Raw genomic sequence first — 71,562 nt, 5'->3', positions numbered from 1 at the left:
ACACACGCCATTGTCTTTGCAGAAAACCCTAAAAACCAGAGCTTTAACTTCTCCGGAGACCGTTTTCCTGCACTTCTAAGACTCAGACCGTGAGCTCCTCTATCTCCGAAGAGCTTTCTTCCACCTCCACGATCACTCTTCTTGGTAAGTTTTCGAAACCCCATGCTTCTAATTTCTCGTGACGCATGCTTCTGATGGTAGACTGTTTAAGTTTTACTGTTTCTGGTTCAAGGTGCTTGTAGACAGAATGTTTTGTAGGCAAAGTAGAGTTACGAATTAGTTTAAACCCAGGATCATGCTTTTTAGGACATAAAACCGAAGTAAAATTTCGATCTTTAAGCCAGTTGAAAATAAATTTTTCCCGCCCTAAGGGGAGTTGAAAAATCTTTTCCAGGAAAACTTTTTACTTTCACCCTTTGATCCGATTTTCAAACTGTTCGTATAGAAAGATTTAGCTTTTTGTTAGAATGTTGTTGTATAAAAGCCTAACTTTTATACTCGACCAGCGTTATTCTAAAAAGCCCTTTAAAGTTCTATATCCTCACCTCCCCATTCTTCTGTTTGCAGATTTTAATGCCAGATTTGTGGGGAGGTGAAAGACCCATCGACGACGACCTTCTCGCCCAGCTGCTCGAGGGAGAAGAACAACCAGTTGACCGTGTCCACGAGATTCCTTTCTCGCGATTCTCTTCCAGACCTCATTCTTCCTCCCCAATGGTCCGCTCCAAGTCTACTGGCAAGAAAAGACCTGAGTCCGAAAGCAACCCGAATTCTCCTGCCCAGCCTGACTCGCAGGCTAGGGTTCCCTCGACCAGTGGTCGAGAAAATCTCGTCCCTGACCCTAATATCCAAACTAGGGCCCGCCCTCAACATCGGAATCTGCCTGATGTCGAGTGGTATACTTCCTCAGCCAGTCTAGTGACCCCTCGAATGGTTGCTAACTGCTTCAGAAAATTCCCCCTCACGGGGGTTACTATCATACGCCCTACCGCAGACCAGAGAGCTAACCTCCCAGGAGGTGCGAACAGCGCCTGGTCTCGGTATCACATTGAGGCGGGAGCTTACCTCCCTCTTCATCCCTTTTTTGTGGGGGTGGCTAATTATTTTGGTGTCGCCCCCTTCCAAATAACTCCAAATGGATATAGGATGCTGGCCGCACTTTATATCCTATATAAACTTAAAAAATGGCCAGAACCTTCGCCCCACGAGGTCAACTATCTTTTTGACCTCAAATCTAACCCACAGCACAATGGGACGGGTTTCTTCCACTTCTGCCACCAGGAGACCGGCCGGACGTTCTTGAGTGGCACTACCCATATTTCAAACATGGGGCATTACAATAAGGAGTATTTCCTTACTCCAGACATAACCAGCAACAACTTGGCCTTCGCACGAGGAGGTAAGAGCTTGTCTTTGACTGGTCGATGCTTTAACTTAAGGTGTCTCCTTTCATTTTTCTCAAACTGTACTCTGTTTTTCAGGCCCTTGGTTACGTCCGACCCCAACACCAGACATGGTGTTGAGGTCCAACACTTTGGCCAGGATGTCTGACGCAACAAAAAGTGTCAAGACCCTGATAACTAAAACAAACTTGAGGTTGTCTGGCCTCCTGGCTCCTCGCCATGAATTCGTGGTGGACGAAGCCACTGCCGAGGGGTTCCTGAGCAGCAACCCCCTGTGCCTCCTCGGAGGAGGAGGCCAACGGGGGTTACAATCAGGGAACCCACGGGTAGCCCTTCCGCAGAAAAGGCTTCTGCTCCCCAAGGCAAGGGGAAAGAAAAGGCCAAAGAGCCTATTTTTGACTTAGGAGAATCTTCTGACGATAATGGTAAAGTTATTTCGCTTTTAAATGGTTTGCCAATTCCCTGTCACTTGTTTGATGGGGATGGTAACTTTACTTATGCTCCAAATCTAGGGCCAGACTTCTTCATGCCAGATAATGAGTATATATGACTAATAGAGTCAATAGTATAGCGACCAGTAGTTGTAGCTCGGGTATTTACTTTGTTACCTTCTTTCAGTTGTCTAACATACTTTCACCTGCCTCCTTTTTTATTAACTTGCTATGTTTATCTGCATGCAGATATGTCAACTCCCAACATCTTTGACATGTACCAGGCCGAGGATGAAGAGGAGGTTCCTAGACTCCAACGGAAGACTAAGAAGAGAACTGGTGAATCCAGCCGCGACCCTCCAGCAAGGAAGGGCCGAACAGAAGACCTTCCCTAGGACGTGCCAACTGGGCAAAGTCCTGCGCCAACAGGGCAAACTTCTACCCCTCCTCCAGTTCCTTCCGAGCAGCAAAACGCTCCTGCCCCTCCAAGCGTCGCTGGTGTAGAAGAAGAAGAAGTTGTTGAGGACGCGACTAACCAGGATGCTGCTCAGGACCCTCCGGCCCCGAATGCCTCTTGAATTCTTCTCATTTATTTTTCTTCTTTTTTGGATATACGACCCAAGGGTCGTGATGTAAAAACAATGGCTTCTCTTTTTTAAACTTTGCTGCACGGGCAGTAAATCTTTTTTCTTTTACTTGAACAATTACATCCAAGCATCGATACTTTCGGTGTAAAAGCTTAAATCTTGATGCTATAACATTTTTACTTATTATAACATTTGTCCGAATGACCAAACTTAGCATAGTACTTTGGCATGATTTCACAAAACCTAAATTTTGAAAAATACTCTAAGTACTGTAGCATGCTTTCACTCATTTTGTTCATGTGTTTACATACCTTGCGAGTATGCTTCGCTATCGATGTGCCTTATATGCCCCCCAAGTGATCGAGGAGCTTTAGGTCCTTGGTCACTTACCTTGACCACGGCCTGTTCGAACATTCCTGTTCGTGTAAAAAATGATACTTGTAATACAGCAAAACAACACACGTAATGAACAAATACTTGCAAATGTAAATTCACAAAGGTTGGCAAGAATGACTGGCTGCGCACAATCCCTTATAATCTCGTATTAAAAATGGACTAAACATGTCTTTACGAGTGATTCTATAATAAAACCTTACATATATGAGCAGTTAGCCATACAGCGTGGCTAACCCTCTTTGCAAAACTTGTAAAAAAAATTGAATTTTTTTTACACAAGCCAGTCCTTTAAGAAGGACTGTTTATTGATAGTACTTGCGCAGGTGTTCTCCATTCCAATAGCGTGGAACGAGATCTCCGTTTAAGCGTGCAAGTTTGTATGTGCCTGGGTGAAGGACTTCTTCAATCTGGTAAGGTCCTTCCCAATTAGGTCCGAGTACTCCAGCAGTGGGGTCGCGGGTATTTAAGAAAACTCGTCGCAGTACTAAGTCACCGACGTTGAATTTTCTTTCTTTAACTTTGGAGTTAAAGTACCGGGCGACTTTTTGCTGCTAAGCAGCAACTTGAAGTTGAGATTTCTCTCGCATTTCGTCGATTGTGTCTAGGGAGTCCATCATTAGCTGGCTGTTCTGATCCTGGTCGTAAGTTAAGCGCCGATGTGAGGGGGGATCTAACTCATCAGGCAGCATGGCCTCATATCCATAGGCCAAGGAAAATGGGGTATGGCCTGTAGCTGTTCGGTGGGACGTTCTATACGACCATAGGACTTCAGGCAGCTGCTCTGGCCACGCTCCTTTAGCTTCTTGAAGTCTTTTCTTCAGGGTGTCTTTGAGAGTTTTGTTCACGGCTTCGACTTGTCCATTCGCTTGGGGGTGTGCGACTGAAGAAAAGCTTTTAATAACTCCGTGCCTTTCGCAGAAATCGGTGAATAAGTCGCTGTCAAATTGGGTCCCGTTGTCTGAAACTATTTTCCTGGGCAGAACATATCGGCACACAATGTTCTTGATGACGAAGTCAAGAACTTTCTTGGTCGTGATGGTTGCGAGTGGTTCAGCTTCGGCCCATTTGGTGAAGTAATCAACTGCCATAACTGCGTACTTTACTCCGCCTTTCCCTGTAGGTAGGGATCCAATCAAATCTATCCCCCAAACTGCGAAAGGCCACGGGCTTTGCATCTGTTTTAGTTCATTTGGAGCTGCTCGTGGAATCTTGGAGAACCTTTGACATTTGTCGCATCTTCGCACATTCTCCATCGAATCCTCGTTCATTGTTGACCAGAAGTAGCCTTGCCTTAGAATCTTTTTCGCCAAGCTTTGCCCCCCAGCGTGATCTCCGCAAAAACCTTCATGCACCTCCTTCATAAGTTCCTTAGCTTTTTCTGGCGTAACGCACCTGAGTAGTGGCATTGAGTATCCTCTTCGATACATAACACCATCGACCAGTATGTACCTAGCGGCTTGCCTTTGCAGAGTTCTGGCTTTGTTTCTATCTGCTGGCAGTGTACCATTCGTCAGATACTCCAAGTAAGGTGCCATCCATGTATCTTCTAGACGAATCTCCATTTTGGCTTCAGCCGCTTCTATGCTCGGCCTACTCAGTCTTTCTACTAGAACTATGTTCAAGGTGTCTGCATCCTTTGCGCTCGCGAGTTTAGCCAGGGCGTCCGCATTCGAATTCTGGTCTCGCGGAATTTGCTGGAGGGTGTACTTTGTAAACTGGGCTAGCAAATCCTTCGTTTTATTCAGGTAGGCCATCATCTTTAAGCCTCGTGCTTGATATTCTCCCAGGACTTGATTTACGACTAGCTGTGAGTCACTGTAAATATCAAGCGTCTTTATGCTCATATCTTTGGCCATCCTTAATCCAGCGAGGAGTGCTTCGTATTCCGCCTCATTATTTGATGCGGCGAAGTCGAACCTGATTGCGCAGTGAAATCGATGCCCTTCCGGCGTTATCAATATCACTCCCGCTCCAGCGTGGGATTCGTTGGATAAACCATCCGTGAATAGCTTCCACGAAGGAGTTTTGTCTTGAGGCATGGGCGTTTCAGGCTGTTCGCACTGCTCTCTGTCTAGGAGTTCAGTGAACTCCGCAACAAGATCGGCCAAGACTTGTCCCTTTATTGCTGCTCGTGGTGAATAAGTTATATCGAACTGCCCTAGTTCGGCTGTCCATTTTAACAATCGCCCAGCCACCTCAGGTTTTTGGAGGACTTGTCGAAGGGGCTGGTCAGTTAGCACTGTGATAGGATGGGCTTGAAAGTAAGGACGCAACTTCCTGGAGGCTAGTATTAAGCAATATGCTAACCTTTCAATTGGCGGATATCTTAATTCTGCACCGATTAGCCTCTTGCTGACATAGTAAACTGCTTTCTGTACGCCTTCTTCTTCCCGTAAAAGCACCGCACTAGCAACAACTTCAGTGATCGCCAGATAAATAAACAAAGTTTCTCCTTCGATCGGTTTTGACAAGATGGGAGGTTGTGCCATATGAGCTTTCAAGGCTTGGAATGCTTGCTCGCAGTCTCCCGTCCATTCAAACTTCTTGTTGCCCCTGTGTAGATTGAAGAAAGGGACACATTTGTCAGTTGATTTGGAGATGAATCTACTCAGTGCAGCAATCCTTCCGGTCAAACTTTGTACATCTTTGATCCTCTCCAGTGACTTCATGTTGATCAGGGCTTTTATCTTGTCAGGGTTGGCTTCAATTCCTCTTGAATTTACTATAAACCCTAAAAACTTCCCTGATCCGACTCCAAAGGAACATTTGAGGGGATTCAACTTCATCTGGTACTTGTTTAACACATTAAAGCACTCTTGTAGATCCCTTACATGTCCTTCTTCCTTCTTAGACTTTACCAGCATATCATCCACATATACCTCCATGTTTGCACCGATTTGCTCTTTAAACATGTGGTTGACTAGCCGTTGGTAAGTCGCACCTGCGTTTTTCAGTCCGAAGGGCATGACTTTGTAACAGTATAAGCCCGTATCGGTCCGAAAGATGGTGTGATCCTCGTCAGGGGGATGCATGCTAATTTGGTTGTAGCCCGAATATGCATCCATGAACGAAAGGATCTCATGTCCTGCAGTCGCATCGACCAGCTGGTCGATCCTTGGGAGTGGGAAGCAGTCTTTTGGACAGGCTTTATTGAGGTCTGTAAAATCCACACAGGTCTGCCACTTGCCCTTAGGCTTGGGGACCAGCACTGGATTTGAGACCCACGATGGATAGAACGCCACCTTGATAAATCCATTCTCCTGTCTTTCGACTTCTTCCTTTAAGGCTCTTGATCTATCTCTATCGAGCAGCCTTCTTTTTTGTTGCACGGGTGGAAAAGTTTTATCTATGTTTAAGACATGGCTGATTACCGCAGGATCTATCCTTACCATCTCTTTGTGCGGCCAGGCGAAAACCTCCTGGTTCCTTCGCAAGAACTCCACCAGTGCATGCTTCGTGGTAGGCTCTAAGTTTTTCCCAACCTTCACGACTCTGGTCGGGTCTTCTTTGTCGAGTTGGACCTCCTCCAGGTCCTCGACGGGTCCAACGTTTTCTTCAAAATCCCCAAAGCGAGGATCCAAATCTCCATCCTCACTTTGGGCAACACCCTATTTGGTGACTTCACCACCTGATTGGGCTTGCGTATCTGCTGCCATCTGCAATCGGTTTGGGGTGGTGCTCTTCGACGTTCCACTTTTCGCCTTTGTGATTGAGGCGTTGTAGCACTCCCTGGCTTCCCTTTGGTTTCCTAAAACGCGTCCTACCCCCGTGTCCGTTGGGAACTTCATGGCTAGGTGCCACATAGAGATGACGGCCCGTAGATCAACCAATATGGGCCTCCCGATAACGGCATTGTACGCCGAAGGACAATCGACCACTACAAAAGTGGCGAGTAATGTCCTTGTTGCAGGCGCTGTACCCGTAGTTACTGGAAGTTTGATCATTTCGGCTGGGGCGAGTCTCTCTCCAGAGAAGCCATATATCGTCTGATTGCAGGGCTCCAAGTCCTTTACGGACAATTTCATGCGTTCCAGTGTCAACTTATACAGGATGTTCACCGAACTTCCTGTATCGACTAGTACCCTCTTCACCATCATATTGGCTATCTGGATGTCCACGACCAGCGGATCGGAATGTGGGAACCGGACGTGTTGGGCATCGCCATCAGAGAAGGTTATCTCACCTTCCTCTGACCGAGCCTTTTTTGGTGTACGGTCCTCCACAGTCATCATCTCGATGTCCTGGTCGTGGCGCAGAGTCCGGGCATATCGTTCTCTGGCCTTTCCGCTATTTCCCGCGAGGTGCGGGCCTCCACAGATGGTTAAGAGAGTTCCAGCCATGGGGGCAGGCTGTAATGGTGGCGAGCGTTGGCGTGTGGGCGCCTGCTCGTTGCCACCTAAAACTTCTCATTGGGAATTTTCCGAGGCCCGTATGTACCTTCTCAAGTGTCCTTGCCTAATAAGGAACTCGATTTCGTCTTTTAACTGGTTGCATTCGTTAGTGTCATGTCCGTAGTCGCTATGGTAACGACAGAACTTGGTAGTGTCTCTTTTTGAAATGTCCTTTCGAATGGGTCCAGGTTTCTTGTAAGGCACACTAGAGCTTGTGGCCTGGTAAACCTCTCCCCGAGACTCAACGAGGGCAGTGTAGTTAGTGAACCTAGGTTCATAACGATTACCCTTGGCTCGTTTGTTGTCGGAGGTGGAAGGCTCGTTATACAGCCGTTTCCCACCATTCTTGCCATTACCGTTGCCATTTTCGTTGCCCTTAGGTTTGGAACCATTGGCGGCTTTGGCGGGTTCGGCGGCTTTCTTACCCTTGTTCGAGGGTTTTCCATCATCAGCAATGGCCTCTTCGAGCTTGATGTAACGATCAGCTCGGTCCAAGAACTCCTGGGTTGTTTTAACTCCTTCCTTTCGGAGACTTTTCCAGAGGGGAGAGCAACGTTTTACCCCTGCAGTAATGGCCATCATCTTGCCTTCGTCTCCTACCGTTTTTGCTCCAGCTGCCGCTCGCATAAAGCGCTGGACGTAATCCTTCACTGACTCCCCGTCCTGCTGGCGAATCTCGACTAGCTGGTTTGCTTCGGTTGGGTGCACTCGACCCGCATAGAACTGTCTGTAGAACTCCCTTACGAACATTTCCCAGGAAACTATGCTTGTAGGCGGGAACTTAAAGAACCACTCCTGCGCTGCTTCAGAAAGTGTTGCAGGGAAGATCCTGCACCGAGCGTCTTCGGACACTTTCTGAATGTCCATCTGAATCTCAAATTTATTCACATGCGAGACTGGGTCCCCATATCCATCAAAGTTAGGGAGTGTAGGCATCTTGAATTTGCTGGGAGTTTCGGCGTTAGCTATCCTTTGGACTAAAGGAGTGCCTTTCCTCCTATCGTGGTCGATGTAAGAAGTCCTTCCTCCCACCAGCTGCTGGACAGCCTGGTTGAGCGCGTCTATCTGGGCCTGCACTGCGGTAGGAATCGTGGTGGCCTCTGTTGCTGGTTGGATGTTCTCACCGTGCCTCTCGCGGCGATCATTGAGTACATCTCTCAGGTCCTCTTCTCTTCTTCGCTGCTCGCTACCACCGAGCCGGTTGAAGACATTATTTTGTCTGGGCTGCCCTCAAGCATCCTGTCTATTTGGTTGGTCATCTTGAGGTACTTGGCTCCTGCTTTTACCTCTTTCTCCATTCCTCCCACCAGCATTTCCCTTGCCTGAGTCAGCCTCATTGTACCCGTGGCCATCTCTGAACCTTGACTGGCTATGGTGAGATCGACTGTTCCCTAGATGCCTGTTTCTGGCTGAACCATCCCAAGCGTTAGAGGGTGGTCTGCGCTGGTCGTGGTTTCCCCGTGCACCATCGCGTCGTGGGGGGCCCCGGACCGCAGAGCCTAACTCTGAGTCCTTCCTGTTACCAGGAGGGTACTGACCTCTGTTCGGTAGATTTGGTCCATCATCCCCATGGCGTCTAGGGCTGCGAGGCTGATGCTCGGCCCTATTCTGCCTCTGTTGCGGGGGATTACCCCGAGCATCTTGGGATGGTGGTTGCGCCTTAGGATCCTGTGGGACATCGTCATGGGGCATCTGAGGCTGCTCGGGCCTTTGCGGACTTGAAGGCTGAATCGGCGGGCTTGGATTAGGACCCCTATGGGGTGGCCCATTCATCGGTTGGTCAGGCTGTGAAGCAGGTGCAGCTTGATTTCTAGCCAATAGCAAGGCTGCCTCAAGGGCTGCCATGGCTTTGTTTTGGCGGCGATCCACCTCTGCCTGTCTTTCGCTCAACTCCGCGCGCTGCCTTTCTATCTCCTGCTGCTGCCGCGCCATAACTTCAGTGGCAGTCTCCTGACTGGCCCTCAGATTAGCCAGTTCTTCCTGCAATGCGCCCAGAGTACTCTTCAGCATCGCATCGTCCATTTCCTCCTCTTCAAAGTCCAGTTGAGGCTCATCCTCCGCCATGCTTGCAGGGGGAGGAGGAGGTGGCGGGTTAGATGGTGCAGCGGCGGCCGCCTGCCCAGTTTTCTTTCCTGCTTTCGCCATTAGTTTTCTTAACAGCAATAAACCAAGCTCTCAATGAAAGCACCAGAATGTTGACCCAAGATTTGGCCAACTGACACGGAGTCAAAATGTGAATGATGTGAATGAACGTATAAAGAAGAACGTAATGACAAAAGTAAACAAAATACAGTAATTTATAGTGGTTCGGCCCCAGGATCTGGTAATGACCTACGTCCACTTAAACTGATATTGATATAAGAATCAGAAGAGTGATCAAAGAACTAGGGTTCAATGAGTTTCATTAACCTCTGAAGAACAACACAAGCTTACTAGGAGAATTCCTATCGTTTTGAATGATTCAAAAGCCAAAGTCCCCCCCCCCCCCTTGAGCTATCTCTTGCTATTTATAGGTTCAAAGGGGGTTTACAAAAGATTGTTACAGATATTCTCCCCTGAATAATCGGATACTCAGGAGATTGAGTGAGATAAATTCGGGATTACAAAGATCTTCCCATAAATGTCGCCTTGTACATGGAACCGTCGACCAGGCTGGTCGCGGGTAAGACGGGCTTACCCTACTTCTACTGTGTTATTTGGTCGATACTCTAGCAGGCGCTTCCAGGTGTCAACCACGTCTCCAGGGATTACTTGCCACGTCATAAATGCAAATTTATTGGATAACACTGGGTTTCTAGAAACCCTCCCACTACGACGAGGCTCCGTGACTGTTTGCTTAGGAACAATGGTACTTTCTTCATTTAAATCGACTTGCGTCGGTTGTACATGAAGAGTGGGAATTTCATCATCAACTCGCGTTGATGACGATGGAACATTGGTTGGAGTCAATTCTTTAACCATCTCCTCTAAAACTACTTTGCTGCGAGGTTTAAAGTTCTGGACATAGTCATTTTCCAGAAAAGTAGCATTTGTAGAAGTAAACACTTTCTTTTCTGAATGACTATAGAAAATTCCACCCCGAGTACCTTTAGGATAGCCAACAAACATGCAAACTTCAATTCGCGGTTCTAGCTTTCCCTCATTTTTCCTCAGGACGTGAGCGGGACACCCCCAGATTCTATAATGGCGTAAACTCGGTTCACGACCATTCCAGCGTTCTAAAGGTGTTTTGGGGATTGATTTTGATGGCATGACATTGAGAATGTCATTCGCGGTTTCAATTGCATGTCCCCAGAATGAAGTTTAAAGTTGAGTAACTAAGCACGCATCTAACCATTTCCAATAAAGTTCTGTTTCGGTGTTCCGCTACACCATTTTGTTGCGGTGTACCTGGGGCAGTAAGTTGTGATAAAATCCCAAGTTCAGTTAAATGATCTTGGAACTGCATATCCAAATATTCTCCACCCCTATCAGATCGCAAGATCTTTAACCTTTTACCTAATTGGTTCTGAGCCATTGCTAGGAATTCCTGAAACTTTGAAAATATTTATGATTTCCTATGCATTAGGTAAAGACATGAGTATCTAGAGTAATCATCAATGAAAGTGACGAAATACTCAAAACCACTCCTGGCTTGTATATTCAAAGGTCCACAAACATCTGAATGCACAAGACCAAGTGATTCTTTGGCCCTATCACCCTTTGCAGAGAATGGACGCTTGGTCAGTTTGCCTTCTAGACAAGATTCACATACAGGTAATTCACCTAAGGTGAGTTCCCTCAAAGGTCCGTCCTTTGTAAGTCTTTGAATCCTATCATAGCCAATGTGACCTAGTCTCAAGTGCCATAAATATGTCATATTATTGTTATCGGTCTTTTGACGTTTATTGGTCCTAGGTTTAGCTACTTTGAATAAATCATTGTTAAGAGCGAGGGGTTCGTTAGGTCGCAGAATATAAAGCCCGTTTTCCAAACATGCAATACACAATTGTGATCCATTGAAAGAAATAGATATATTAAAACTTGTGAAAGTCATAACAAATCGTTCTAATTGCAACATGGAAACTGAAATTAAATTTCTACTAAAATCCAGAAAAAAAATACATCTTTTAAAATTAATTATTTATTTTCGAACTTCAGACGAGCTATTCCTCTAGCTTGGACCTTAACGAACGCTCCGTTCCCAACTCTAAGCTTTAAGCCGCCTTCGTTCACTTCCTCCCACTATTCAAGAAGCTGTAAAGAGTTACAAACATGGTTAGTAGTTCCAGAATCAATAATCCAAACGGAGTTATCATTCTCTAAAACATATGTTTCTAAGATAAATGAACTATAATCATTACCTTTGTTTTTATCTGCTAGAAACTTGGGGCAATCTTGTTTCCAATGGCCCTTTTCTTTGCAGTGAAAACATTTATCTTTACCTTTCTTGTTTTTCTTGTTCTTCCCCTTAGGCGTCTGTGCACGTGGTTGTGCACTCGTCTTTGCAGCATTTGCAGGCTTGGTGCTGTTGTTTTGTCCACCTTTCCTCTTATTTCTAGCTTTCGAAGACGAAGCTGGATGAGCTTCAACCTTAGCTAGATCAGCAGCAACATCAGTAGTCTTATTTTCACCTCCTTTACTAGGTCCACCCATGACAAGTTCAATAATCTGAAGCTCGTTCATAAGCTGCGTCAGACCATAGTTGAGTAGAGCACGAACGTGCAGACATGGTGCCATCCGAGAATTTTCGGTGCCATCACGAACGTGCAGAGACGGTGCTATGCAAGCATTTACGGTACCATCACGAGCATTGACGGTGCCATCACTAACGTGCAGACACGGTGCTCGTTCTGGGGATTCCTCAATCATGACGAATTCAGAGTTGTCACCAATCAACTCTATGTAGATATTCTGCTTCCAATTAAGGAAGTTTTCTCCAGTGAGTTTCTCCATCGAAAGTTGAGAAAGGATGGGAGTAGACACAGACACTACTTAGCTTAAAAATACAAATTATCAATAAAATAGAAATCAATCACATTTGCTCAATAAAACTTCTAATCACACAAATTTCAAGAAATAGCACAACATATACCAAAAATATGTAAGATATGAGAAAAAATACCAAAAACAATCATATCTCTATTTCTTTAGGTTTTTAACTAATCTATGATATCATTGTCCCGGTTGGCGAGAGTAAAAAATACCACTAGTTAAATAGAGTCGTAAACTCATTTAATAATGGACACCATTATTAACAACCTACTATTCGATCAAAATAAGAAAACAAAATCTCTTATTTTATGAGCTAGACCCACGGCTTCAATAATCATAGATTTAGTCCTAGTAGTCACTGTAGGGGTGAGTCTAGTAGAATTTGACCTATAATTATCTATCTTTCGAAATCTAACATTGTCAAAATAACTAATGAACACCTTCCGTAGGGGGACGAATCAAAGCACCTCGAGGCCCCATTAAGCTATTGACTATGTTAAACCAACGGTGGAGATCGAATAAAATTCTTAAAATAAGCTCATTATAAAATTAAAATTAGTATTTTTATTATTTATTTTTAGAAAATTAATGACTATGGTTTTCCCAAAAAAAAAATAAACAGATTAAAATTTTAAAAAAAACCAAAGTCCTATAATTTCTTATTAATTCTAAAGTGTCACATTGAAACAAATTCAATTAATTTAGAATTAATTTGTTGCTAATCAATATTTAGGTTTAACTAATATAATGAACCTATACAATTAAGTCCAACTCAGGTAAATGAGCCTTAACTATTGGGCTTGTATGGAGGAGGGCTGGGTCCAGTGTGTCGTTCCCACTACAAAGGCCCCCTATCTTCCATACAAAGTCCAAAAGACAGGAATTTAAACCTTCGTTTTATTAATTGTTATTAATTGATTAGGCATATTATAGTCATGCAAAGCAAATGGGCCTTCACAAGTGGAATCACCTACAAGAGAGGAATTTAAACTTTACATTTTCTAATGGGCCCAAATAAAACCTATCATTTTATGAATATTTTATTTGGCAAAATACCATATATCTAACAAATATATGGGCCACTATATGCATCTAAGCCCAATTGCAAAAATACCACATATAGTGCAAACATATATGTTATAATTGGATGGGCCTAATCATGTTACTATATGAGCAATTCTATGAATTTATGCAAAAATACCACAATTTATTTCATTTGCAAAAATACCACAATTAATTATCTAGAATTTATCAAAAAATTCAAATTAATTAAATTTTTACAAAAAATAAGTCAATTTAAATGAATTTTATCAACAATTAACAATAGTTAATTTAAATTTCATTTATCAACAATCAACCTGGTTTTAGGTTAATTTGAAAAAAAATATATTAATTTAATTTAAATAGGATTTATCAACAATTAACCAAAGTTAATTTAAATCTCATTCATTAAAAAAATATTTTATTAATTGGCTGAAAAAATGATATTTTTTCACAATTTAACCAATTTTAAATTTTAAAAACAATATCTAAATTATTTTCAAAAAATATCTTGTGTTGTTACAACTATTATCTAATATTTTAACTATTTAAAAATAATAAAATACAAATAGTTATAACAAGCCTAAAATATCTCATGTAGTTAAACAAATTCAAATATCCATAAAAATATCTAACTAACAATGTTCAAATTTCAAATAATTTAAATATTAAAAAAAACTATAGAATAAAAAGATATTTATATTTTCAAATAAAGATTTAATAAAACAAAATCAATAATTTAAATGAAAATATCTTAAATATCTAATATCATAATTCTAATATTTAATATTTTAAAATATTTAAAATTAAGTTGTTAGTCTATTTTTAAATTTGAATTTGAATGTTTGTAGAAAATATCTAATTATTTAAATCCCAACTAACAAAAATATTTTATTTTTTAAAAAAAAATTAAATGATAAAACAAAAAAGATATTTTTGGTTTTGATTATAAATAATTTATTTCTACAAATTTTATTAATTTAAAAAAAAAAAAAAGTTGATGAATAGTACCCGTGGTACTGTTCACGGGGTACTGTTCATCGCTGGGGGCTGGTGTGCGTGGGCGCGCGGGTGTTGCGCGGGTGACGCGGGGGCGCGCATGGCAGCCAGGCCAAAAATTTTCCAAAATTTTTTTTTGAGCAATTTTTCAAACCAAAACCATTTTCTAATTAATTTTGCAACATGTTTTACACAAAATAAAGCATATATAAAAATTAATAACATAGAAAACACAACAAAATAACCTAAAAATTGCTAAAATTCACATAAAATCAATATGCTCATAAAAACATGAAAACCATTCAATTATTCAAACATATCAAATAATCCAATTTTTAAACATGTTCATGCATGAAAATAAAGATTACCAAAGGCTCTGAGGCCAGTTGTAGGAAAAAACTTATACATGATCTTTATTTATTTTCATGTATATCTAATATTAAACAAATTAATACGAGATAGCCTAAAACATGTTTCTAAAATTGAATTCAAAGAGAAACAAAAAAATATAATACTTACAGTATACGCAGCGGAATTAAAGAGTCCTTCCTTCAGTTTCTCTAACTCTTGTATCCTCTCTGTCGCAGAGTATTATCAAGAAACTGAACCAATCTTCTATTTTCTTCACGATCTTCCAATGTATCCTTAGAACCACTTAGACTAGTGTGGGCAATTCTCAACACATGAGATAGATATAGAGAGAAGAAGAGAAAATAACAAAGTGGCTTAGAAAATGACTTGTGTTTAGAGAGAATATAAAACTATCAGAAAATCTGACTTGAGACTTATCTGTCGTCTCTAAAATCTTCTCTCTAAGCACTCCTTTTATAGACTCAATTAGGCCATTTAATTTAATTAAAAAATCAATAAAATAACAGTCATTTTGAAGCCCTAGGTCGAAATTATCATGGGCTATAGGCCCGTGAAATTTCCCATTTGATTATAAGCTCATTGGACTTAAAATCAAGGTCTGTATTATTTTCTATTGATTTAATTATTTAAATCCTTTATCAAATTAATTATTTCTAATTTGAACCTTGATTTAAATTTATTTATTAATTTAGATACCAATTTATCTTAATTAATAAATCTGCCATAATTTCTCTTTTCTTCTCAAAATTACATAACTCTGTGAAACTATCCAAAATTGACCTGGACAACTTTGATAATTCTAATTGATAATTAAATCAATTAATTGAGACTATCTAGATGATTTTATCCAAGGTACAATGGGGACCATGGGCCTATGAAATCAAGCTCCAATAAGTTATCATAAATCTAACAAATAAATTTACTAACTTATTAATTCCTCGTGACTCCCCTATAGACTCGAAATTGCACTCTTGAATTCATAGAACGCTCTATAACAAATATAGATACGCTATTAATTATCCATTGTTACAACCATAATTGTCACTCAATCCTCTATAGACGGTCTACAATGAGATATGACTAAAATACCGTTTTACCCCTCATTGTATTTTATCCTTAAAACACTTAGTTCCTTGTAAATGATATTTCAGTAAACTAATTTAATTACTGAAATGAGATCTCTACCATTTAACACCTTGAACCAAACTAAAAGAAAACCATCGTTTCACTTCTTCATCAGAAGCTATAGATATTCATATCTATGATTAACACTCCCACTCAATTATACTACCGAGTTCCCAAGATGTAAGTATGGGCTAGTCCGTAGGGTAAGCTGGTAACGAATAAGTCAAAGAACTCAAATAATACAATCAGTTAGAATACTAACCACTCAGAATTGAGATTGAATTAACCTATGGTCAACTATATGATATGACTAGAATAGATAATAACGGTATGTTTACTTATCTTATCAACTGTCAATATCGGTCCTGTCCGATGTAACAAATACATCCGATCTTATCTACTTTGCTAATGTTCTAGAAAGAACATAACACTGTAATGTGTAAGTAGATCATATCGTAGATTGGCAAGTCAGTGTAAATCCGGTGCACTGACTAATCTTAGGACTAACTTATTTTCGAACATATAATCATATTTATATTCCACTGTGATTACGTCACTATAAATAAGATTAGCTATATGCTCGGGATTTAATAGAAGTTTATATTAAACAAATAATCATGAAAATAAAACATGTGAGCAAAGTGATTGACCAAGTCAAAAAATGATTTCTATTCTTTTATTGATAATAAAATGAGATTACAAAGAATTTGGGTTTTAATTAGGGCATAAAACCCCAACAGTTCCACCATTGAAGAGCATCATAAGCTGAGCTTTGGGTAAGTTTCTAACCATGGATTACTCTGGTTTGTCCTGTTCTGGTTTTGTTTTGCAGCTGAGATTTTTAGGGTGAATTCTTGGTTTTGTTGGGAGTTTTGGCTAGGGTTCCCATGCTTGTGATGTTTGGGGTGTGTTAGGATGGTTTTTGGGTTTATTTGGCATCAAGAATGGGATTTGGAAGCTTGGAAATCGAGTTAGAATCGAAGGAGCTGAAGAAGGTAGGTTCAGGGGAGTTTGGGTCTAGAGGTAGCGCTATAGCGCCCACTCTAGGGCGCTACAGCGCTCCTCAGGAGGTTTTTTGGCGTATGGGTGGTTCTGAGTATAGCGCTGGGGCGCTAGGGGTTGAGCGCTGTAGCACTACCCTGTTCCTTCTAAGTCCCGTTTTGAGTGTTTTTAAGGGTTTTTGACTTGGGGTTTCAATCCTTAAGGCCCGGGATCGAATCTACTCACCGTGTGGGCATGTTTCGAGGTCCCGAGAGTGGTGCTTAGGTTAAGACCCTATTTATGTGGATTCTTATTAATGGAGGTTATCAATGGCTGTGACTAGGTAACCGCTAAGGAACTGAAAGATCGATCGTTCTCAGGGGTCGTCCTTGTTGTATTTTTCGCTCGAACCTGAGGTAAGAGAACTGCACCCTGTGTATATGTGACATGCGGGTTTGGTATTGAGGCATGTTGATTGATAAATGTGGACACGGATTGCATTCTAAATGCTAGTGAATGTTGATTACTTATGTATGGCACTGACTAGTCAGGGACACTGACCTAAAGGTCAGAAATGGCATAAGCACTCTAAATGCAGGGCCGAATGAAGATTAGATCTAATTGATATCAGCATTGAATGGTTCTATGGCATTAATGCTGGACCTACCCTAAGGTCAATGAACTTACAAGCGCTTAACTAGTCTAAGACTAGCACTCAGAGCCAGGGCATAGGGCCCCGGTGACTGTTTGTCACATGGCTGGGGAACGCTGTTCCATAGTTACGACTCTAGAGTCGGGAGAAAGGTTATGTTGGTGACCATTCACCATACACCTATCCTGATCAAACTTATGAAAGGATAACTTATCAGTTAAGCCCTGGTGACCCTATCGTCACATGGCTAAAGGGAGCTGTACCCACTTCTATGACTTTCGCTACTGTCACCTATCTATTTTGGACTGATAGTCCTGGATGATTATTATGATCATTGTTGATATTATATCATGCTTTATTGTGTTTTCTTGCCGGGCTTTGGCTCATGGGTGCTATGTGGTGCAGGTAAAGGGAAAGAGAAGCTCACCCAACCCTGAGTGGAGAGCTTAGGCGGTGCTGTGTACATATTTGGCCGCTTGACCACCACGGTCAGGGAGTTCTCAGAGGGACTAAGGGTTTACCCTATTTTTGCCGCTTAGGTCGGCGGGGATTGTAAATTTGAAACAATAGCGACCATTTTGTATTGTAAACAACTTGTAAACGCTTTGAATAGCTCATGAGCAGTTTATTTACTTAATGAAATGTATCCTTCCCTTTTTACTATTTTTTTTTTTACCTTAGCTTGCTAATAACACTTAGATCACGTTTTTAACCAAAGGACTCGGGTAGCGAGTCAAATTTCTGGTTCACTGTTCACCGTAACTGTTCTGGGGTAACCAGGGCGTTACACACTGTATATTGGTGCCAGAACTACCTTCAAGCGCATTGGTTTGCAGTTGAAGCCTCCATTTCTACTTGGACTCTGGAATGTTTATGATTCAGACGTGACCGTGATAAGTGATAAACAACTGCAATCGTTTATGAAGTCATGGTCTACTTTATTCCCATCGTTGTTATTGCAGTCACAACTTTTCAAGGACGACCCTCGGTTGACGATTCCACCTGGAGAAAAAAGATGCAAAGAGTTCAACGTGCACCACATGCCAGTTGATTCAGTACCCCAAACCAAAGTCAGGTAATCAAAATTCTAGCTTTTATTCAAGTTTTTTAAATTAAATTCTATGTTGATTTTGTTACTAATGCAATTTATGTTTCGTTCACAGTGGAGATTGTAGTGTGTACGCCATCAAGCACATCGAACACTTATTGGGTAGGCTACCACTTCACACGATTTGCGATGACAACATGGAGTTGTTCAAAAATAAATGGACAGTTGACTTATGGTATCAGAATGTTAGACATTGAACATTCTCTTCTTGTTATATTTATTTGCTTAAAATTTAGGTTATTAAGAATTTTTTTTGAGTCGAGCATCTTTTTATTAACGACAATTAACAACCAAAATTCATTAACGACAATTAAAAAACAAAACAAAAAATAACCTTCAACTTCAAGTTTAAATAAAATACAACAAAAAATAAACTCAAAGCCGAGCTTTGCATGAGGACTTGTTGTGGCCACGACCACCATATCTACTGCACTTACGCATTGTAAATGGTTTTTCCCCGCCGGATGGCCAACGGTTTGTCCTTGGTCTTCCTAGCTTTGGCTTTTTTAGATGACCAACTTGTTGTTTCTCTATAGGTACACAAACTACCATATTCTTAATGTCATCTGGAAGTATCCAGTCATCCTCGTTCCGAGTTGGGTAAATGGTTTCTTTGTACGAATTCCTCCATGACTCAATGGTGTAAAACGATGAACACAAAGAGTAAAGGTTCACTCCATGCTCTATAGCTGCTGCAGCTGCATGGGGACAAGGTGTGCCTATGAGCTGGAATACCCCACAAGAGCATGATTTCGTCATCAAATTCACCTCAGCATCGCTGTCTGCACCAGTTACATGAAACTCAAATTGACCAAGGGCATAGACATTCATGAACCTTCCTTTGTCAGCATTGTTCGATACATCTGCCTCCATCAAGGTGGATAATTTGGTGGTAGTCTTCTCTATCACACTACGTCGTTCAGAAAACCAAGACTATAGTGTGAACCGAATGAATTCTAAAAAAATTGTAACTGGAAAGGTTCTTGCATCCTTGGTCTTGTTATTGAAGCTTTCAACGTATTTTCTTGTCATTATATTGTATCGTTTTCCAGGAAAGAAAGGACGAGACCACTTATCGAAACCAATTCCCTCCAAATAGGCAGCTATAGGAGGATCCATTCGCTTAATATTTTCAAAATGCTTTAGAAATTCGATCTTCTTCCATGCATAGGCTGCTGCCCACATCTCACTGTGACAGTGATCAGTCTTGAACTTGGCTTTCACATTCATACTGATGTGATGGTAGCATGCGCCGTGGTAGGCATAAGGAAAGACAGCCTCTAGAGCATGAATAATATTAGCATGCATATCTAACACGAAAGCCAAGTCATCAACGTCCCCAATGGCTTCCTTCAACTTCGTCATGAAATATTTCCACAAGTTGTGGTTCTCACTATCCACCAACTCGAACGCAATTGGATATAAATGATTATTCGCATCCAAAGCAACGACACATAACATGTGGCCACCATACTTATTCTTCAAGAACGTGCCATCCCACAAATCACAAGACGACAAAATCTGAATCCCCTCCTACAAACTTCAAGGGCAAAGAAGCAATATAGGAAACGACCATCTTCAGTGACAAAATCAATAATTGTACCTGGATTCTTTTGCTGCAACATGTGCAAGTAGGATGGCAACTTGCAATACGAATCCTCATATGTCCCCCTAACATACGTAAGTGCCTTCTCTCTACATCTCCATGCCTTTTCATAACTCATATCAATACCAAAAAAATTCTTCATATCCTCCTTTATGTTGTTTGCCATGTAACGGGGTCCCATCAACTACGTATTTATTCTTTATGAGGTGTCCAACGACCCACGATGCAGCTTGATGATGACCTTTTTGTCGCACTTCTAGTGAGCATGTGTGTACGCTCTTGTATACCATGATCTCAAACATGGGGGACATTGGTAGTTTTTTCCCTCTCAGTCTCCAACAACAGTCAGGATTTTTGCATGTGATATACCACACGTCAGTACCAGAATTTTTCACCATATACTCAAAGTTATTCTTCATTGTAAATAAAGCAACTTTGGTTTTTAAATCAATCTTGTCCTCATAAGTCTTCCCAACATATATTTCTCCCATTGGTCCACCAGATGATGGGGAATGGGTTTTAGCAGATGCTTCAATATCTTCTTTTGTAAACATTGGGGCACTCTATCTGGTGTGATTTTCTCTTGATACAATTGTCTCCCTTCACCCAGTGTTATCTTCTGTCCTAGCAGGTTGATTACAGCTTCGAGCAGGTGCTCGGCGTCCTTGAGTTGGGAGGTGTGCCTGTGTAAGAGGCAGTCCTGACTCTTCTTCTACTTGTTGGGCTTGGGAAATGTCTAACTCCTCATTTGAAACATCTGCACTATAATACGAGTCATCCTCGGAACCATCATCATTATCTTCAAAGCAATTACCAACTGGATCATCATTCACTTAGGGATCATACTCATATGCCTCAAGCACACATGTGGGACCTCCTTGTGGTATATCAAGCTAAATAGCAGCCATCGGATCAGTAACTGGAACAAAAGTGCCCACCTCGCTAAGATGCTTGTAACTGCTACCTGCAGGAGATGGATCGACACTGGTCGTGTCTTTTTTGTTCACACTAGGAGAAGGATCTGATATGACATTCTTCTTAACTGGAGTCACACATAAGACTACCCGTTCTTTCAAGCTTATTCCTAAGAATACACGAACTTGACGATCATTCCTCAATTGAACCGGTGCAAATGGTTGGTCGCCGCATACGTATGGCACCTCGAGTTTCAATTCATACACCTCTCTATCCACCTGAAATGTCTTGTGCAATATGTCAAGTAGTTGCAAGTAAGTGACATCATTCTCTACTGGTATCACTTCACCTTCAGCATCCTTAAAATACCATTCCCTACCATTTGTTTCCCAAACACCGTTGTAAGAAACAAATACATAAACAGTAGAACCTGAAATAAAAAAACACAAATACAATTAGCTGAAAAACAAATGGTAGGAAATGGTATTTTAACGATGCTGAAAAACATGACCATCGAGCCTGCATCGAGCCTCCATCGAGCATGCACGAAATAGTGAGAATGCACATTACCATCGAGCTTGCATCGAGTAGGTATCGAGTAACCATCGAGCACAACATGCAACGTAAAAAATGATGTGCCATCGAGCATGCATGAAATAGTGAGAATGCACATTACCATCGAGTACCCCATCGACTAGGTATCGAGTAACCATCGAGCACAACATTCAACCGTAAAAATTGATGTTCCATCGAGCCTGCATCGATCAGGCATCGAGCAACCATCGAGAATGCATGAAATATTGATAATACACATTACCATCGAGTACCCATCGAGTAGGTATCAAGTAACCATCGAGCAGAACATGCAACCCTAAAATTGATATGCCATCGAGCCTGCATCGAGCAGGCATTGAGCATGCATGAAATAGTGATAATGCACATTACCATCAAGCACCCATCGAGCAGAACATGCAACTCTTAAAATTGATGTGCCATCGAGCACCCATTGAGCACAACCCAAACCCAAAAAATTCCCAGAAAACACAGATCGACAAAAAACCAGAAAAAACCCCAAAAAAATGTGCAAATATTGCTCAGATCTATTCGAAATGCCCAAAAAGTTTAAAGGAAACATCATTAATCCAAGTATCTAAGAAAAAATTGTTTACCCATGAAATTTTTCTCCAAGATTTCTCAACCCTTACTTTGGTCTTGATCTCCTCTACAATTGGCTTTCTTAGTGGCGGTCCCTTGCTCGATGGGATTCTACCGTGGTGCTCTTAGTAGTGGTGTGAGGTGAGGTGAGTGAAAGAGAGTGAGGAAGAAACAAGAAGAAGGAAGAGAGGAGGAGGGAAGAGAGGAGATAGTTGTGAGAGGGGTATTTTGGGTATCCTAAAATGAATTGGCATTATTTTGTAATGATAAAAATGCCTAGCATTTTTTTGAATTACAACCCTCAATTAAGCATAAAAAGTCAAATTTCCCTTCTAAACCTCCAATTGCTTGTTTTATAAAATTTTGTTGGCTTTGTTGTTATGTACATCCTACTTGTTTTGGGGTTCTAAACCCTCTAGTGGCGGGCTTTGTTCTTGTATACATTCTTAGTGGGGCTTTTTTTATATTATTTATCAATTTATGTTTCATACAGTTAGCATAATGTTAGTTTTTTTCTACTTAAAGCACTCACAATAGTTATTCTACTCTATTCTTCAAAACACATTGTTAATTTTTTTTTTTTATTTTACATCAAATTTTTACATTATACCCAATATCATTTTCTCTATAATTTTTGTACATAATCTAAATATTATATCTTTAAACATTTTTATTAATCAAAATAATAAAAAGAATTATAAACTAATAAATTTGGAGAGAGAAAACAAAAAAGTGAATAAAAAATAAATAAAAATTAGAGTAGCTTTAAAAAAATCTATAAATGTAAGGAAAAATATAAAGAATATAGAAAAACTTTAAAAATGAGAATGAATTAAAAGAAGTTGTTGTAAGAGAACTTAACCATTTTTCTTTAAACTTTTTAAAAAGTAGCTCCTCTAAGAGTAATCTTAATGGAGGAGGTAAATTGTTTTATTCTTTATAATATGGAGAAAAAATTGTTAAATAATCTTTCAATGGGTGGTGTAAACTTATATTTTTTTTTACATAAATGAATAGTATTTCTCTATATGTAGTGAAACACTATTCATCAAACTATAAATATTTTATTATTTTTTTTATAAACTTTTGTATATATATATAGGTGTGGTACTAGTATATTTTATTATTTTATTTCTTAAAATGAATAAAATATTTTTTAAAATATAATATTTAAATGATATAGAGAAAAACTAGAGAAGTTGATGTATAATATAATATAAAAGTTGCAGGTAAATTATAAAAAAAATATGTTTTGGTGATGTATTTTGTAATACACTTTCTCTATAATTTTTAGCTAAAACTCACAAAAATATCTTCTATCATGTTCTTTATACATATATTTACAATAGTTATGCACAAATTCCAATTAATTCATATTTACATTTACATATCATTTATATAATATTTTTTTATTATTATTTTTCTTTATAATTTTTCTCTCTCTCATTTAGTATATATTTATTATTTTTTTTCTTTTTTAATTATTTTATTTTACCTTAATTAATAAAATATGTGTAAAGATATAATATTTAAATAATATAGAAAAATATATAAAATCACTCATATATGATATAATGTAAAATTTAGATGTAAAATAAAAAAATATATATTTTGGAAAGTATTTTAAATAATAAAGTAAATCACCCATTGAAAGTGTTCTAACAAGCTACTACATGTGCTCTTAGTTTGAATGAAGATTATTGTAAGAGCATTGATGTAGGACAACCGTAATGTCCAATGCTTGATTAATAATAAAGCATGATCCTCTCCCACATATACTTACCCAAAATTATTTGAACTTGTATGACCCTAATACTTGATTAATGCAATATAATACAATATATTATATTTTAAATTAAAATATACGAGATAATGTTGTAATGAATGATTGTACGTTCAAAAAAATAATAATAAAGAAAAGGTTGAAATTCAAAAGAAAATTACCGTGAGAGCATGATGAAAAAGTATAATTATGAATTAAAATAGTATATTCCTTTCCTTTTTTATAAAAAGGGTACCGCTCCTTTGTTAGTACATAGGCACTTGCCCAGCCACTACTAAACACGTAAGAATCATTGTTAGGGGATCAGTGTTGAGTCATTGTTATTTGTGAGGGAATCAGTGTCGAGTCATATCCAGATCACATCTGTGTATCGATCTTTTTATCTTTTTATACTAAGTCATAGTGATCTTGCTTTTTGTCTCGTCTTCTTTCAGTGACTCACGGCACCTATTTTTCATTTTTCATTCTTCATTTTCGTTTACCATACCAATATATCTCTACTCCACCCTCTTTTCTCTCCCCCATCTCAACCCATTCATTCAACCACTGTCCCTATCGGATTCTGATACCACCAATTTTTCAAGGTATTTTTCTGCTTTACCAAATTTCTATTGTGTGCCTCTCAAAATTCAAATGCCATATCCATTTCTTTATCAACTTTGCTCGCTTTAACTATGGTTTCTCTTTTCTACATGTTTTCGCTATGTAGCTTGTGAATAGGGTTGTTTTGAGAGATGGGTTTCGAGAAAAAAGAGTACGAGTTTCTGAAGGAGATCGGTTTGGGATCAGAAAATCTTGGTGGGTATGTTAATGGCAAGTGGAAAGCAAGCGGACCATTGAGCTCAACTGTCAACCCTTCTAACAACCAGGTTTCCCTTTTCTGTTTAGTGACATTTTTTGGGTGATCATTTTTTCAATCTATTATTAATCTTGCAAATTTGTTTGATTATCTTGGTTGAGGAATTTATATTTATGGGTAAGGAGCAAGTTAATTGTTGATTTTAGGTATAAAACCCCGAAATCTTAACATATGTATTTTTGTTGTAATATAGAACTGTTTTTCCGATTAATATGTTTTTGGATATAGAAAATTGCTCAAGTCAAGGAAGTTTCTCTAGAAGATTACGAGGAGGGACTGCGTGCATGTAGTGAAGCAGCCAAGACATGGATGAGTGTAAGTACATTGTTTCATAATGTTCTATAAGTTATCACATAAACTATGGTTCTGCTTTTGACGTAAATTATAAGATGATTTCAATTTCTTGGGGGCAGATGCCTGCACCAAAGAGAGGTGAGATTGTGAGACAGATAGGAGACGCGTTTAGAGCCAAATTGGATCATCTGGGTCGGCTTGTGTCGCTTGAAATGGGAAAAATACTACCTGAAGGAATTGGGGAGGTTCAGGTATGATTTATGATGGTTCATCTGTTGATTGAATTTTTATCCTATGGCAAGTATTTTCCTTGTCCTAAGAAAGGGAATTTATGTTTGTTAGATGCTAAGAGAGGTCAACAAATTCTGAGTCTAATCTTAGTGGTAGTTCCCTTGTTCAATCTCATTAAGTTGGATTGTTCAATTTCTGTTTTCATTAGTGAACTTTTAAGTTACTGAAAGCTTTTTTTTTTTTTTTTTGCAGGAAGTCATTGATATGTGTGACTATGCTGTTGGTCTGAGTCGACAGCTGAATGGATCTATAATCCCTTCAGAACGTGAGCCTACAATTCTTTCATTGAATTATCTTTTTTTGGCATTGTTCATATTCCCTAGTGAGTATGAGTAAACTGAACCTGTTGCTGATATGTGCTTAAACTGTTAATGAACTTAGTTTTACTTATCATGTATTTGAGTGAAATTAAACTTTGGGATGTCAACCGTACTGATTTCTTTTTTATGTTTTCTCTGCAGGTCCGAATCATATGATGTTTGAGGTACAGACTACACTGGATCATCAAAATTTCCGAAATAGGACTGAAATTTTGTTAATTAATTATATATATATTTATATATATTGATCATAGGGTGTTTATATGCTAGATGTGGAATCCACTGGGAATAGTTGGGGTGATCACTGCTTTCAATTTCCCATGTGCTGTTCTTGGTACGTTCTTGTTCTCTACTGGTTTGCAATAATATCATTTAATTTTAATCCTGTGGTTATTCTTTATTTGAGATTTAGTATAATGGATTTTGAAGAGGATGTTTCTGAGAAATCTAGTTTTCTTAATAATTTCCCCAAAAATTATTTGAATTTGTTTCTGGTTTTAAGGTTGTCATGCACGGTGGGTAGATTTTTGCATTTAGTTGTCTGTATTGGAAAAGGATTATTGCCAGAGCTTCTAATCACAATGTTTTCTTTTTGTGGTGCTTCAGGATGGAATGCTTGCATCGCCTTAGTATGTGGAAATTGTGTTGTGTGGTAAGTTTCAGTCCTCTATTTGCAATTAAAGTAATATTTATCTCTTCAACCAAATGTTGATGTTGATATTTGAGAATTGTTAAATTTATTGAGTTCATTCGTGTCTTTGGAATTCTTCCTTCAAGAAGGTCACATATTCTGCACGATGTAGCCACTAAAGGTGTTATGTATTGTAGGAAGGGTGCACCTACAACTCCATTGGTGACTATTGCTGTCACAAAGCTTGTGGCTGAGGTTCTTGAGAAAAACAACTTGCCAGGTGCAATATTCACCTCATTTTGTGGAGGCGCAGAAATTGGTCAAGCAATATCCAAAGATACTAGAATACCTCTAGTTTCATTCACTGGAAGCTCAAAGGTAACTCTTTCACATAAAAAATACTTTTTGTCACGTGTTTTTTTAAATATAAAATTAATAAGAACTTGAATTGCTAACAGTATTGATAACTGGTGAATCCAACATTCTTAGTAGTAGCCAATAGCCATGGTACTTTGCAAGTTGCAACTGGCCACATGTATGTGGGGATGAGGCTGACTTTTGCGGATTTGTGATTTTTATGAAACAATTATTTAAAGAAATTATTTCCATGTTTCATTGTATAGGTGGGGTTGATGGTGCAACAAACTGTTAGTGAAAGGTTCGGTAAATGCTTGCTTGAACTGAGTGGAAACAATGCCATAGTTGTTATGGATGATGCCGACATTGGACTGGCTGTGCGTTCTATTTTGTTTGCAGCTGTTGGTACTGCTGGTCAGCGCTGCACAACGTGTCGTAGATTGGTAAAAACATTCTTGTCTATGACTCTATGCGATAATCTGTTTGTGGCACTTGAAAAGTACTGATTTTGATTTCTTTTTTCCTGTTTGTGTTTGTATGTCCACTCTTCCTGGTAACAGTTTCTTCATGAACTTGTATATCAAAGTGTATTAGATCAACTAGTTGGAGTTTACAAACAAGTGAAAGTTGGAGATCCTTTGGAGAAAGGAACCCTTGTCGGTCCATTACACACTCAAGGTTCAAGGGAGAATTATGTGAAGGGGATTTCAACCATAAAATCTCAGGTGTGTATAGTATGTTTTGTAACTAATTTAAAGTCTGGATGTCTCTGGTCCTGCTTGGTCTAGTGTTGCTCTCAGCATTGTTTAACTTTTGGCCAATGTTTTGAAAACAATTATTTACTCTCTTCTTGTACTGTACTTGTATAAGCAGGGAGGGAAAATCCTGACTGGTGGATCAATTATAGAGTCAGATGGCAATTTCGTAGAACCAACAATTGTTGAGATTTCATCTAGTGCTTCTGTAGTGAAAGAAGAATTATTCGCTCCAGTTCTATATGTTATGAAAGTTAAGGTACTATATATCTCTTGAACCTTTTTCTTTACTGTCACTGACGAGCTGTTTCTCAGATGTGATTACAAATTTGTGTTTTATAATTTGCAGTCCTTGGAAGAAGCAATTGAATTAAACAATTCTGTGCCGCAAGGACTGAGTAGTTCAATCTTCACTAGCAGGCCAGAAGCTATCTTTAAATGGATTGGGTAAGTCATAACACATAAGTGCCATAGTGCCTCAAAGAAACTGGACATGTGTATTGTCTATAATCCAACAGTGCTATTGAGATTCACTTTTTATCAATGTGAACAATACACACATTTTCCATGGGGGTTCAGAACTACTGTATTCACATCTCATGTATTTCAATATTACACAGGCCTCGTGGCAGTGATTGTGGCATAGTGAACGTAAACATCCCAACTAATGGAGCTGAGATAGGCGGTGCCTTTGGTGGAGAGAAGGCAACTGGTGGCGGCCGAGAAGCAGGGAGTGACTCTTGGAAGCAATACATGCGACGCTCAACTTGGTAAGTTTTCTGTACAGCTCACTAGTTTGCTGGTGGGTCATAATCATGTGAAAGTGATCGATACACGTGACTCTGTTACACAAACACTGAAAAACAATTTACATTATTGTTTTTTTGACAGCACAATCAATTATGGAAGTGAACTACCGCTGGCTCAAGGCATAAATTTTGGCTAGTGAATAACTAGACATCACGGCAAGCCCGGCCCTCTGCATCGACATATCAATGTGAAGACTAGACATGCCTTGCCAGCTTGGATCTTTGATTTCTATCTATCTTGAAATAATAATAAGTTCCCCTGGTGAACTGGCATCTATAATTTCTATGTCGTAAAATGAAATAAAAGTAGTCACTTTAATTATATTATGTTTGTTTTAGTAAAATGATGACCCAACATGAGTTGACCCTGCTAGAGTTTCAAACTTTGACAATTCAAACGCCCTCATGAAATCACAACGTGGATTGCTAGAGCCTAGAAGCTCATAGAAAGCGGTTAATATTCTACTGCGTACATGTGAGTCTGTGACCGATGTGGGACCGCTGAGGTTTATGTATATCAGAGTTACTAGTACCATTATTATAACAGTACGTGGTATATTTCTACCGAATTCTGCACTTCTTCATTGGCTTGCATTATTAATTTTATTTGTACCAAATAACATTTTAGTAGAGTATGACATAGACATAATACGCAAGCACCAAAAACACAAAGGACAAATACAAATTAGGTTGAATTACGTTAGATATATTGTGCATACAGCAATGTTTGGTAGGGGAGCAAAGGGAGAGGAATGAAAAGTTTGGAGAGAAAGGGGAACAGAAAAAGAAAAAAATAATGTATGTTTGGCAAGAGAGAAGAGGTAGAGGAAGACAAAAGGGTGTGTAAAAAATATTTGGTGGGTTCTACCAAAATATAACCTTTCTAATATGGATAGAAAATATGATTTTTATTTTTTTTTAAACAATATACAATTTCTTAGTCAACCTTTGCCTCTAAAAACATACTGGAGTATTTTTTTCATGGCGGTGTTCGTTGTAGTTAAAACATCATTTCTGCAAATTTTTAAAAAATTATGAATAATTTAGAGTGCCGAAAACAGAGTTCCTGATATTTCTTGTTATTTTGATTACTATGCGTATTAAAAAAAATACAAACTTATTTTCAACAGTGTAAGCTATTCGAAATCTTTCAAAAATTTGTAGGATATGTATTTTAACTACAATGAACATCACCCTAAAAAAAATTAGAAAAAAAATACTCTGACACATATTTTCGAAGTTGACTATGAAGTTGAAATAAGAATTTGTTGCTAGTACTCCTCAATAAAATTATATATTTATCCATCATTTTAAATCAAAATACTTTTCATAATATTATTAAAGTATAATTTCACTTTTTTTTGTCAAGAAATAGTGAATTCGATAAATGTTAATATTCATAAATACGATAGGAGGGATCTCTTCCATCGAAGAAAGCTCATCGTCTAGCCTAAGGGCATGCTTAGCCAATTCATGAGCCGTAACATTAAAATTACGACTAACATGAGAAAGAGATGCTCCCAGAAAGTCAAACAATAAAGCTTTTATATTCGAAAAAATGACTCCCATCTCATTGTGATACATAATAGTATTATCCAAAGCTTGGACCGAAGACAATGAGTTGTGAAGAAAAATTTAATGGGTAGGCTAATTTCTCGAACCCATGTTAGTCCCACCAATAGAACTAGTGCTTCATAAAACCACCATATAGAAATCTTTTCAATCGACCATTCATGGAAGAAATTATTTATTTTGAAAGTTTCTAACCAAAGGGACCTAAAGGGTGGTCTTTTGGTTATGTACTAAGGTATTTTCTACCTTGTAGCGGTTTTGCAAGGAATGCTATAATATTCTTATATGTTGATAAAACAACTACTCCAAAGTCAATCATATTAGCGGGTGTCGAAATAGCTGCATCCACAAAAAGAGCGAGATCATGTATTTCTATTTCTTCCTTCCTTTGATTTAAGGTATCCTCTTGTGGGTATTTGATCATTTTGAATTAATGCATTTTTTAAAAATCACAGTAAGAGGATAGCCAAATAGCACTTGTTGTGGTGTTCTTACTTGTTGATCATGAGTTTTCTTATTTCTTTCAAAACCAAACAATCCATGCCACAATTAGCATCTTTCCAAATGAATCTTTTTCTAAAATTTCATAAGCATATAGTAAAATACCTTTGAACCATATATGTTCTATTTCATTTAAGAGAAAAGGGTTTTCCAAGAGCTTCCATATATGTATCAGAAAGGACACAAGAAAACTGCATAAAGGAAATATAAAAGAAATATTTACAATATAAAGGAAAAAAAAAATTTATCTCCTACTTCTTCTAGCCATCTATTTTTCTTTCTTATTTACCAAACATAGTGCTAGAGAAGTTCTTGTGCTAAAGACTACCAATACTAATATGTGGATTTCCAGAGTCAAATGGCTGACCAATAACAAGAAAAATCTCACCAGGCATCTTTTCCCCTTGGATTTGCCTGATGATTGTTACCTGACCTCATTTTTAATATTCTTTATAAGAACACTACTGAATATTGTTTTGATTGTTACCTGACCTTATTTTTAATATTCTTTATAAGAACACTACTGAATATTGTTTTGATTGTTTAACGTAGAAGTCTTGAAATAGTGATAATTGTAATCGTATTAAATTTGGGTCCAACTAGAGGGACCAAAAAGCAAGTGGAAGAAGAAGATTGCTTGATTATTAATTTAGTACTTACAATACCTGGCCAAATTCATAATTTTTCTAGGAAAAAAAGAAAGAAAACTTTGGACCCTGGTCTCCATTTTGATAAGATATTAGGGTGTCAATATTGCCCCACATAAATAAATATATAAAAAATTGTTTTGTAATGTTTTGGCAAACTCCAGCTTTTGGCTAGATATCCAGAAACTTCTGTCTAGTTGCCCAAACAAATAGTGTGGGCAATCGACTTGGCTCCATGCCTCGAGTTTCACCGTAATTTTTTTAGTATTTTCTATGGAGAAAAACTCCAACTTTTCTGAGAATGTTCTCAGCAATTTCATTCTATGTCACCATCTTTTGTTTATTTATTGCAGGTTCAATGTATTTTTCCAAACGCCTATTTCCCACAACAGTCCATACCTAAAACACCTCAGAACCAGCTAATTATACCATAAAAATCGTGAGAGAAAAGAACGCGCTTATTATTCCTTTATTCCATTCTTTTATTTGTTTCTATATATGTTTCCTTAAATAAGAAATGATAATTATTAGTATTAAATCACGGTAAGGGCCAGCCAGGAACGTTAATATGCTTAGTTGTATTTGTTCACTATATGGAAACCTTCTTAAAAACAAATAATAATAATTAAGAAAAACAATTTGACCAAGTAATGAGTAGTAGTGACACACTAAAACTAGAACAGAACATTTTCTACAAAAATTAGTATACAGTACAAAACTGTTGAAACACCATTAACATGGAACACTTCAGCCTATAAGAATTTTATTATAATAAAAGATATTATGTACAATGCAAAGTTCATCAGATAAACTCATTTTAATCTAAAGCTATAAAGAAGATAATAAGTGAAAAAAAAAAAAAACAGAGTTCCCCTGTTTGATATTAGCTCAATGAATCTGTAGATTGGTGAGGTTCAGTTAGATAGAGAAGAGAAGCAACTACCAGAACGAACCAGAGAAGGCGTTGAAACCCTTTTGACAGTTTCGAGAGAGCCACTTGAATTGGAACGAAGCGCTCTGGGCGAGTCCAAGCTCCGGCGGAGAATTTTTCCCATGGCGAAGATTGGGTGCTCTGTTTCTTTTTGCGGAGGGTTTGAGGATCGGAACTTTTTACAGAAAGTTATGTGGCGGTTGAGAGCTTCTTCGGTGGTGATGAGCCTATCGGACCTGAGGACCTCGTCTTTGACCGCCTCGACGCAGAGCCCGCATATCCAACGGCCCTGGTAGCGGTCGCGGACGCGTGAGATGTACGCGGGAGTACACTCCTCCGTGAACCCGCAAGAGTGGCATTTTACGCACTCCACCTCGAGTTGAAGGGCTCCTTTGCTTGCGTTGCTTGTGCTTGTGGGTGCGTGAGACTCTGAACCAGTAATGGCCATTTGTTTGTAACCGGACAACATTGAGCTCATTCTCTCTCTCTTTCTAAAACTCTCTCTCTCTTTCTAAAACTCTCTCTCTCTTGCTTTGCTCTGTGTGTGAGAGCAATAGATGAGTCATTCAAGATATATATATAAGTGGGTCCACGAATGAGTATTTAACTATTCTTTCTTTCTTTATAATTTTTTTTTAATAAAAGTGTCTCTACATATCGAATGAGTTCCTTGTGGTTGTGCTGCATGGATTTTGGTTTTCACTCATTTTGTGGACTTGTTCCTCCCTACCTCCAAATTCTAAATCTTAATTAATTTTATATATTATATTTACAGATTCTTAGTATTGGATTGTATACCCGATATTATTATTATTATTATTATTATATAGTTTAGTATTTTCTGAAGTGTCAAATGATTCTATGAATATGAATCACATCACTACGAATATATAAAAAGAAAAAAAAATTCAAATTTGGTAAGAGAAAAATTTAATACAGGTCATCATATCAATTTCCCTCTAAATATTATGGTAACGTTCCTGAAGCATACTCCAATCATTGGGCGTGTATTTAAACCGGAGAGGGGAGAGTTGGGTTGGGTTGGGTTTGGGTATGGAAAGGCTGCACACCATGATGACTAATCAACTATTGGAGGGTGACAGCATATGACTAAATGTCACTGATGGATCCAAATTGAGTGTTGATATCTACCACAGAATAATTTTTTTTGAGTTGATGAGGTTGATTTTGACTCATCGAAATAGGTAAACCTTATCCTAGACACCACTGAAAATTAAAATAGAAAAGACTTGCAAAATTAGCTATTATCAAAGCCACTCTCTTCTTTGTGTATGATTGAATGAAAACGAGAGTTTTTTTTAGAGATAATGGAGAGAAAATAAGGTAGCCAAAACGATCACGTTTTTGGTATATACACACACATATATTTGTTTATAGTAACATGTAATGTTATTATGATTCTGCATCTTACATCTGCTATTTTGTTTTCAGTATGAAGCTATCTGAATCATTAAATGCAAGCTTAGTTTAGAATTATAGAAAACATACACTACTAGAATCCAGAATTTTATTCTATGGTCACACTTTCCTACTGACTAGTTTTTTCAGCACAAACCAACCTCCTGATCATTGAGCAGGCCCCCACCGCCACCTCCACCGCCGCAGCCAACCTCATGGCTCTGCTAACCTCAAAACAAGCTGTCCAGGCATTTTCAGGCTTTCTGTTGGCTTGTTTGCTTGCTTTTATTTGTGAGGTTGTTTTCTTCTCACCAATATCCCCCGACTCACTTGAATTTCCTTCAACAACATCTTTGTCTTCCACTTTTCCACCAAATAACAAATTACAGGTCAAAATTCATGTCACTTGGACTGTTTTAACACGTACATTTTTCTTATGTTATATATCTTCCAAAAGGGTTATCTAATTTGGTTTTGCTTTTTCGGAATATCTCATTAGGGAGTGACTAAACTTGGAGAGGGATTTCTCGAGGACCCGGAAGATGTTGCTGTGGATAAAGAAGGCATAATTTATACAGCTACAAGAGATGGTTGGATAAAAAGATTGCACAAGAATGGCTCCTGGGAGAACTGGAAGATGTTAGGTGGCCCAAATCTTCTGGGAATTATTACAACAAAAGAAGGTGATATTGTTGTATGTGATACAGAAAAGGTAGAGAAAGATCACTCTCCAAAGAATGGAGTGATTTTTTGTTTTTGTTTTTGTTTTTTTTACCGAATTTAAATCACCTCTGGTTTGAAGATATATCAGGGAGAAAAACAATGGTTTTCCATGATTTGCAGGGTTTGCTTAAGGTTGGTGAAAATGGCGTATCAGTAGTCACTTCACATGTTAACGGGTCCAAAATAAGGTAAGTGAAAATGGACTATATGTACAAAAGTCTACTAAGCTTAGTACCATTGTCTACAAGCCATGTATAATCTTTATATGCATATAATGAGGTAATAACATATTTTGGTTAGATCAGACAACAAGCCAATTTAGGGAGGCACTTCCAAAAGAGTTATGGCGTCTCTAAACTTTGGTTTCTAACAATCAGTAGACAGTTTTGCCCTTGTGAGTAAATGACAACTGAGCTTTACTCGTTTCTTGTCTTCATAATATAAAATGGTTGTTCTTGGCCGTGGTATATAACTCTGCCTCCATATCATGGAATAAGTAAGAAGTGAAAGACTATTTGAACAAGTTAGTTGAGAGAGAGAGAGAGAGAGAGGGCAAGGCTCTTTAATGCCATCCAAGAATAGAAAACGACACAACTAAACCGCGTGATCAATTGAGATGATCCATGTGCAAGCCATGCCAAATCCTTATGATGCGACACAGAACAAAAGGGCCATCACACTTTGGAGGTGTTGTTGGGACCTGCAGCCCCCCTTAACTAATAGTAAGGCCCTAAAGGGAATCTTTTTTCTTTTCTTTGGTAGGGACCGATTACTACTGCTATTCACACATCATGGTTTGATGTCGTTTTTCTTTTTCAGTACTTTTCTTCCACGTGTGGACTTGGAGTTTTTTGCTCTTCAATTTTAGTCTCTCATTTTCCATAGCAGCCTAAATAAAAATTTAAATTAACCCTCTTCAACTTGGCAAATCCTGGGGCCGGAGATGTCAAATCCTTTTGTTTTCTATAGAGAAAGAGTGAAAGATTGCCACAGGTCCATTTGCATTGGGACCATGATTGTTACTGTAATAGTTTTCATGTAGCTATCAAAACCACTCTGCCACAGGGTTTATCAGATAAAATTATCATATTATCCAAAATGGTCTAGTGCACACATAAACACTTTATATTTGAGTCTATTTAAAGAAAGAAAGAAAGAAAAAATGGAAATGTAAAAAAGTAAATAAAACAAGCAAATTAGCCTACAAAGTTTATATTTTTCTGGTGAAACAAAGTTAAAGATTTGTTTGTTTGAATCAGATTTGCAGATGATGTGATCGAAGCATCGGACGGTAGTCTATATTTTAGTGTTGCATCCACTGAGTTTGGAATCCATAATTGGTATCTAGATGTGCTTGAGGCAAAACCTCATGGTCAACTGCTCAAGTACGACCCATCATCAGGAAAAACTTCAGTCATACTTGATGATTTGGGCTTTGCTAATGGTGTTGCTCTCTCAAAGGACCAAGATTATCTGGTGATCTGTGAAACATGGAAGTAAGCTTGTTTTAACACTTCTAGCAACCTAAGATTCAAAGACCACTATAATTGGTAATAAATTGTCACATATGTAGTAGTGTAGTAAAATCGTCACATGACCAAAAAAAAACATAGAATTATTAAGGCTAAACAGGTACCATACTGTCAAGTCACAATAAGTAATGATTGCATCACTGATAATGATGTGTAGTTTTTCTTTCACACAATTGGCCACTCAATATTCAAAATCAATTACTTATGCCTGCCAACTGTCAACTGGGGTTGCATAGCACTTTTGGTCATACTAATTGAAGAGAAAAGTGTCGTTTACCTAATAAGAATGCATTTTGAAGACTCAATAGTTGTCTTCTTCTCTCTGCAACCTGCTGGGGCATGAACAAATGTTGAGTACTAGTTACAACACATGCGTCAATGATACGTTGTCGTTTTGGTGACCAGATTTAGGTGTCTTAAGTACTGGCTCAAGGGAGAGAACAAAGGAAAAACAGACATCTTTATTAAAGACCTTCCTGGTGGACCTGACAACATTAATCTTGCTCCGGACGGGTCTTTTTGGATCGCTTTACTTCATGTAACATACAACTATTGAGATTTTTACCATCAAAGTTGAACAAGTAATTATGCTTAATTATTTATGATGATTGTGTGTGAAAAATGCAGCTGAGTACTGAAGGGCTGGAGTTTCTCCACAAGTCCAAGACACTGAAGAAATTCATAGCAACATTTCCAAAACTAGTGGAGCAAGTAAAAGGCCTGGAACGGAAAGCGACAGTGGTGAATGTGGCAGCTGATGGAAAGATTACGAAGAAATTGGATGATTGTGATGGAAAGGTGATGAAGTTTGTTACAACAGCTATTGAGTTCGAGGATCATCTTTACTTGGGAAGTCTCAGTTCCAACTTCATTGGGAAGTTTCCACTCAAAATTGCTTAGTATGGAAATGGAGACTAGGTAAGAAGTTCTCAAAAGAAGCCATGTAATGGTGATGTAGAAAAATAATAGTTCGGACTCAAGTCTATATACTTGGTTTATATTAAATTAACGTAAGGAGTGTACAGAGTCGTGAATTGACGAAATGCAACCGAGTCACCTACGTAATATTAAAATTTTAAAACAAAAGAGATGATTCTTTTCACTTTCTTCAAAAAGCAAAAATAAAAATATAAGTGGGAAATGGAAGTTTTGCATTTTCATGCACTATGATAAGAACAGCCCCATTCAAAAACAACAAATTGTTTTACATTATTTCCCTTCCTACAAAGAAACCAACAAAATCACAGCCTAGTGCAATTTCATCCTCTTCTCTGAATTATTCTCAACTCCACTGGGAGATGGCCTCAGTTGCTTGTTTACCTTACTGTTGATGAACTCTGAAAATGATGGGATTGCTGGCAGTTTTGCACTAGGAGAAGAGCATTCTATTGGCGAAGCACATGTAGGAGTTTCAGATACAACACTAGATTTATCTTCAGTGGTGTGTTCTCGATGACCCTGATCAGGAGTAGGAGAAGTTGCAGCTGAAGTTTCTGGTTGTGATGGAGAGCTGGCAATGGCACCAAGCCGATCATTTAACTCAACTGAAGTTGTGATTGATAGCCACCTCACGGTACTTGCCACTTGTGAATAATAGAATGATTTACCGGTTTTCCCGTATTTCTTGTAACACTCGTTTTCAAGAAAAGTGGCTGATATTTCCACTTGATGCCTATGCAAAGAAACATTGAACTATGAATACTAGGAAATTCTGTAGGGCTTTCAGGCTAAATTCTTTTGCTGACAACAATGTAAAAGGGATGGAATCAATTGTTGATTTGAAAATTCTTTAGGACTCAAAAAATGAAATATTAGCATACTTTATGTTGCCAAGCCGCTGCTGAGCTTGCTTGAAAGCGTTTAGTAATCTTTGCCTGCTTGATTCTCTCAGGGTGTCGGATATAGCATTCTTGTTTTGTTTATTGCCCTTCATCCAGTAATAATAACAAGTAGCAGGGATAAGAAATTTAGAATAGGTTAACGGGTTAGTTTAGCTAGCTGAAATAACATATATGCAAAGTAAATAAATAAACTTTAAAACCATCACCATTATACTTGGCAAATCAACCCTATATGTAAGTAGTAGCATATTTAAGCGATTGATTGATTAACATGCATGTAAATGATGGATGGCTCTTCTCAGAACAAACCTGCTCATGTTTGCTCTCATAATATTTTTCTTCTGCACGTTGCAAGAAATCAATCTTCTCCTTAAATCCAGATTTTGTTGACAACTTTGACTGGCCTAATCTGTTAATAACCTCAATGCCATCTGCCAGTGAATGAACAAAATAGGACCATTGAAGTTTAGCAGCTATTTTTTTCACAAAAAAATTATTTATTTCTAATTCCCAGCAACAGAATACAACATTGAAATTGTTGAGAAAATGATATACCATCAGAATCAGATATGGCTTCCTCAGAACTGCTTGCTTCATCATCACGATTCCAGAATTCAGAAAAATTTCCTCCATCATTTACAGTGGAAGAGCTGAAAGAGAATACACAATAATAAATTAGCACCTACTATTGTGATTCTTCAACCCTAAGGGAGTAAGATTTGGCATTCAACGTGCAAGAGTTGCCTTTAGAGTCCATTGTTCAAAATGTGTATATGGAAACCACAACCCTAATTACTACAGTAGCTTTCAGCCCAACTAACCATTTGAAATTTATCTTCAGCAAAGTATGACATACTTTTTTGAAGTTCAACCACTGTCCTATTGCACATTTTATAAAGCCCGTTTTGAATTACTGGGTAATATTTATATCTATGGCTGTCTAACCAAGTAATTATTGCAGCTCAAATCAAAGGCACTGACATCTGAATTTATAGGATGCACCTCATACTAAATCACAACTGTTAAAGCAAAATATAATAGTGCAGTACTAAACAAGCATTATTTAAAGATTCACCTGCTCATAAAAATTCGAGAGGAACCACCTTTGTTCCTAAGAACACTAGTGGTTGTAAGCTCCTCCAAATACTTTGCAACTAGATTTGGATGTTTGCAGCCATCACACGACTTCTTACACAATGATGCAGTTACCTGTATTAGAATGTTAGAGCTAACTTTGAGCTATTAAAACTTGTTCAGAATCAGGTTTAGCATCCTAAAGTTAGCAAATTATCATACCTGTTCACCAAAACTTTCAAGAATTTTTTTCCTGCGGCATCCAGAACTTTCACAATACTCTACCATCTGCAGTATTTGTATTTGAGAGATCAAATATAAAAAGAGAGAGGTCCATTCAGACCTTAGGAAATTGAAGATAACCTGATGGAAGTCCGTCAGGGACTTTTTTGACAAGCCTTCCTGTGCATTGGAAGCCTTTAACTTCTTACCCTCTGCATTCCTTAGAATAAATTCCTGCAAAATAGTTAACAAGGCACAAAGATTTGTTGAATATGCAAAGCAGTGTAGAAATAAGAATATTTCAAGTCATTATACGAACCATTCTTTTGCGATCATCAATTCCGTAGTACAACAAACTTTTGGATAGTAATTGATCACGACCAGCTCTACCTGACTCTTGATAGAAGGCTTCCATTGACTTAGGAATGTTAAAATGGCAAACTATTCTGACATCCTTTCTATCTATACCCTTGTAAATAGACAATATCTCGATAAGCCATTAAAGGAACATGACATCTGGTTTATCAATATCACCAAAATCTTAACTGGAAAAGTAAAAGAAAAACAAATAGAGACTGAGTTGCATACCATCCTGACCAAACACCGAGAGTTCAGAAACTGAATGCACCACTTAGGCTCCAAGAAAAACATAGAAAGAAAAACAAGGAATGCATCACAAAACACACAAATAAAAAAAATGGGGCAAAAAGAAAAAGCAAAGCACATCCAGAACCTCTCCACCAAATCTTAAACCAACAAAGGTCATTTAATTGTAACCCCAAAATCTGGAAGTAATGGAACAGTAAACCATTTCCCTCACAATTACAGAAATTTCTTGCCGATTCCCAATATCTTGTTTTCTGATGCAAAACAAGTCTACCACGTCAAGTTGGGGCTTCTAAAGGTTTGATTACATAACCATGGTCAGCTCCATGCTTTATAAAGAGAAAAGTGATGACAAAAATAATATTATTTTTCACATGTTCTAATCATTTTTCTTTATAAAATACATTTATGGGGATCTGAACCCAGCCCATTCTCTAAGACTCACTCATCCAACCACTTGAGCTAGCCTCAAGTGGCTTCACATTTCTAGTCATCAGCTAGGGAGAGACCTCACTTCACTTGGATATGCAAAAAATTCAAATTTTATGTCACTCTGACATCATTAGATGCATTTCAATGATGCAATGGATCAATGTAATGATAGGTATTAAGCCCTGAAACAATCAAACGGATGTAGAAATCCAACAAAAGAGAAGCAGTCACACATAGTTAAGAATACAGGAAAAATAAATTGAATAACTTACATAAAATCTTACCCAAAAGCCACTGTGGCAACAACAACTTGTATCTTAGAAGAAATCCAATCTTCTAGAACAGAACTACGCAGTTTATCATTCAACCCTGCATGGTACGCTGAAAAAAAAAAGGAAAGAAAAGCAGAATCATCAGTACATGTCAACTGAAACCGCTTGCAAATTGTGAAGGGTAAAATCATGTATATACCAGCAGAAGAAATGCCAAATTTTGATAGATGAGCAGATAAGTCGTCACATGCCGTACGTTCAAGGCAGTAAACAATAGCACAAACATCTCCTTCAGATTTGAGTAGATTAGACAAATCAGCATAGGCATCATCCAAAAGGTCCTTGTATCGAACTGTATCACAGAAAAATCTCATTTGATGTGTAGAAAAGTGAACTACAATTTACAGCTTGCAAAAAATCAACTTTCAAAATAACCAGAAGAAACCTTCCATCAACAAGAGAGATTGTTGACATTGGAAAAAGATCAGTAATGTGGCTTCCTCAGTGTGAATTAATTTATTTTAGTTTTCCTCTTCTTCTATTCATTTGGAAGGATTTTGGGAAAAAAATTTCAAGCAATTTCTAATCTGCCATTTTCAAATTTGCTCCAAAAATGTATCAGATTCTGCAAAAATATATTACTTTACAAACATGTTTGCACTTAGAAATTCCTGCAAAAAGGATTTATGGGCTCTAGCATCAATCAAACAAGAAACTTTATTTAAACAAAATCTGACCTAGGGACATTACTCGTGAAACAAAAATAGATAACAGTTCAACCTGAAAAAAGAGGTCCCACCCTAAATGCTAGGAAAAGAGTAAGAACCATTGGATAAAGTTAACAAAACCAACATCAATGGAGAGTTTCTGGCATTATAAATGTGCTAAAAGACAATGAACAAACTCTATCTGAGTCAAAGTCTGGAAGCAAGACACACCTTCATAGTATATATTAGGGCGATTAAAAGAAGACTTGAGGACTAATGGGTCTTGCAAGCACAAGGACTCAATAACATCTTTCTGAACTCTGCAAAACAAAAGGATAATCAATGAACTATCTATCATTACTCAGTGATTAATTGTTTAGTTTGTACTTTCCAAATAAAGTTAAGTTCCCACAATTTACATAGAAAGAAATTACAGCTAGTGCTTCATGAGACTCACTTTGGAGCAGCTGTAGCTGTCAAAGCTAGAATAGGTACACTTGGAAAGTGGCTTCTCAGAGATGAAAGCTTCCGGTAGCTAGGCCTGTTTCAAATATATGGTTTAAAAGACAAAATAAAAAATGATGTCAAAAAAGTTTTGCAATGTACATAATCAAGATAGGGACATTCCATTGTCATTTTGCACAGACCAATAATTACATTTAACTCTCAAAAACTAAAAAAGATGAGAACTCTACTACTCTAGTATACAATAGGAGTGTGAGCCTCCCAGAATCTAAAAAATTCTTTAATTCTTTTTTCCCCAGACCCAGAGGTGGAATGAAAAAGATATAAAGTATAATTTATTTGTAAGTGATCAAGCGGAACTAATTTTAAAACTTACCAAATGGAAAATACACTTCAAACATAGTCAAACAGAGAAAGAAGAAGTGAAGTGGACTGAAGTAGGTTGCCCCTGAGATTTTTTTTTCTCCACTTGATACATTCAAGACAACAGAACACTTGAAGTTTGATATCCGGTCCTCTCTTAGGATTAATTGCATTTTCTATTGGGTTTATGACATTAAGTGCAATACTAGGTAGAAAAAAAGAATGTTTACAATTATCACAGTTCACAAACCTGAAGTCATGTCCCCAAGAAGAAATGCAATGGGCCTGAAATTCCCCAGAAGAGGTAAAGTTATACACAATAATTTCCAGCTAAACTACTTAAAGGCTATGAATAGTATTTCATACCTCATCTATGGCTATGAGATTCAGTAGTCCTCTTGCACAAATCTTTGTCAGCTTTGACATAAATCCTGATGTTGCAATCAGTTCTGGGGTAACATACAATAGCCTTAAAGATGGCCTTCCAGAATTAATTTCTTCGTGAATCTACAGAGTATAAAAGGTAGTTCAGTATTCTCAACACAAGATAAATTTTTATCTTCCTTAGTAACTACCAAGGAAAAACATGGGAATTTGAAAAAGAACAAAATTTAAAACCAAAACAATACAAACACCTAATAAAAAATTAATCAACTCTTGATTCTTACTTCTTAGGCAGCCTCATAATTTGTTAAGTTACTAAAAGTTTCTCTACAAATTTCTGAAGGCTCTACGGCATAGTGACCAAAACCCAAAAGTTCAATCCCAAACTTTTAGACATAAATATATTGCAAGAAAATAACAAGAAGATATCAAAGTTGACACATTTCACCTTATTTTTAACAGCTGACGTCTGGGTTGATGACAAATATTCAGCAGCAATTCCTTTCTCTTTCAATGCAGCCACTTGATTTTCCTGATCTCACACAAATTTCAATATTCCCTGAATCTCAATCATCAGAAGATAAGAATACAACAACCAGTTGAAAAGTTTTGATATGCTTACCATCAATGCTGCTCATGGAACAAAAAACAAGAGAAAAAAGTTAGAAGCTTCTCTCATCTTTTTAAGACCATTAACAATTTAAACAGAAAACAAAGTACGTAGCTTAAGCTCCACCAAAATTGTGAGAAATGAAACAAAAAAAAAGTAATTAGCAATCACCTATTAAGGGACAAACAACAAGCACAATTCCGGCCTTCTTTGCCAGAGCAGGGATTTGGTAACACATGGATTTCCCCCCTCCAGTTGGCATCAGACAGAAGCAATCTCTCCCTAGAATATATCAATGTAAAAGAAACGTTCACCTTTCTCAAAATTTATAAGAACCCATATCATTATTCAGTAAAATAATTTTGGGCAGGTACCATATATCATCATGTTACAGATACTGTAGGAGGTAAAGAGAGAACATATGAATATGATATTAATAATATATATCAAAATTCCGCAATTAATTAGCAAAGGTTAGAAAGAAAAGCGTGAATGTGAATGAGGAGCAGTGAATACCTGACAAAATAGCTTGAATTGCATCCAATTGCTTGCCTCTGAAATCCGCATACCCGAAATGCCAGCGCAATAGCTTCACCAGAGCTTCTTTGCCGTAAATATTGTTCCCGTTGCTCCGACTAGATGAGCTCTGCAATGGCAACGGAGACTTCTTCATCTTCCAACGACAGCTTCGAGATTATCTCGTCTCTTCAGGTCGCTTTGCTCTCCTCAAAAGAAATTCGCTCCCTTTTTGAAGCTGAAACAAAAGCGTTCTACGTTACTTACCACCGCTCCGATCATTTTCGCGCTCTTCTCGGGTCACTACTTACTGCCTTGTTTATTTGCCACTAACGATGTCGTTCTTGTACGATAATCTCGTGGCTAACACGTGCGAAAGGTGTACTTTAATTTCAATTTACCCGCCATCCGACTATTAGGGTTTTTGGTACGAAGTTTGGTGTTTAGTATGAGGTTTGGGTTTGGGGACTAGAGTTAGAGAGAGTTTAGATTAAGATAATGTGAAACTCAAATATCTAAAGGGATTAAGATTACTCTCAAATGAAGCTAAAAAATGGGACTCACTTAGAAACACAAATCATCAAGTCATTAAAAATAAATTTACCAAATATGAGTTAGATTTGACATTCTCATTCCTACCAAACCAAACACCCATACTAAACACCCCTTACAGTAAACAGGGGCTAAAATAATAAATGTTTTTAAAATGTTGCATTTTATTAAATGTGAAAAAAGTCTCACATGGAAAATATATAGAAACAAAAATGAGGGTTACTCCACTTTTATTTTTAAGATGGAACTCAAATCCTAGTCCTAGTGGCATTTCTCCTCTCAAATTGTAATATGGTATCAAGAGCAAGTTCGACTTCCGCTGCACTCCACTCTTAACCTCGATTTGGGACCTTTCCAATATATATCGATTTTCTATGATCTGTTTCGGACGGCGTGTATACCCACAAACATTCAAATATCCTGAGTCAACCTTGTGGCATTTTATCAAATATTCACATTCGGTCCTATTGTATCTATAGTCGTTCATAATGTCCATATTTTCATGCTCAAATGTGAGATAGTGTAATAAATGTGAAAAAACTTTCACATGGAAAATATATAGTGTTTAACGCCCAAATCGTAACAACCACTAAGCGGTGGTTGTAGTATAATCAAGCGGTCGATCCACAAGGAGGTAACCTAAACTCAAAATATTAGTAGAAAATAACACAAAAATTAGTAACAATAAATAAATAAAAAGATGTTTTAGATTTTGGTATTGTCTTTTTGATACTGTGATAAAATGAAATAAGTGAAATAAATGTAAGATGTAATCAAGAGTTAAGAAAATGAAAGGTTTCAAGAATCATCCATATGCTTTAGTTACTTGATTTACAAAAATACATAAGTAAATAGTTCACATCCCAACATTTACTTGGAAAATCTAACATTAAAGTTCATATTCTTTTCTAACAAAAGTTCATTTGAATTATAAAGTTATTTACTTTAAAAGCACAATGTTAATCTTATGAAAAATTTAAAAATGACAAAATACTCAAAGGCAATAATGCAATAGAAGATTAAACATAAAATTAGGTATCAATATTACTTTTACTAATTAGAAGTACATAGAAAAAGCATGACTAATCATATATACTATTAGCATAAGTAAATGAAGATGGAGATGAAATAACATAAATAACTCAAAAATTTTACATTAAGAACATAGTAAATCAAAATAGCAAAATAACATCACTAGCATATGGAATCATCCATAACCTTCCTAGGAAGATTAGGCCATTATACTCATGATTCTCACAAAATTCTAAGAAGAAAATATGAGAAGAAAGTGAGTAGAAATTTTGTTATAGTTTCTTTTTTCTCAAAATTACATACTAAGTGTGAAGAATGAGTCCCTATTTATAGATGGTGAAAATGACTAAAAAGAAATTAAACAACAAAATAGGGTTTACAAAATAAATCTGAAATATTAATAATAAAATATAATTTTGAAAAATCAAATCTCATTATTAATATTAACCTAGCTATTTTGGTGAATGGTCATTTTTCTCTTTTTTTCAAATACCACAAAAACATGAGCTAAAGCTCAAAATAGCAATTTTGCAAAGCCCAATACCCACAAAATATGGGTTGAAGGTGGGTGGTGGCAGATATGGGTTTTGACCCATTCCCAGCCAACGAAAATGTGACACGTAGGCCAGCTGCTGAGCTGTTGGACAACTGGGCTCTTTGAGCCGAAATGATGAGGGGCGTGTGATGTTGCTGAGAAGAGAATTGGGCTGGTCACGTTGGCTTGCTGAAAGGAAAGGAGCTGAAGGTGTTGGGCCTTCGAATTGGGCCAGCTAGGTCACGTTGGAGTGAAGCTTCTTCGGATGGGTTATTAAGTGCATGGCTGAAGGAGGCAGTGCTGGACACGTGGCGCGAGGAGGTTGGCTAGTTGGGTTGCTGTTGGGACGTGTGGCGTGAGGAGAGCACGCCACCTGGCAGCTGGGGAAAGAGGAAGGAAGAGCTGGGCCTGGGCTTGGGGCTTCGGTTTAGGCCAAATTCTTTCAAAAATGCCATTTCCTTCATTTTCTTTTTCAGTTTTAACTATTTTTTTGTTCTTTTTTTTTTATTGATGTCCAAATGCAATTTATTTCCCGAAAATTAAACACTAATTAAATTTAAAATTAATATTTTCAATTATAAAATATATTACAATGAATTCATGAAAATATTAATTAAAACTTAATTTATTTTACACTTTAAAACTAATAAATTTGCATTTTTGAGCCCTAATCATATAGGAACAATATCCTTATAAAGCAAATGGTTACTCCACTTAATACCAAATGGTTTTAGAGATGGAACTCCAATCCTAGTCCTATTGGTCTTTCTCCCCTCAAATTGTAATAGACTTTTATACATGTTGACCACCGTCTTGGCCAATTGCGAGTAGACACAAAAAACAAAAGAAACTAAAATAACACTTAATAGAAAATAAACGACACAAGAATTTTATAGTGGTTTAACTCCATAGAATTGGTTATAGCCTAATCTACTTGATGTTTTTATATATGCCAACATATACTTAAGATCAAATGAACATTTGGCCAACTGAGTTTCTCAAGTGCAAGCAAGGAATATTTTGACAGAATTTTTCTAGAGAATTAAATTACACGTCCAAAGTCTCCCAATCAGAAAGTCTCTCAAATGAAACCATGAATCATCTATTCATAGGCTCATGAATCATATACAAAAGGCCATGAATCTTAACTCAGTCATCTGTCATTGCAACTACATTTAATTAATAAGATAATTCAAAATATTAATCAAATTCCAAATACAAAAAAATGGGCTATTATTTCGAATATCTATGAAAGATCTCACGGCAGTTACGGACATTTTTCGCAGAAGACGTTGCTGAGATTATGCTAAAGAGGTTATTGTTCAGTAAGCTCTTGAGATTCTAAAGTCTCTAGTGAGCCTATTTTTTTAGATGTTCTTTCGAAGTCTATGGTCGGCATTTTCCCGACTAGAGGCAACCATACTTGCAATCACTGGTTAGTGATTTTCCACACTAGAGGCAACCATACTTGCCATCACTGGTCAGTGATTTTCCCGACCAAAGGCAACAATACTACTTGCCCCCACTGGTTAGTGATTTTCCGACTAGTGATGCAATATAAGCTTTACCCAGTAGGTCATTTCCTAATCATTTACATTCTCTCTAGTCGGCACATTTTTTTATCATCAATGCACTACCTGGTATAAATGCATTGCCGCTTGTCACCTCAAATTGTCAAATCATTACATTGGATTTTTGGGAATAATAATACCCAATCTTTTTTTTTGCGGTAGATATACTCAATGTTTTCAAAATGTTGGACTTTTGTACCCAAACTTTTTTTTTCCGGTAAATATACTCAATGTTTTTTAAATGTTCCACTTTTGTACTTATTTTTTATTATTTTGATAAATAATAAGAAAGTGAAGGAAAAATATAGGATTTTAATTATTTTTTCAATTTTAAATTATTTTCTCTTTCTTATTCTTTCTCAAAATAACTATTTTAAACTAAACATTAATAAATGTTTTATTAAAATTGTTACACCCAAATTTTGAGAATAGGAATTTTGATCTCGAAAGTCAGGCTCGTAAAGTGTAAGCTCGGAGTAAGCAGGTTTGTCATAATCAGCTTTAATGAAAATATCAAGAATAATCTCATTGTGCAGTAAGTGCGACAACATCGAAATTGGTGAGCTCGGAAACTACGTGGTCTCGGAGGTGTTTCGAGATTATATGTCAAGCTCGAAGCTACAATGATAGTGGCTCAACACTTGTATAAATTTCATGATTCATTTCCTGCCATCAGACAAGACGGTTCGAGCTCGGGCATTGTGAGCTCGAAAAGGATGATCTGAACAATGTTACTTGTTTAAAGTCGAGGTGAGCCGAGGTAGCGAGCTCGTGATGGTTGATCGTTCTCGAAGGCGTGTGAATAGAATGTTCAAGGTCGCGAGCTGAGTGTGAACGTATTTATTGTTATAGAATCCCTATATTTAAGGGATTGGTTGTAATCCATTATTCAGTCCCAAATATTATGGGATTTATACGCGTACGTAGTAACTACACGCATTTAATTATATTTATTTAATTGATTTGTATAATATCTCCCCGAAATATAAGGGGAGATATTCAGTAAACCACTCTACAAATAGTGTTGAGCAAATCATTTGTAAGGATGGGGAAATTTGTATTGGGAAGACTCTGTAAAATTGTTTCCAGAAAGGTTTGAGAGAATTCCATAAAGTGAATAACACTGACTCGTGGACTAGGCAGATTTTAACTGCTGAACCACGTAAAAATTGTGTCTTTTATTGTTTGTTTCTTCTGATATTTTGTTTAATTGCTCTTCATTTCTAAGTTGACGAAAAACGGTGTCAACAAAAATTAATAAAAATGATTTAAAATAATTAAAAACTTATATATTTTCATCAATTTAAAATATAAGTTTTTTTTTTAAAAAAAAAGAAAGAAAAAATATAAGTTTTAATTATTTTGATTAATTTTACTAATCTTAATTTTTTTTATTTTGAATGTGAAAATAATTTAAAATTTTAAAAATAACTAAAATCTTATATTTTTTCCTTCACTTTCTTATTATTTCGCAAAATAATTTTAAAAAATATGTATAAAAGTGCAACATTTTTAAAATATTAGGTATATTTACCGCAAAAAAATAGGTATAAAAGTATAACATTTTGAAGACATTTAATATATCTACCGCTAAAAAAAAGATTGGATATAAAAGTTCAACATTTTGAAAACATTTGGTATTTTAGCCGCTATTTACTCTGTTTATTATTTGGGATATTTGCGGCATAAATACTAAGGGGTGTCTGGTACATGGTTTAAGTTTGGTAGGATTGGTAATGTCAAGTATAACCCATGTGTTGGTAAATTTATTTTTAATAGTTTGAGAGTTTGTGTTTCCAAGTAAGTCATGTTTTTTAGCTTAATTTGATGGTAATCTTGACTCCTTCAAACACTTGAGTTTCATATTCACATATTCTAAACTCCCTCTAACTCTACTCCCACCAAACCCGACCCACGTACCAAACACCCCCTTAATGTTTTTGTAATGCCCTACTTCCTTAGAGTCATTACTAAGTGAGTTTAAAATGTGCAATTAACCCGCTAGCCAAGGATTTAGGTCAAAAGTGTAACTAAACTGTAATAAAAGTCACATAATTTTAAAATGTAATCATTCATTGAAAATTATAAAGTGTTTAACATTAGGGATCTCAAAATATTATTTAGAAATATTTACAACTCAAAAATATGATTAAAGTCGACTAAACGACAAATTAGGTTTAATACAAACATCTCCCAAAAAATAACCCTGGCCGTGGCAGCCAGGCAGGCCAAACATGTACACGTCGCTTCACGCTCTCCGTACTCATGGTTGGTCGACCTTTCCCTTGCCCTTACCTGAACCATAGAGCACTCGTAAGCTGAAGCCTAGCAAGAAAACTCCACACAAGCAAACAACATATACATAGTTACCAATTAGCATATAATAAAACTGCCAACAGGCTAAACACATACAGCATGCTGTCCCAAGCGCTTTACCAGGCCCTGGGTTCGCGGTCTACACCGTGAGGATATCCCAGGTATCCAACGGGGTCTCACCCTGGCAACTCGCACTCCGCTTGCTAAACGCTGCTCCCGGCCCCTTGCCATACTCGACCTTGTTGTTCTCGGCCTTCTCCGTTCCCAGCCCTCGCTATTCTCGGCCCTCACCATTCTCGGCCCTTGCCGTTCATCACAAATATGCACACATAGCATAATTTAACAAATACTTAAACATACATAAACATAATCAACGGGGCTACGCCTTGCATCATAATCACATAGGGTCGTGCCCTGCTGTTGACCACGATTTTGGCCAACGACGAGTAGACGTCCAAACTACAATGAACCTTCAAGAGAAAAATACGACACAGATAATTTTATAGTGGTTCAACCCCAATTTATTGGTAATAGCCTAATCCACTTGGAGTTGTGATATATATCCTACACTTAAGATCAGATGAACTTGAGTCAACTGAGTTTCTTAAGTGTAAGTAGAAAAATACATAGTTTCTCTCTCTAAACTCTCTTAGAAAATGCCCCAAGAATCCCTCAAGTAACAGTCCCAAAGTCTCCAAAATAGCGAGTTTTTTTCAGTCTAAAAGATCAGATCCCTAAAATGATGCCATGAGCCATTTATTTATAGGCTCATGGATCGTCCATCAAATATTCCCTTCGACCGGGCCCTTTCTGTTACTCTCACAATATTTTGTTAATAATAATATTTAAAATACAACAATACACTACTTCTTTGGGATAATCTGAGAGATTCCCGCGTAGGCACGACTGATTCTAGTCTAAGCTATTGCTGGAACTTCGCTTGCATAACAATAATCTGTTCAGTAAGTCGACGTCACTCCTTGGAGAAAAACTGGTCGGCCAAACACCTCAATGGTCGCCCAAGCACCTCACTAGTCGGGCAAGCACTCCTTCGGTCGGTCAAGCACCTGATCAATCGACCAAACACCTATCTGGTTGGCCAAGCACTCCTCCGGTCGGTCAAGCACCTCACTGGTCGGTCAAATACTTCACTGGTCGGCCATGCACTCCGCCGGTCAGTCAAACACTTCATCGGTCGACCATGCACTCCACCAGTCGGCCAAACACCTCACCGGTCGGCCATGCACTCCACCGGTCTAACATGACAAATCTCTGGTCTAACATGGCACATCTCTGGTCTAGCATGACACTTCTCTGGTCTAACATGACACATCTTTGGTCTAACATGGCACATCTCTGGTCTAGCACGGCACTTCTCTGGTCTAGCATGACACATCTCTGGTGTAGCAAAACACTTGACTGGCCAGTTAAAAATCTTCACCGGTCGGACAGAAATTCTATCAGATCGGTCAAATCACTTTATCACAACTCCGAAGGGCCAACAAATTTATTGACTATTAATGTGCCATTTACTGACCATGCATTGCCACTTGTCACTTCTGATTGCCACGCCATCGAACTGAAATTTTGGGGATAACATTTTCTCCCCAAGTTTATTATATGATTTACTCGTATGATAAACTTTTTCTCTTGCAAAATGTTTTTGAGGTCATCCAAAAGCTTCCATCCAGTCAGTAACTTTCACTTTTGTAGTAAACCCACGATCAAACGTTTCCTTTAGCCCATCAATCTTGTTTCTTTTACCATTCCTAACCGATCAAATTTCTTTTGTCCCTCGGAAGCCTTGTGCCTCGAAACCTAAACAACTTCTTAGCAATGCTACTCCTCAAACGCACCCCAGCCGCTCAAACACTTGCTACCATCCACTCAGACACATGCCACCATCCACTCGGATGCAGCCCCAGCTGCTCGGACATGTAGCCAACATCCGCTCGGATGCACCCCCAGCTGCTCGGACACGCAGCCACTATCCGCTCGAACGCAGCTTCTCGGATGCCCAGCTAGCAGCTCCTCGGACATGCACCCCAACACTCGGATGCACGCGGGCCTGCTCGGACACACTCGGCATCTGCTCGCCCACCACCCAACCAATCGGACACGCACCAAATCAACACCAGCCTTCGGATGCCCAGCCATCCACTCGGACATGCCAACCTTTCGGATGCGCACCTGCAGCAGCTCATCGGGCACCTCTTGTTGCCTAGCTCCTTGGATGCAGCACCATCTCCCAGCCGATCAGACACGCACCAAATCCGCTCGGACACCTCTTGTTGCCTGGCTCCTCGGATGCACGCCATCTACTCGGATACCACAGCCTATCCACTTGGATGCATGCCCTTATGTCCTCGGGTTTGCACAAAATCTTTATGTTTCATGCAATTCTACTTTACTTTTCTTTGTTAACTTGAAACATTCTAAGTCTTTTTAGACTTAAAAAGTTATAAGTTTTTTGCAAATAGTAAAGTCACTCTGATGTATGCCTTATATTTTCGCATGAGTACTTAGTTTTCTAACTTAGAAATTCTAGACATTTCATAAGTCCATACTAAGTATACTTTCTAACACTCTTATTGCTCTAACATTTTATGAGCATAACGTTTATTGTCACATGAATATTTGCTTCTAACTTAAAATTTTGAAAAATTCCAAGTTACTTAATCTTTGTCAAACAAGTTAGCTTAATGGCTTTTTTTTACTTCAAAATTTTACAAGTCAGCCTAAAAACAAATATGTTTACTCGTACTCTTATTGCCTGTGTTAAATTATATACTAGCATACCCCATGGCCCCCCAATCAATCAAGGGTTGAACGATCCTGGGTCACTTGCTACTTTACCGAATCTGTTCGAGCAGTTAATTGCTCGTGAAACATATAGAATATATTGAAAATACTCGAGCAGTTGAACACTGCTTGAACGTATCGACCAGTTGAACACTGTCCGATTTTACCGATCAGTTGAACACTGTTCGAACAATTAACACACATGCACATTTGTAGCAAGAATCGACCACGCTGCGCATAGTCTCTTTTATTACTCGTAAATTAAAAAGGACAAAACGTGTCTAATAACGAGTCTTAAACAACAAAAATTGTTCAAAAATAGATGATTGATCAGCAAATAACCAGCTCATAAACCAAATTTAAATAACAAGTTAAACAACTTGAAATTAAACTACAACTTTGAAAGCGATATTTAGAAATAATATATTCACAGACGCTCGCCGTTCTAGTGGCTCCTGATCCTTGCACTCCCGCTCATGTTGAAGTGTCTTGGCATACCTCTCCCTTGCTTTGTTGTTATCCTCAGCCAAGTGTGGACCTCCACATATAGTGTCTAAGGTAAAGTCCACAGGCCCGGGCTGTGTAGAGTCCAAGAACTTTACTTAGCTAATTATTTAGTAGTATTATAGTATGTATAGTATTATCTTTGTTACTGTGGATTTTTGGTTCAGACCGGGAATTATTTGGACACTCATAGTAGTACTTATAGACTTTCTAAGTTTGACCTATAGTTTAAGAATATTAATTTTAACCTAAGGTTTGATTATATAGCTGATATTAAGAATAATATTTATTATACTATAAGGTTTAGATATCAACCAATAGGATTTTAAGCACATGTTATGAATGGGTGATTAAAGATTAAGTATTTTGGAGGATTAAATTTAATAAGGAGTAAAGTTTGAATGCATTAGGGTCAGTCAGCAGCTTTGAATACGTTGAGGGCTTAGTCAAGGTTGTTTACTCCATTCAAACTTAGCTAAAAATGTGTAATTTCGTGTTTAATTAATCAGCGTGTGCCGATATATCGCAGCTATAGGGGGCGATATATCGCAGCACGTAGATACGGAAAACACGAGACAATGCACGGTCGCCTCGGGCATACTGGCCCAGGTGATATATCGCCTACAAGGGGCGATATATCACCTCCTTCAGTGTCTTTTCAAATGTTTTTGAATTCTTTTCCTTTCAGCCATTCAAACTCTAGATAAGTCCAGCATCTTTCTGAACGAGTCTTCAGCCTCTGCTGAACGATTATTCAAATTATTTTCACCTAAAAAGCTATTATTTTTATTCAAGTAAAATCAAGATCCTTTCATTCCTAAACTCTATAAATAGGACCTAGTACCCAACCATTATTCACCTTTTTACTCTAAGTTCAGAAGCTGCAAGTGCTAGGAGAGTGTGAGAGTTAAACACCTGAGTTGGGGAAATCATAAGCTTAAACATCATAAGCTTATCAAACACTTTGGGAAGTAAGGTTCTATAATATTTCAGTTGTGGTGTAGATTGGTCTTACAAGTCTTTGAGGTAAACCAAAACTCTAGTTCATTTGTTTTATGTTATGTTTCCTTCTCTTAGTCTTCTACTCAGTCTCCTAACCTCATTCTTATTTTGGTTAGGAAATCTAAATTCTTGAGCACATAAGTTTTGGTGAGTGTGACTTTCAATGGTTTAGTCTTTCCATCCCTTTCATTTCATCTCTTTTCTTCAAATCTACTCACCCTTTATATATGGTTTTAGGAGTGTTCCAAAAGTCTCAACTCAGTCCACATATCCCGGTAACTTTGGTAAGGAAAATAGGCTAGAATCAATATGTTATATGTTTATGTTATCTTATGTTTTATGTTATTAAATGTGTTCTGATATGTATGTATATATGTTTGTAGGCTTGGGCATATGACCCATATGACTAACAAGACCCCAAATGGGTTATGGGCATATGACCTACTTAGCTAGTAGGACCCCACTAACCCCATGGGCATATGACTTGTTTAGTCTATGGGACCCCAAGTAATAATGGCCATTATAATAAGTGTATGTAATAAGTGTTATGATATGTCTTTATGTTTATCATGAAATTTTGATGTTTATGATTATGTGTTAGATTTTCCTTGCTGGGCATTAGGCTCATTCCTTTTTGTTTTATGTGCAGGAAAATAGCTTTAGAGGCGGTGAGATTCGTGGCCGCTTAGAGGATGTGTATCGATGGTATATGGAATCAAGGAGCCGAGCGTTATTTGATTCGAGGATGTAGTTTTGTTTTATATCTTTTAACATGTATTTTCCGCACTATTTATGTAATGTCTTTTTATTTTAAATCATGTTTTGTTTTTAAAGACAATGGGATCCCATATCCTTCTTGGTATTTATTTTGTAAGTAACTCTTATTTTTACAAGTTACTTAATAAAATTATGGTATTTTCGCAAAATGTGAGTTCTATTAAGGATTGTATGTATAGTTTTGTTAATGGTCCAAAAGTCTAGAGTAGTGGGTCATTACAGGCTGCAAGGGCGGAGATCTTTGTCGTTTGAACCCAGGATTGCTGTTGCCTCCTTCTCCTTGGGGTGTCTCTACCCGGTACTTCCTCAACTTGCCCGATCGGAGACGAAATTCTATCTCGTCCTTGAGGTGATTTCATTCATTCGTGTCGTGACCATAATCTCCATGGAAACGACAAAACTTATTCATATCTCTCTTCCACATCTCTTTCCTGATGGGGGGAGGCTTCTTGTAGGGAACTCCTTCATGACTAGCAAGATATATCTTTGCTCGGCTGGCCGAGAGAGTGGTGTAATTAGTGAACCGAGGCTCATACTTGGTTGGCTTTTCGTTTGAACTCAACTTTGCTTTCTTTTCCTCATGGTGGTCAGACCCGTTATTTCCATCATTCTTAGGAGGGTCAGTTGATTCGCCCAGATTGTTTATGCCATTCTTCTCTTTCTCGATTTCATCACCTGAAAAAAGACTAAGAGGCCATATACAATAAAAAAGAAAGGTGTTTAACGCCCAAAATGTGACAACCACTAAGCGGTGGTTGTAGTATAATCGGGCGGTCAATCCACAAGGAGGTAACCTAAAATCAAAAGATTAGTAGAAAATAACACAAAAAGTTAGTAACAATAAATAAATAAAATTGTAAATGGAAAGAGGTTTGAGATTTTGGTATTGTATTTTTTTGATGAAATGATAAAGTGAGATAGGTGAGATAAATGTAAGATGTAATCAAGAGTTTGAGAAATGGAAAGGTTTCAAGAATCATCCATATGCTTGCTTAGTTACTTGGTTACTTGATTTACAAAAATACACAAGTAAATAGTTCACATCCCAACATTTACTTGGAAAATCTAACATTAAATTTCATATTCTTTTCTAACAAAAGTTCATTTGAGTTATAAAGTTCTTTACTTTAAAAGCACAATGTTAATCTTATGAAAAATCTAAAAATGACAAAATACCCAAGGGCAATAATGCAATAGAAGATTAGACATAAAATTATGTATCAATATTACTTTTACTAATTAGAAGCACATAGAAAGAGCATGACTAATCATATATACTATTAGCATAAGTAAATAAAAATAACAAAATAAAGATAGAGATGAAAGAACATAAATAACTCAAATATATTACATTAAGAACATAGTAAATCAAAGTAGCAAAATAACATCACTTGCATATGGAATCATCCCTAACAATCCTAGGAAGATTAGGCCATTATGCTCATGATTCTCACAAAATTCTAAGAAGAAAATACGAGAAGAAAGTGAGTGGAAATTTTGCTATAGTTTCTCTACTCTAAAAATTACATACATATTGTGAAGAAAGAGTCTCTATATATAGAAGGAGAAAAGGACTAAAAAGAAATTAAACAAGAAAATGGGGTTTACAAAATAAATCTGAAATATTAATAATAAAATATGATTTTGAAAAATCAAATCTTATTATTAATATTACCCTAGCTATTTTTGTGTATAGTCAAAATGCCCTTTTTCTAAAATGCCACAAAAGCATGATCTTTAAAGCTCAAAATAGCAATTTACAAAGCCCAATACCCACAAAACATAGCTGGTGACACAAGAGGGTTTTGACCCATTCCCAGCCAATGGGAAACTGCCATGTAGGCAGCTGGCTGGGCTTGGAGGAGCTTCAGATGGGCCTCTGGATTGAAGTATTTATGCATTTGGGCTGGCTTTTCGTTGGGCTTCAGATACAAGCCACTGGAGGAAATTTGCATGCTGGAGGAAATATGCAAATATGCAGGAGGAAATATGCAAGGCATGACTGAGATATTGAGGAGTTGACCAAGTCAACGGCTGGAGCAAAGGACCCAAGAGGTTGAAGTGCTGGGCGACGTGGCGGCCTCGGGTTGGCTGGAAGGAAGACGCGTGACGCTGGTTGGAGTGCGCCACCTGGCGCTGGGAGGGAAGAATACCAGGCGGGCCTGGGCTATTTGGGCCGAACTTGTGGGCCAATTTTATTCAAAAATGCCACAATTTCCACTATATTTTCAGTTCTAATTCTTTCCTTCTTGCTTTCTTTTTTTTTTCTTTGTTTCCAAATGCCAAAAATACCAATTAATTCCTACAAAATAAAATAAATTAAATCATAATCACATATTTTCATTTATAAAATAAATCATATTAATTCCATGAAAATATTAATTAAAACTTAATTTATTTTGACTATTAAAATCAATAAATGTGTATTTTTCACAACTAATCACAACCTCCGACTAGCTTATTGCTAGTCCCTAGCAATTCAAGCGAAAAAGAAAATTGTCAAGTTGAATAATCAAGTCAAACCAAGCAAAATCATCTAAGCATTTTCAAAGTATCAGCAAGAAGTTAGAAATTACTATCTAAGCTACTATAGTTGCGATTTCAGAGTTGTATGTGTGTGCATCAAACCATATTCTTTTTATCACAAGTCATAACACAAATAGTATCAAAAAATCTCAAAAGTATAAAGATCTCAACTCAAATTCCTCACGGGCATTGAAAGTATTTGTATGGGAAGGATTACACTCTTGGAGTTGGAAATGTAACAGTTTACACTCAAATGAGAAAAAATAAACTTTTTAGGACAAACAATCTGAACAAATATTGATCACAAGATAGGCAAATCAACTTATTGGAATTCAAATGACAAACAACATTTGGGATTTACATGAGAAGACTCCAAGAACAAAATGACAACTAACTAACAATGATAAATAAGACAGTGAACTATAATGATAATAATTTTTTTTTAATACAATTACACAAAATAATAGTAATAGAAATATATATATATGTTTTTTTTTTTCAACAACTACAAAATAATAGAAGGAAGTGTTGCTCTTGTTCTTTTTTTTTCTTTTTCATTTATCTATTATTTTTTTCTTTTTCTTTTTGTTCTTTTTTTTTAATTTCTTTTTTTTCATTATTTTTTTTTTGACAAGAGACAACACAAAAATAAAAAGGAAATTACAAATACAATAAATAGAACACAAATTTATTACAAAGACTTTTCTTAAATGAAAAGCATCCCTCTAGTAAATGTCAAGTTTTAAATTCCAAAGATGTGACTTTACCAACTCAAATGATCAATAAAAGTTCAAAAAGTTATTTTCTCAACTCTCACAACTCACCAAGAAATGAAAGACTTTAAACTTGAAATTTTTCTCAATTATTTGTGCTAACAACCAATTAATCGCATGTTTGGAAAGTGCACAAAATAACTCTGAAAATCACTTCTTAATAGCTAAACATAGTAAGAACTGACTCAAACCAACAAGTTGTACTCATGCTTGGATAATTTTGAGAAAATTTGACTTAAAAATTCAACAAGACAATAATGTTTTCCAAATGAATGCTAATGACGTAACAATAAGATTTTCGAAATGAAAGCCCATGCATGCTCACCACCCCCAACCAAAAATCAGACAGTGTCCTCAATGTCAAAATGAATAAGCAATGAAAAAGGTAAGGAAAGAGACCACCTGGATGATGACCATGTCCATGAGGCGAGAGCGAAAATAGCCTGGTAACAATTCCCCAAAACAAAATACAAAAAAGAAAAGCATACAAAAATAAAAGAAAGACAGAAAAAATAAAGATAATGAAAAATAAAAATAAAAAGAACAACAACAAAGCATTCAGAACTTCAGAGTGTATAGATTGGGTCCTTAAGAAGGACCTCTTCAACACGACTCACACTCTCAATGTAATGCTTCAGCCTTTGGCCATTGACGCGAAAAATTCTCCCATCGGTTGGGTCCTCGACCTCCACCGAACCGTTGGGAAATACTTGCTTCACTACAAATGGACTAGTCCATTGCGATCACAGTTTACCGGGATGCAAGTGCAAGCGAGAATCGTACAAATGCACTTTCTGATTGGGCTTAAAGTGTTTTCGCATGATTTGTTTATCGTGAGCGATTTTCAATTTTTCCTTATAAATCCTGGAATTGTCATATGCATCGTTTCTCAACTCCTCAATTTTGGACAACTGGAGTTTGCGATTGATACCTGCGACATTCAGATCAAAGTTTAGGGCTTTGATAGCCCAATACGCTTTATGCTTGAGCTCGATAGGTAAATGACAGGCTTTTCCAAAGACAAGCCGATAGGGAGACATCCCAAGAGGGGATTTGAAAGCAGTGTGGTAAGCCCAAAGAGCGTCTAGAAGACGTGTAGACCAATCTTTGCGGTCAGGATTTACTGTCTTTTCCAGAATGTGTTTTATCTCCCTATTGGCTAACTCAGCTTGACCATTAGTCTGTGGATGATAGGCATTCGCAACTTTATGAAGTACATTGTACTTGCGCAAAAGAGCCTCAAAGGATCGGTTGCAAAAATGAGTGCCTTGATCACTGATGACAGCGCGAGGGGTACCGAACCTTGATAACACGTTTTCTTTCAAGAATTTGACAACTGTAGCATTATCATTTGTTCGACATGATACTGCCTCAACCCATTTGGAAACATAATCCACAGCGAGAAGAATGTAGAGGTAGCCAAAAGAAGGTGGAAACGGTCCCATAAAGTCTATCCCCCAACAATCAAATATTTCAATAACAAGAATTGGGTTCAAGGGCATCATGTGCCGACGGGATAAGGATCCTAACTTTTGGCACCTTACACAAGAACGACAGAAATCATTGGTGTCTTTGAACAAAGTGGGCCAGTAAAGACCGCATTGTAAGATTTTTGCAGCAGTTTTCTTCACGGAAAAGTGACCACCACAAGCATCATTGTGGCAAAAGTTTAGCACACTAGACACCTCATCGTCTTGGATGCATCTTCGCATGATTTGGTCGGGGCAATACTTGAATAAGTATGGGTCATCCCAAAAGAAATTGCGCACCTCGACCAGAAATTTGCGTTTGTCTTGTGAACTCCATTCAGATGGGAGTTCACCTGTTACTAAGTAGTTTATAATGTGAGCGTACCACGACAACTTAGCCACAAAAAGAAATTGTTCATCGGGTAAATCATCATGAATAGATGGACCGTCATTGGGATCGCTGAATTCAAGTCGGGACAAGTGGTCCGCGATGACATTTTCAACACATTTCTTGTCTTTGATTGTTATATCAAATTCTTGCAAGAGAAGGATCCACCTTATTAATCGCGCCTTAGCATCCTTTTTGGAAATGAGATACTTAAGGGCTGAGTGATATGTGAAGATCGTAATAGGCGATCCAATCAAGTAAGATCGGAATTTGTCAAGAGCAAAGACAACGACAAGCAACTATTTTTCAGTGGTGGAATAGTTCATTTGAGCACTATTGAGAGTTCGACCTGCATAATAGACAACAAAGGGTTTCCCCTCCCTTCGTTGTCCTAGCACAACTCTCACAGCAAAGTTGCTAGCGTCACACATGATTTCGAAAGGAAGACTCCAATCGGGTGACTGAATGATGGGAGCGGAAGTGAGTGAATTGACAAGCGTTCAGAATGATTCCTCACACTTAGGTGTCCATTCAAAAGTGGCATCTTTGGCTAGGAGGTTGCTTAGCGAATGGGCAATCATTGAAATTTTTTGTATGAACCTCCTATAGAAACCAGCATGACCAAGAAATGACCTAACGTCTTTGACAGTCTTAGGAGTCGGCAGATTGGAGATAAGGTCGACTTTGGATTGATCAACCTCAATTTCTTTTTCAGAAACAATGTGGCCTAAGACTATGCCAGAAGATACCATGAAGTGACATTTCTCCCAATTGAGGACAAGTCCTTTCTCGATGCATCGTTTTAAAACAGCTTCAAGATGAAGAAGACATGTCTTGAAGGAGTTTCCAAAAACGTTTAGGTCATCCATGAATACTTCCATTGATTTTTCGATCATGTCACTAAAGATGCTCATCATGCATCTTTGGAAAGTAGCTGGTGCATTACACAAGCCAAATGGCATACGCCGGAAAGCAAAAGTGCCAAAGGGACAAGTGAAAGTGGTCTTGTCTTGATCCTCCAATGCAATCTCAATTTGATAATAGCCAGAATAGCCATCAAGAAAGCAATAGAAAGGATGACCAGCTACACGTTCAAGGATTTGATCAATGAATGGGAGTTGAAAATGATCTTTGCGGGAGGCGGCATTTAATTTTCTATAATCAATGCACATGCGCCACCCCGTCACCGTTTTTGTGGGGACAAGGATGCCTTTTTCGTTTTGGATAACGGTGACACCAGATTTCTTGGGCACGACTTGAGTAGGACTGACCCATTTGCTATCTGCTACCGGGTAAATAATACCAGCGTCTAACAATTTCAAAACTTCATTTTTTACAACATCTTTCATCGTGGGGTTCAGTCGCCGCTGAGGGTCTCTTCGGGGGATGGCTTCGTCCTCCAGATTGATTCGATGGGAGCAAATTAAAGGGCTAATACCTTTGATATCAGCAAGGGTCCAACCTATCCCAGATTTATGTGTCCGTAGTAGCTCAAGTAACTGCAATTCTTGAGAATGTTGAAGGTTGGATGAGATGATAAATGGAAAGGTTTCACCGTCTCCCAAGAAGGCATGTTTCAAACCCTCGGGAAGTTGGGTCAATTGAACAATTGGAACCTCTTCGGTTGAAGTTTTCAGCTGTGACCTCTAACGAGGTAGCTCTTCAAAGTGAGGTTGCCAAAACTGAGTCCGTCTATTGCGTGAGTCTATGCGATCTGATACTGCAAGAGTAGACTCAATAGAACTGGGACTTTCATTGTTAGACAGAAGGAGGAGCTCATCAAGATTATCAAAGTTGCTTCGCAATTGAACGCTACCAAACATTGGGAAACAACCCCGAGAAGATGATGAATGCTACCAAACATTCATGGTTGAACTTGTTGCTCATTTCTCCATTGGCCTTCAGATGATTGAGCTTGGTTGGAATGTCTCCAACTGAAATTTGGGTGGTTTCTCCAACCAGGGTTGTACGTATGGGAGAATGGCTTGTTATATGCCCCTAAGGCATTGCGTTGCTCCTCATAAACCCCCCTCATTTCATTCAAAGCTAAGCAGTCCTTAGCTAAGTGCTCCGTCCCTCCACAAACAAAGCAAGGTTCTTGCGGTTCCGCTTGAGCGATCATGTGCGATTTTTGGCTATTCTTCGTCATTAAGACCTCAAACTGCTTTTTCAAAGCTTCGAGTTAGACCTTAACACTATCCTCTTCTCGAAGTTGATAGATCCCAGATGGTTTGTGTCGGTTGGTGCTGTCAGTAGCACTTGGACCAGTCCAGGTGTGAGACTTTTTCGCAGTTTCTTCGAGATATTCAAGAGCATCTTCTGGCTCTTTTTCGAGGAATTCACCATTGCATAGCAATTCTACAAATTGGCGCTCACGAGGCCTTCATAGAAGTAACTGACCAAGCGCCAGTTCTCATAGCCATGGTGCGGGCACTGATTTAACAGATCTTTGAATCTTTCCCAGACTTGATAGAACGTTTCATTGTATTTTTGGGAAAATGTGGAAATCTGTCGTTTTAGACTGTTGGTCTTATGGCTAGGGAAGTGTTTTAGAAAGAAAGATTTGGTCATCTCCTCCCATGTTCCAATCTACCGAGGTCTCAAAGAGTACAACCATCTTTTGGCTTTGTCCTTCAAGGAGAAAGGGAAGAACTTCAGTCGCACAGCATCGACATTTTCGGCAAGGTTATAGAACGTGGCTACCACCTCCTCGAATTCTCTGATATGCACGTATGGGCTTTCATTTTCCATTCCATGAAATGTGGGCAAGAGTTTAATCATGCGAGGTTTAAAGTCTAATGCAGGCATATTAGGAAGGAAGATAATACATGAAGGCATGGAAGTGCAAGTAGGATGGAGGTAGTCATTGAGAGTTCTTGGTTGGATTTCATCATTGCGAGCCATTGCGAATGGGTTATTATCAGCGAAAGTTTGTGGGGAAGCAGGATTGGTGGAAGGAGTTTCGGTAGGAGTGGCAGATAAATTGGAAGAAGTGTCACTGGAAGTTTTGTGATAATTCATCCACCCTGGGAAATCAGAATTAGATTTATTTTATGTCTTTTTTTTTCATTTTTTTTAACTTGTTCCTAGGTAGATTTGGAGGTTTTCGGGTGATCTCCAACGCCTTACTAGAACTCCCCGAGGTTACTGAGTAAGTATGGTGGATCACAAGTCAACCTTTTCGACCAAACAACCTTTAAGCAGAGTGAAATTGCTTATTTTGACAGAACAAGCTTGGTTTTCTTATAGTAATAAGGTCAACGATGTAATAGTGCAAATGTAGATGCTCGAAATGTTCCTAGGCCGATTGGAAAGGTTGCCAAGGTACCGCTTTAGACCCACACTTGCCTAGACAGAACTCCCCGAGGTTCCCAGGTAAGTGTGGAGGGTAACGCTATCACAAACCTTATTTAACAACCAATCTTTCTAGACAGAACAATATCGGTTTCTACCATTTGTAATATTACACAATTGTTCCCAATACTAAGCATTTTATGATTGAAATTTTATGAACAATTTTATGCAATTTTATGTTTTTTTTTTTAAACCTAAATTCTAAGGAAAACTAAGTCAAAAAGAAAAAAGAAAAGGAAAATCATAAACTAAGCAACAAAATAAACAACACAATAATAAAATCAAGAAAAGAAAATTAAAGTGAAGATAGAGTAGCAAGCTTAATCTTTTTTTTTTTTTTTTAAATATGTGTTGAACTAAAAAAAATATAATAGAAATTAAGAAAGAAAAATGGAGTAAGAATTAGGTAAATAGAAAAAAAAATTATATAAATATATATGGTTTTTTTTAACCAAGAGAGAGAAAAATGGGGAAAAAAGAAATAAAGATAGGAATAAGAATAAATATATATATATATTTTTGGTTTTTTTTTATTTATTTTATAAATATGTATATATATATGTACGCCCTAATTCTCCAACGGGCTATTAGCGAGCAGAGGTATGGCATAATTATTTATCAGCCCGTGGATGACATGTACCCGAAGCTGCTGTTACCAGGTCCCACCTCTTTAGCTCGAGGTAACCAAAGGCTTACTAAGGTTACTAAGGAGTCGGGTCAGAGGTATAGACATCGCGGGTTAAGAAGACATCCAGCTCGAGGTACGAGCTTGAGTTGGCAGCTGTGACCCCTTATAAAGTTAACCACGCAATGTAAATGTGCATATATCAGACATCACGTGTCTGATATATCCCCGAATTCTCGGACACGTAGCATAAATGTGCGTGTTCAGGCACCCACGACTGGGTTGGGCCGTGCGGCCCATTATCCCCCTTACCTATTGATTAGACACACTTCACTTGTCAGGTTTCAGGAATTAATCATGAATGTCACAGAAGTGACATGATGGGTAAGAAGGTCACGGGATGGCCCCCCTTGCCAACCCTAAGGTGCCCTCTCCTATAAATATGGAGACCCTGGGAGTTGCAAAGGGTTGGATTCTATTGTGTAAAGAAATACCCTATAAAGAATACCAGAAAACTAGCAATAATATTGGCTGGTGGAGTAGAAGGATTTTAACCTTTGAACCACCTAAAAAAGTATTCATATCACCATTTTATTTCAAGACCATTCATCTATTACGGTTCATTACTTAGCACTAATCCCATTCTCTTATTCTATTAATTACCTGTTGGAGAAGAACCGCGTCAACAGTTTGGTGCTTTCATTGAGAGCTTGTTAGATTGGTGCTATCGCAAATACCCAACCATGGTGGTCACTCACTCAAGACATGGTAACGAGGCGGACCAACATGATGGGCAGGAGGCCCATCATGCCGCCATCTCCGATGATCAGAACCCTGAGGTTCAACAGCGGCCGGGCAAGCAGCCAATAGGCCAAGGTGACACTGGAAGTTCGGCACCCCGGCCACCTAATCCGAACCCAGATTTTTACACGGCGGTAGAAATGGAGAATGCACAGCTAAGGAGTCAGCTGGCGAAAGCTAACCAGCAGATTCGAGAGGTGTTGGCCCTATTACCCCCTCTTACAACAGACGCTAACGTCGGAAAGAGGCAAGGAGAGACTCATAAGTCCCGCAAGGGTAATTGGTCTAGGCCTAGCCGGTCGGTCGACCCCCGACATCAAACTCTACTCCCACATCGCACCACCGGGAGACCACTTTTGAGGAACCACCTAGGGCTGAGCAACAATATAGCCGATCGGTCCGGACCTCAACTCCCAGCTCACTTCCACCCTCGAGTGCGCCCAGGAGGGCTCGAGGGAATTCTCGAAGGAGATCTGGGGAGGGCTCACGGCGACAGCCCGTCCCGGCCAACAGTCCGGCACCTCACTCAGACCGCCGAGCATAGGACCCGGCGGAGGGTAGAGCGGAGCGGCCCCTACCTAACCTAATCCGCCCTGACGGGACCAAGATTGCATCCCCGGTCAGGCATCCTCCTTCACCAATAAGATATCTGTCTCCTCCTCGGCCAGTCCGAGATATTCCAGCTTATGGGAGCAGTAGGAGAAATCCACCTTCCGCAGGGCCTTCCCATCGTAGCAGGGCGCCCAGAGAAGTCCCGAATCCTCCTCCCCAGAGGCGGGCTCCGAGATTCTCAAATGGGAGCTATTGGACCGGAAGCCGTCGAAGTGACCTTTTTGGCGGAGACCTGCGCCAACGCTTGAGCTCGACGCAGGGTCCTCAAGATGCCCCGAGGGACAACCTTCGAGATCGTCTAAACTCCCAAAGAGGAGACCCGGCGGAAAACGACAGTCGTGCTCGCCCAAGGGAAGACTTGTCCGAGGTACGCGACAGCGGGAATGTCCCATATAACCTGTCTCAAGATAGGAGGGACAATAACCCGCCAAACGTGTACAATGGATCCGGAGCTGTTGAACAGCCCCGGAACAACCATGGAAATCAGGACAAAACCCTTGAGCGCCTGGCTCAGATGGAGGAGCTAATGAGGAAGCTCCTGTCAGAGAAAGAAAAAGACAAATATGATTTGGGGGACAAACTTGAGCTCTTCGCCCCCAGCATAGCGGCGACGGTATACCCGCCCAGTTTCCGTATGCCGCACTTGTCCAAATTCAACGGAGACGGAGATCCATCAGATCATCTGGGTATGTTCAATACCTTGATGATGGCCCACAACATCGGCCCCGAGCTGAGATGTTTAATATTTCCCTCCACCTTGACTGGGCCGGCCAGACAGTGGTTCAAACAAAGTAAAAAACAGTCAATCAACTCGTGGAAAACTTTCTCTGCGGACTTCAAGAGAGCATTCCGAGCTTCCCAGGCTGCCCGCGTCAAGGCCGACACCCTGGCCAACGTAAGACAACAACCCGACAAGCCTCTGAAGGCTTACCTGAGCAGATTCGCGAATGTCGCTGCTCGGGCCAGAGACGCAGATGACAGCTCTAAGCTCATGGCTTTGAGGACTGGAATCCTCGTCGGAGGGGGACTCTGGAATGAGATACAAAGGAAGGGAGTCAGCTCCGTAAACGAATTCCTAAATAGGGCCCAGGGGTGGATCAACCTGGAGGAGGCACAACCCTTAGCTGCAGGAACCAGTCAGGTCCCCGAGCAGCCCGCTGGAGTGGGAACGGAGGTCGTGACAGCGACCCAGACTATCACACAGATTAACCAGTTTGGTGGAGGCAAGAGAAAGGGGAGCAGCGAGGGCAACCAACACGGCCCGAAGAAGAACAAATCCATAGAAAAATTTAAGCCGGTCTACGTGACTTATACAGAGCTCACCCACTCTAGGGAGAACATCTTCCTAGCAAACTCTGCTCCCCTGGAAGAAGCCGAAGCCGTTAAAGCACCAGAAGGGAAAGCAAGATCCTTCCAAGTTTTGCCGGTTCCACAACGACGTTGGCCACAATACTGATGATTGTAGACACCTGAAGGATGAGATCGAGACCCTCATCCGAGCCGGCCCCTTGGCTCAGTATGCGCAGAACAGGGTTCTCGCAAGCCGACCAGCTCCGGAAGTCCCGATCAGTCAGCCCGGGTCTCGGATAGATCAAGACGTCCCTCCTCCCATGATAGGAGGAGAGATCTCCACGATCTCTGGAGGTCCTCATTTGGCTGGCACGAGCCGAGGTGCCCAAAAGAGGTATGTCAATGAACTTAAGGCTCATAATGGAGTGGAGTTCATCCTCGAGCAGCATCTGCCAAAGCAGCAACGATTGGAGAGGCAACCAATCATATTTACTAAAGAAGATGACAGCCACGTCCAGTTCCCTCATAACGACCCTCTGGTTGTAGCAGTGCAGCACACTAATCGGAGGGTTAGGAGAATCCTGGTCGATAATGGGATCTCGGTAAACCTTCTATTCCGGTCCACGCTGGAGAAGATGGGTTTGTCTGTCACCGAGCTGAAAGCAACCTCCATGATGCTTTATGGTTTCTCTGGAGAAGGATCGGCGGCAATAGGGACGATCGAGATGGTGATCACCTTAGGAGAGGGACCTCTGACAGTCTCAAAACTCCTCGAGTTCGTGGTCATCGACTGTCCCGCCGCGTACAATGCCATTTTAGGTCGACCTACACTTATAGCTTTTGAAGCCGTTACCTTCATCCGCCACCTCGCGTTGAAATTCCCCTCTTCCATGGGGATATGCACGGTCCGTGGCAATCAACTTGCTGCCAGGGAATGCTACAGCATTTCCATGAAGGGAAAATTAAAACCCGGGCAGTTAACGATGCCCGTCCAAGGTGGAGAAGAGGAATCTCAGGAACCTTTGCCTTGTCTTGAGATTGATATTGACCCCAGAGTAGGCGAGGATAAGTCCGAGCTCCAAGCTATCGAAGAGCTCGAGAAGGTAAATATCGATCCACAGAATCCCTCACGGATGGTTAAGCTCGGGAAAAACCTCTGTGGCGAGAGGAAGGCGGAGCTGATCAAGTTCCTGCAAGAGAACCTGGATGTGTTTGCATGGTCACATGAGGACATGGCGGGAATCAGTCCAAGCGTTATCATGCACACCCTCCATTTAGATAAGAGCGTGCCTGCGAAGTCTCAGAAACAGAGGCGCCTGGGAACAACTCGAGCTGAAGCCCTAGAAGAAGAAGTAGCCCGGCTCAAAAAGTGCAGCTTTATCCGCGAAGCTAAGTTCTCGGTCTGGGTCGCCAATCCTGTGTTGGTCCCGAAGCCCAACGGGAAATGGCGGATCTGCATCGACTTCTCCGATCTGAACAAAGCTTGCCCCAAAGACTGTTTTCCCTTGCCAAGGATCGACCAATTGGTAGACGCCACGGCAGGGCACGAGCTCATGTCCTTTATGGATGCGTATTCGGGCTATAATCAGATCACCATGAATCCAGCGGACCAGGAGCACACTGTTGGAGATGTGCCCTGAAAGCATATGTAGTAGACATTGTTTTTATGAAATAAATAAATAAATTGAATTTGCTATGCATATATTTTATGGACTATATTATTCTATGATGATATTATGTAAATATCAGGAAAATTCCTAAGTTCATGTATGTAATCTCAAACAAGTATTAGTACGAGAGGATTGTGTTTGAGATAAATGAACTTGAATAGTTCGCAGTAAAATAAAGTTATGGAATCTTTAGATTAATTACTGCAAGTATGGTCCACTAGTATTATGAATACATGTGATCTAGATCCTGATCACTAGTGTGGTAGGACACTTTAGTGGAGGTGCTTTATATATTAGATAATATATAGAACTGGACCAGATATGTTTATTAATACTTAGTTAAATACCGTTTCGAAGTATTAATTAAATATATCAATTGATGATCATATACAAATAGATCTTAATCCTGAGGTTACTATGAACTCTTGTTTATGTTATATGAGTTCTTTGATTCACTTGTTAGGGTCTGTCAGAATGATCAGGCTAAAAACTTTTGTTTTGGGAACTCATTAATATAGATGGCTGGGGACATAGTATACAGATATGGAATCTATACCTTCTCGCAAGAGATTGAATGATGGTTCTCTTAAGGGTTGACTTTTGGGACTGAAAGGTTATTGAGTTCAAATTCATTATTTAGTTATGAATTAACCTTCACTAGTAGAGTCAATGGTACTTAAGAAAACAAGACATAATTAAAAGGGTAAAACGGTAATTTTATTCCCGATTAATTATGAACCATTATTAGAGGGTCAAGTTGTATGCAATGATTAAATCAATGGACGTTTTATGATTATAAAGTACTCAGTAAATGAAATGTCTATAATTACAAGAGTGCAGTCTCATATTTATAGTGGAATAATCATGAGATTAATAAATTAAGATTATTTAATTAAAGAGTTTAATTAATAATCTCAAATTTATTGGAGCTTGGAATTATAGGTCCATAGGTCCCCATAGCGGCTTTATCAACACTGTTCAAGGTAAGAGTTGATATGAAGGGAAAATAGTTTAAAGACATATTTAAGAAGAAATTTGTTTTTCAGGCCAAATATGCAATTATATGATAATAGTGATTAATTAATTAATTACAAATTAGTTGTAGTTAACAAAATTAATTAATATTTAATTATTATATAATTTTCGAAATTATATTAAATAGTTAAATTAATTTTCGAAATTTAATTAAATAATTAATTAATTATAATTTTTTGAAATTATAATAAATTAAATATTTAATTTCGAAAATTTGGGTTTAATTAATTAGTAGAATTAATTAAATATCTTTATTTGAGTGGGAGAAAATGATCTGATAAGTTCAAATTATATTTGAATTTAAAAGATTAATATTTATTCAAATAATTAATTATATTTGATAATTAATTAAAATGGATAATTAATTTGAATTCAAATTTGAATTAGTTATCACGTTGTTAGATCTTATCTGACAAAGTAATTTGAATAAAATTTGAAAAACAAATATCCCTAGAAATTAGGAAGCTACACGTTCACACACAGTCTAGGACTATGTGTAGCGTGTAGCACCAGTGTTTTTCAGGGATGGGATTTTCAATTTTATTTATTTAGTTAATTAATTAATGGATAATTCAAAAATTGGTTTTTTGGATTTTTTCATTAATGGAATAATTAATTAATTAAAAATTAAATTGTAAAATGGTTACAGATTTAATTTTTAAATTTTGAATTTTTTCTGTTAAGTATGACTGATCAGAAAATTATTTAGATAAAAAAAAAAAAGTGAAGAGAGTGAGACTACTGTGACAATTTCGCTCTGTGAAAATAGAACGATAGTTTTCTCTCCCTGAAAATAAAGAACCCATTCTCAGGCCTATTCTCTTGATCTCATGTGTTGAGTACATCAAGTAGGTACACAAATAAACTATCCTTCATTCTCTAAGTGCCCACACATTTCTTGAGGTGTAGAGAACGCTTTGGAAGATCTTAGTGTGAGTACGTGGAGCGGCTTGGATAGGAAGATCGTTCTAAATACGAGAAGATAGCAAGGACACTTGATAGGCTTCAAGAGGTATGATTTCTATCACTATCTTGTTTATGATTGATGTATGTATATTAATGGATCCGCATATTTAAAGGTAGTTTAAATATGTTACAAAAATTTTGTTGTACACTGGGCCAACCACACCACCTTTCCGCTGCGTATTAGGAAACTCGTTCCTAACACACACTAGCTTCATGACCCCAACTAACGTCTATTGTTACAAGGTCATGTCGTTCGGGCTGAAGAACGCCGGTGCTACATACCAGAGATTGGTGAACAGGATGTTTGCCAACCAGATTGGAAAGAACATGGAAGTGTACGTTGATGACATGCTGGTCAAGTCAAAAACTGTCGATAACCATGTTACCGACCTGGAGGAATGCTTCAAGATACTAAGAGAGTACGGCATGAGGCTTAACCCGCAGAAGTGCACTTTCGGGGTAGCATCTGGAAAATTCCTGGGTTTCATTGTCAACACTAGAGGAATGAGGCAAACCCCGATAAGATCAGGACGAAAGGACGTTCAAGGCCTGACAGGAAGGGTGGCAGCCCTTAATCGGTTTATTTCTAAATCCACCGACAAGTGCCTGCCATTCTACAACCTACTCCGGGGGAATAAGAAGTTCGAATGAACAGAGGAGTGCGAACGTGCCTTTCTCGACCTGAAAGAACATCTAGCTGAGCTGCCCGTATTATCTAAACCAACAGCAGGAGAGCCTCTTTTCCTTTACCTAGCTGTCACAGAAGATGCTGCTAGTGTCGTACTGGTCCGAGAAGAGGACCAGGTTCAAAAACCAGTCTATTACATCAACAAGAGGCTTCTCGGAGCTGAGTCCCGATATCCGTTGATGGAAAAGATGGAGTTCTGTCTAATCACGGCCTCCCGAAAGCTCAGGCCGTATTTCCAATCCCACTCAATACACGTCATAACCGATCAACCTTTAAGGCAGGTTTTGCAAAAACCTGAAGCATCGGGACGTCTGTTGAAATGGGCTATTGAGCTCAGCCAGTTCGAGATTTTATACACTCTGCGAACTGCAATAAAAAGCCAGGCCCTGGCTAATTTTGTGGCAGAATGCACAGGATTTCGGGAAGATCCTGTGGAAGATTCACCCCAGGTCACCTCGGCCCAGGAGTCATGGAAGATCTTCGTAGATGCCTCATCTAATGAGAACGGCTCCAGGGCTGGAATCATTTTGATATCCCCAGAAGGACATAGATTCCACTCGCGCGTTGAGATTCAGATTCAAGGCTTCCAACAACGAGGTCGAATACGAAGCGTTACTGGCTGGGCTAAGGGTGGCCCAGGAGCTGAAGGCTGGCTCCGTTCAGTGCTTCAGTGATTCCCAGCTCGTGGTAAACCAGGTGCTGGGTGAATATCAAGCACGGGGAACCAAGATGGCTGCTTACCTGGCCAAGGTAAAAGTCGAGCTGTCCGCATTCGAACGGGGCTCAGTCGAGCAGATACCTCGGGAGCAGAATGCACACGCAGATGCCCTCGCCAAGCTTGCTACCTCCGGGGAGACGGAGACTTTGGGGTTAGTACTAGTAGAGTTCTTGGAAAAACCAAGCATAGAAGTTGGGGCAGAGGTCGAGATGATCGATGCCAAACTGACCTGGATGACCCCCATCCTCGAATATCTCACCGAAGGAAAGTTACCGGAAGAGCGTAATGACGCAAGGCAGGTACTTTACCAAGCTCCAAGATATACAGTGGTAGATGGTTTATTATACCGGTGTGGGCACTCTTTGCCTCTCCTGCGATGTGTTCTGCCAGGCGAAGCAAATACCATTTTGCAAGAAGTGCACAAGGGTTTTTGCGGAGATCACGCTGGGGGGCAAAGCTTGGCCTTGAAGGTCTTAAGGCAAGGATATTACTGGCCCACTCTGT

At 38.6% G+C, this 71,562-nt stretch overlaps 4 protein-coding genes, 1 long non-coding RNA gene and 1 other non-coding gene across 7 annotated transcripts; 4 read left to right on the top strand and 2 right to left on the bottom strand.

Annotated features, from left to right (window-relative positions):
- Positions 1 to 24,237: 24,237 nt before the first annotated feature.
- On the top strand, positions 24,238 to 28,819 carry LOC133797293 (aldehyde dehydrogenase family 7 member A1). Its single transcript, XM_062235150.1, has 15 exons — positions 24,238 to 24,503; positions 24,629 to 24,788; positions 25,007 to 25,093; positions 25,192 to 25,323; positions 25,556 to 25,628; positions 25,825 to 25,847; positions 25,954 to 26,017; positions 26,290 to 26,335; positions 26,512 to 26,692; positions 26,938 to 27,114; positions 27,232 to 27,396; positions 27,545 to 27,685; positions 27,776 to 27,873; positions 28,047 to 28,196; positions 28,318 to 28,819. Exons 2-15 carry the CDS (start codon positions 24,654 to 24,656, stop codon positions 28,370 to 28,372), a joined length of 1,527 nt encoding a protein of 508 aa, XP_062091134.1. The 5' UTR covers positions 24,238 to 24,503; positions 24,629 to 24,653; the 3' UTR covers positions 28,373 to 28,819.
- Positions 28,820 to 31,687: 2,868 nt separating this feature from the next.
- Positions 31,688 to 32,462, bottom strand: LOC133797289 (uncharacterized). The gene has a single exon (XM_062235148.1). The coding sequence runs from the start codon at positions 32,362 to 32,364 to the stop codon at positions 31,870 to 31,872; it is 495 nt and encodes a 164-aa protein (XP_062091132.1). The 5' UTR covers positions 32,365 to 32,462; the 3' UTR covers positions 31,688 to 31,869.
- Positions 32,463 to 33,289: 827 nt separating this feature from the next.
- Positions 33,290 to 37,446, top strand: LOC133797288 (protein STRICTOSIDINE SYNTHASE-LIKE 4-like). Of its 2 annotated transcripts, XM_062235147.1 has the most exons (7): positions 33,290 to 33,694; positions 33,805 to 34,017; positions 34,149 to 34,216; positions 35,288 to 35,524; positions 35,966 to 36,098; positions 36,188 to 36,478; positions 36,923 to 37,446. In XM_062235147.1, exons 1-6 carry the CDS (start codon positions 33,521 to 33,523, stop codon positions 36,458 to 36,460), a joined length of 1,098 nt encoding a protein of 365 aa, XP_062091131.1. In that variant the 5' UTR covers positions 33,290 to 33,520; the 3' UTR covers positions 36,461 to 36,478; positions 36,923 to 37,446. The 2 variants fall into 2 exon arrangements, with proteins under 2 accessions (XP_062091131.1, XP_062091130.1); XM_062235146.1 differs by lacking the exon at positions 36,923 to 37,446 and having other exon boundaries at positions 36,188 to 36,603.
- On the top strand, positions 34,223 to 35,224 carry LOC133797292 (uncharacterized). The gene is made up of 2 exons (XR_009875629.1): positions 34,223 to 34,750; positions 34,848 to 35,224. It is a non-coding gene; the product is annotated as an uncharacterized LOC133797292 (long non-coding RNA).
- Positions 36,530 to 43,367, bottom strand: LOC133797290 (ATP-dependent DNA helicase Q-like 3). The gene is made up of 19 exons (XM_062235149.1): positions 43,053 to 43,367; positions 42,708 to 42,818; positions 42,549 to 42,556; positions 42,375 to 42,458; positions 41,909 to 42,049; positions 41,793 to 41,827; positions 41,172 to 41,255; positions 40,946 to 41,034; positions 40,207 to 40,359; positions 40,020 to 40,116; positions 39,286 to 39,289; positions 39,017 to 39,166; positions 38,839 to 38,931; positions 38,698 to 38,763; positions 38,477 to 38,610; positions 37,957 to 38,051; positions 37,711 to 37,832; positions 37,381 to 37,487; positions 36,530 to 37,232 (listed from the first exon to the last, which is right to left on the bottom strand). The coding sequence occupies exons 1-19, from the start codon at positions 43,207 to 43,209 to the stop codon at positions 36,809 to 36,811; spliced, it is 2,154 nt and encodes a 717-aa protein (XP_062091133.1). The 5' UTR covers positions 43,210 to 43,367; the 3' UTR covers positions 36,530 to 36,808.
- An 18,348-nt stretch (positions 43,368 to 61,715) lies between these two features.
- LOC133798983 (small nucleolar RNA R71) lies at positions 61,716 to 61,822 on the top strand. The gene has a single exon (XR_009876194.1). It is a non-coding gene; the product is annotated as a small nucleolar RNA R71 (small nucleolar RNA).
- Positions 61,823 to 71,562: the final 9,740 nt, after the last annotated feature.

The sequence above is a fragment of the Humulus lupulus genome, chromosome 8 (assembly GCF_963169125.1).
Source record: "Humulus lupulus chromosome 8, drHumLupu1.1, whole genome shotgun sequence".
Lineage (NCBI taxonomy): Eukaryota > Viridiplantae > Streptophyta > Magnoliopsida > Rosales > Cannabaceae > Humulus > Humulus lupulus.
Note: the sequence above shows the minus strand (reverse complement) of the source record. Positions and strands in the feature narration are given on the sequence as shown.

What these genes read in the sequence shown, in the direction of transcription:
- LOC133797289 (XM_062235148.1), bottom strand. Translation starts at nt 32,364, where the DNA reads ATGAGCTCAATGTTGTCCGGTTACAAACAAATGGCCATTACTGGTTCA.
- LOC133797288 (XM_062235147.1), top strand. Translation starts at nt 33,521, where the DNA reads ATGGCTCTGCTAACCTCAAAACAAGCTGTCCAGGCATTTTCAGGCTTT. An exon ending in CACCAAATAACAAATTACAG is followed by an intron (nt 33,695 to 33,804) that starts GTCAAAATTCAT and finishes ATATCTCATTAG; the next exon opens with GGAGTGACTAAACTTGGAGA. An exon ending in GTTAACGGGTCCAAAATAAG is followed by an intron (nt 34,217 to 35,287) that starts GTAAGTGAAAAT and finishes TGTTTGAATCAG; the next exon opens with ATTTGCAGATGATGTGATCG.
- LOC133797293 (XM_062235150.1), top strand. Translation starts at nt 24,654, where the DNA reads ATGGGTTTCGAGAAAAAAGAGTACGAGTTTCTGAAGGAGATCGGTTTG. An exon ending in TATATGTTATGAAAGTTAAG is followed by an intron (nt 27,686 to 27,775) that starts GTACTATATATC and finishes TATAATTTGCAG; the next exon opens with TCCTTGGAAGAAGCAATTGA. An exon ending in TACATGCGACGCTCAACTTG is followed by an intron (nt 28,197 to 28,317) that starts GTAAGTTTTCTG and finishes TTTTTTTGACAG; the next exon opens with CACAATCAATTATGGAAGTG.
- LOC133797290 (XM_062235149.1), bottom strand. Translation starts at nt 43,209, where the DNA reads ATGAAGAAGTCTCCGTTGCCATTGCAGAGCTCATCTAGTCGGAGCAAC. An exon ending in TCTCGAATTTTTATGAGCAG is followed by an intron (nt 38,052 to 38,476) that starts GTGAATCTTTAA and finishes ATTCTCTTTCAG; the next exon opens with CTCTTCCACTGTAAATGATG. An exon ending in CAGCGGCTTGGCAACATAAA is followed by an intron (nt 37,233 to 37,380) that starts GTATGCTAATAT and finishes TTCTTTGCATAG; the next exon opens with GCATCAAGTGGAAATATCAG.